We start from the raw sequence: 61,621 nt of genomic DNA on the forward strand, positions 1-61,621 counted from the left end.
GGGTTGGGCTGGCCTCGGGCCTTATGGCCACCTATACCCTCGGGATGCAAGAGATTGTAGCTGACAAGGAACTCCTGGAGAGGTACATCGACGAGTTTATACAGCAGCTTGTTTCTCACGTCGCGGATGGCAGCTGCAACACTGCTGCCCGAGTTCCTTCCAGTTCCAGCTGAGACTATATTTTGTCTCTGTTACTGTAATTTATCGTAATGGCTACGCGCATCACATGTTGATGTAAAGAAGGCGTGGGTTACTCTACCCTTTACATCGCTCTATCTTCCTTGTCCCCATGCATTGTTTACTCCAATAATTATTAACTGTTACGTTCAAGTTTCAGCCAGATTGAACTGTTTATCTTCTTGTGAACCCTGCGCAAAGTCGCCTCTGCAATGGCAGCTCGTGGGTGAAAACCTAGCCACTGCAGCCCCGCTCCACCCAATCCCCCGTCTTTCCGCTGCTGGCCAACCACGCAGCGAGCCGAGATGACGGTGGTGAGGCGGGTGGGGGTAGGGGAGAGATCTGGTGGAGTTCCGGCACAAATCTCAAATCAAATAATAGTTTAGAATTTGTAGGATTTTAGAGAATGTTTTCTGTCAAATGTCAAGTACACAGTAAAAAAACAAACCTTCTTTTTCTGTCCTACAAAATTATGCAAAATTCATTTTTTTATCACTAGTGCAGAAACCCTTTTCTAGGTGCCTCATAACCTATTTATATTGGTGTTTCTCAACCCGTATTAGATGAGGGTGTACAAATAATGACAAAATTTTGTATGTATCCATGAGTTTTTACTGAATTTTATCTCATTCTCTACAGGAAAAGGTCCTACCCCTCCGAGCACTATTTTGGACGCTTTTGGGCTAGGCTGGATAACATGGCATTCCAGTGTGGCAAAAAGAATTTTTAAAAAATAATGGGCCACCTATCAGTGCTCCATATCTCCTCCCATATTCTCTTCTACTTCCTTCCCATCCATTTCTATCTCTACCCTTGAAACAAAGCAGGGTGGCAGCGATAGCGGAGGAGGGGATCGAGCTTATCAGTGAGGAGCTCTCTCTCTCTCCTTTTGGTGGAGGCGGCTATAAGCTTGGGTCTGATGTGTTGGGAGGAGGCACCTGAAGCCTCAGGATAGTTGCGGTGGTCGACAGTCAAAGCGGTCGAAGAAGTCTAGGGTGGTGGTGGAGACTGGTGTCACACCCAGAAATTTAGCCCAAATTTTGAAACTATTTTGTGTATTAAATCCCTGTCCAAGACCAGCCAGGGTACACAAAAAGATAAACTAATATGCAGATCCAAACGTACATAAAGCGTAAATACTTACAGAAGAGGCACTTAGTCCTCACACCGAAAAGAAAGCAGCAGCACCGGAAAAGGCGATCCTAGCAGGGCTTCAGCTCCACTCCACATGCAAAACTCAACCGGGGTCTGAGCCTTGATCCTCTAACTTCGTTATCAGCTCAGAAGCACTACACTTCTGAAAAGGGGAAACAATAGCAAGACTGAGTACAACCACCGTACTCAGCAAGCCACACCAACGATGCAGACGTGCAAGGGGATATAAGGACGGTTTGTGGCTATTTGCATAAAAGCGGTTGTAAAACATTTTATTGAGCAAAACAGTAAAACTGTTGATTAACGCTACACCACGTTGAACAGGCCCAACCAACCCACCTGAACTACAGTGCATTTAGTCGATTTATTAAGTGTAAGACTAATCACGGTGAATCTAGTTGATCGCCCATAACCGCGGGCACGGCTATTCGAATAGTTTTAGTCTGGCCAGAGGTGCACAACTGTACCTACAAGACACAATCCACCAGCATGTCACCGCATCATCATGCGTCCATGATGAACACGTCACCATGTCGAGTGATTGTAACAAGACCCTTCATATAACCCCCTCTGACCAATCGTACCTCACCTCAGGTTTCACTCCCACTCCCCACAGGCAGCGGGCAGTCCCCTCTTGTGCCTAGGTAAATCCGGAAGCGACAAAGGCCGTCGCAGGGTCCACCCCACTCCATCACACCTACCCTTGCCTGGATGTGTCAGCCAGAGAAAAGCTATACTTCAAGTCAGGCAGTCACCCCATTCCCTCTTGTGGCAAGCGCTGTATGTCTTCCAGTGCATCCCGCAAACCGGTCCTTAACTGCCATGGGTGCGACCAGCAAAACCATGCACCCACAGCCCACCATTTAGTCACATTTTAGTTGAATGATTACGACCAATGAAACATGGTCTGGTGCCTCAAGCACGCAGCTCGTTCTGATACTAAAAAGGTCTAATACTGCAGTTATCCCATCGACTGAACTAGTGGTAATTAAGCATGGCTAAGCATATAGTTCTAGCTAGGTCATCATAAGTAACACAAGCTAGGCGATTTATTACCCACGGTTGACAAAGGACAAATATCAAGTAATATGGCATAAGCGAGCAGATAGGTAATACCCGGATCCCATATAATTAGGAAAACATGCATATTTATTTACAAACGGTAAAACATTTGTAAAGTAGGATCAAAATGCTCAAGGGGAGTGGATGACTTGCCTTGCTTCTTGAAACGATCTTCTGAACTCTTTTCCTCGCGACCGCGGACTTCCGAAACGACGGAAACTACACGCTGGCATGCAAAACGAGGAAAAACTCTAATAAAAACCAAGGAAACAGTACATAAAAAGTAAACAAACATGTAGATCTCAATTTTAGATGAATTTTGCAAGTTGAATGGCCCAATTTTGAGCCATTAAATGAATTTATATAATTATTAACCGAATTTATTGCACAATTAAACTGATTTATGACGTCACCGAGGGGGAAGTGATGGCACCGTCAAGTGGGCCCCACCTATCGGTGGCTCAAGGGAGGCAGGTGCATGGTGGACCGGGTCCACGCATGCATCGGTCCACGGGCGCACCACGTGGCAGCCACGTGGCGGCCACAGCGGACGGGGTGAGCGAGGTGGCGCCGACGTGGCGCCACGAGGGCACCTGCGCGGGGCGACACGTGGAAGGCACAGATCGGCCAGAGCAGCGGATCGGGCGGCCATGGGCAGGCGCGGGACGGCAAGGGGCCGGGCGGCCATGGGCGAGCAGTGCAACGGCAGCCGGCCGGAAGGCGGCGGCGCACACGGGAGGCGGCGTGGAAGGGAGAGGGGCCGCACCGAGAGGACGGGGACGGCGAGGCGAAGACGGGAAGGCGACTGGCGACGAGGATTGGTGGCGGCGCTTCCCGGGTTGCGGTCGGGGACGGTGCTCCGGCGACTCTCGATCGCGGCGGAGGTGCGGCTGAGGGCCAGCGGGACCTGGGGAGCTAAGAGGAGGGGTTAGAGGAGGGATAGGCATCGCGGCATGGCGAGGAACACCGGCCGAGCACGGCGTTTGCGGCGGGACTCACCGGTGAGCGAGGGGAGAAGGTTATGGCGGCTCCCGGCGGCGGAAGGTGGCGTTCGGGCGTCGGCCAAGGAAGAACGTGACGCGGCAAAGCCGGCGTGTCATGATGGTGGCCGAGGTAGCACGGACGGTAGCGGCTCGGGTTGGCAGTGGAGAGGGCGGCTCGGTGGCGGATTGGAGGAACGAGGCGGTGGCCGGTGCTTGGCTTGGAGCGGTGAAGCCGACAGTGGTGGTGGCACGGCATGGTGGTGGTTAGGGCGGCAGTGGTGGCCGGCTGAAGTCGGCAATGTGGCGGTGGAGCTCAGGTTGGTGGTGGGAGCAGCTTTTCGAGGGTGGAAAAGGAAAACGGAGTGGAGGCCGGGGTGGAGCTCAGCGGGGCGATGCCGAGGGTGGTGGCGGCGCGGCCCGGCGATGGCTAGGGCGGCGACAGCGCATGGTCGAGGGTCGCCGGCGAACGGCGGTGATGGGTAGCGGCGCGGACGGGTGGTTTTGGGGCATGGGAGGGCTCGGGAAAATGGGGGAAAAGGGAGAGCAAGGTGCGGGGACTCTTTTATAGGCTCGGGAAGGCGGGGATCGAGCACGGGGGAGGCGGCAACTGGCGATGGAGTGGGGCGCTGGCGACGCGGGGTGGTGGCAGCGGTTCGGCGCCGGTTCTTGCGGGGGAAGTGGGGGAGGAGGTGGAGGACGTGGAGGGGGTTGTGCCCATGCCAGGCGGGAGCGCGCGGGATGGAGGAGGTGGGCGGGGGATGCGGCGACGTGGGGCTCGGGCGGCCATGGCAGTTGCCGGCTCAAGCTAGAGGAAGGGGATGACAGGTGGGACCCACGGGCCCACCTGTCGGCGAGAGGGAGAGGGAAGGCCGGTTGGGGGAGGAGAAATAGACTTTATGGGGAAAGGGGGCCAAGCGGGCTGAGGGAGGGGAGGACTTGGGCCAAGCCCGAAAGGAAGGAAGTGGAATTTATTTGCTTTTGTTTTTATTTAAATTGATTGAATGAACTTTGTGTGTTTATAAATACGTCTTGAGCTCCGAAAATTCAAGGAAAAATCCGGAGAGTAAATTAGGGCACCAAGAATATTACAAAATATTCTCGGGCAATGATTTTTAAAGGAAATTTTTAATCCCCTCAATAATTCACTTGATTAAATTGATTTAACTTTTATTTAATTTCTAGAGATGTATTATTTAATGATCTCCCAGGGCGTTACAACTGGTCCCCCAGGGCGCCGGTGGTGGAGCGTGGTCGATAGGAGAATCCCAGGTTAGCAGCGGCCTCATATCCAAAGGAAAGGCGAAGGCAATCAGACCATGTCAATGCCGGCATGGGAGGAGGTCAAGCCACGTGCCAACATGGGATGAAGCGGAGCACTGGTCGCTATAGGGCCTGTTTGGGGGAGCTTAAGATTCTGAGAAGCAGCTGCTGAGAAGCTAGCTGCTGAGAAGCTAGCTGGTGAGAATCTGGAGAAGCTGTGAAACCCAGCTTCTGGCTTCTAGTTCATTTTCCAGATTCTACAACTACGGATTCTCAGAATCTGGATAAAAAGCTGGACTGTTTGGGGGAGCTTCTGGCAACTGGAGATTCTAGGAGAAGCTAGAGCTGCTAGAAGCTCCCCTAAACAGGGCCATAGTCCAGAAGCTCTCCCGCTGCCTTCTCCTGTTCGTGAAGCATGTAGGGGCCACCGTTGCGGTTGCTGTTGACGGTCGTTACCAATCAATTTCGACCGTCAATATTACTAAAATAGAGGAGAACTAGTGATGCTTGCAATGCATATATCTGTTAGAATAATAAACTTCCACTAGTATTAGGTATACTAATCTTTTGCAGAGAATGACAATAAAGTGGAGGAGAATTGACGTCAACACAATCGATAAATAAATCGGACGATGTCGAGAACCAGACTTATGTATGAATGGGCCAAGAACTAAGAATTGACACGACAAACTAGGCCAAAATTCACAAGTCTGCGGAGAAGAACAACAGAGGAGGCCGCCAGCCAAACTATGGGCTGGTTGGGCCGGCCCCAGGTTCGGCCGAACCTCCCTCATCGCCGCTGGATGCAGGGTTTCTTCTGGACAGTGTGGATTAGCTCCCAATGACGGTTGGAGGGTATTTCCGACCATTCCAACCGTCACAACCGTCATTGGGAGGAATACCTCAAGCAATAGCTCTCTCATTTCTCTCAAGTTTAGTTTAATAGTATCTAGCTGGTGGAATAGGAATAGAATAGAAATCAGGAGTCCGGAAGTCTTAGGAAGAGTTCGGGTATGGCTCTAGTAGCTTTTCTCTTCTCTTTTGTAAGCTTTGTACTTTTATTAGAATACTCTTCTATATACATCTATGGTATTGAAATATTTTCCGAGTATATGAGTTCCTACTTTACTTTATGTTCATGTTATACTGAATATACGGCTAGCTTATTTGGGAGATGATTTGGTGCGGGTATAATGTTTGCTTATGCAATTACTCTATGTCATGACAATGATATTAGAGTAGTATCTAGTAGTTTAGGCATGGTGTCTAGATTACGGGATATCATAATTTGGGGTTATATATTGCGGATGAGAGGTGGGCCGCTGATGGTGACAGCTCGGTACCGGTATTCCTCAGCGCCGGTATATAATCCTAAGTTAATTCCCTAGGAAGGGTATTCCTCCGTATTTAGCCCCGGTTATATGGTCATGACGGGCTGTCGTAAGGAACTCGACAATCAGGGTTGGCTTCTCGAAGTACCAGGAGGGCATCGGATATAGGGTATTAGCTAGTATATCAGTTAACTAGAATCTATGTATACTATGTATATTAGAAGTATAGGAATAGATTTTCTTTATCTTTTCTTTCCACTTAGCTTAGATGATTTATTATGAGAATAAGAAGTACTGCTTGTGTGTCACTCTACCCTTGGATTATCTTAATCCCTGCCTAAAATATGATTATCACAAGTAATATATAAATTATTAGTTGAGTTCTCTCTACATGATCTTCCCACGGGATAAAATAAATACGATACCCTTGGAATACTCTCGGGTGAAATGCTACAATGGTATATCCGTGCGCTTGCGGATAAACTCTGTGACCATAATATACTAGGAGTATTTCTGCGCCATTGCTGAGAATTATATTTCTAGTAATGTCGTTAAGAAATACCAACAGTTGCTAGCTGGGAGCTCCTAAGGCACAGTCTGAGCATTGCCTCCACCTTCTCGTCTTCCTATCCCCACGACTTCACCCTAAGGTGTCATCACCGCCTTCATGCGAGCTCTTCCATCACCGCCTCCCTGCGAGCTCTACCTCCGTATTCACTACAGCCGTGGTGAGGGCGCTGTTGGGCATGGCCAGGGTGCGCTTGCGTGATGGTGGAGAAGGCCCGCTTGCGGCGGTAGCATCAACAGCTAGCCAAGCTCATGGAGCCCCCTCCCTCCCCTCCCAATTCCAATTGGCCCTCGCCGCCTCCGCTCACCGAGAGAGGGCAACGAAGGGGGAGAGGAAAAAGAGCAGTGATGACAACCGGGCCCTAATATGCAAAATGATTACACGACATATAGATCACCCATCCAACAGTAGACGATTTGATTTCCTCCAACCAAACAACATAGTGTTGACGGTCGTTAATAAAGGAGAACTAGTTATGCTTACAATGCATATTCATGTCAAAATAAAATATATTCCATTAGCACTAGGTTTTCTAACCTTTTTGCAGAGAATGATCATAAATGAAGGAGAAGTGACAGCAAAACATACGATCAATCAATCAGACACTGTCAAGAAACAGACTTATGGACAAATGGGTTGAGAACACCATTTTCACAAGATCCAACAAGCCCAAAATTCACAAGTTTGCGGAGAGGAGCAAACGGGGAGGCCACCTGCCAAGAACTGGGCCGGTTGGGCCAGCCCAGGGTTCGGCCGAACCAGCCGCAGTGCTGATGGATGCAGGGTGTGGCTGGACGGCTGGGATTGATCCCCAATGACGGTTGGAGGGTATTACTGACCTTTCTAACAGTCATAACCGTCATTACTAGCCTATATAAACCCCTAACTCCCTCATTTCTTCACACACCTCAAGCAAGAAGAATCAAGCTCTCTCTCTAGTTTAGTAGTGCTCTCAAGCTAGTGGAGTAGGAATAGAATAGAAGTCTTAGTCCGAGAAGTCTTCGGAGGAATTCAGGTATGGCTCTAGTAGCTTTACTTTCTTTTGTAAGACTTATACTTTTATTAGAATATTCTTCTTTATACTACTCTGGTAGAATATATGATTACCAACTTTATCATACATTCAAACTATATTGATTATGATGCTAGCTTATCTGGTAAATGCAATGGTGTGGGTATAATGATCGTGCATACTATTGTTCTATGTCATGACGATGATATTAGAGTAGTATTTCGTAATTTAAACGTGGTTTAGATTACTGGATATCGTTATTTGGGGTTATATGCTGCGAATACGTTTTGGTGGGTCACTGATGGTGACAGCTCAATACGGGTATTCCTCCGCGCGTGTATATAGTCCTAAGTTACTTTCCTGGGGAGGGCACTCCTCCGTATTTAGCCCCGGTTAGATGGTCATGGCGGATTGTCATAAGAAACTCGGCAATCAGGGGTGGCTTCTCGAAGCACCAAGAGGGCATTAGAAAGAGGGTATTAGCTAAGTAATCATATAACTTGGATATATGTATATTAGAAGTATAGGAATAGATTCTTTCTATTCTCTTCGCACTTAGCTTAGATAATTTATTATGAGAGTATATAATTCTCATGTTGTGTGTCATTCTACCCTATTCATAATCTTAACACCTGTTTCCCTCAAAAAAAAAATCTTAACACCTGCTTAGACTTTGATTATTACAAGTCATATATAAATTATTAGTATAGTTCTCTCTATTATAATCTTCCCACGGGATTAAATATATACGATACCCTTGTGTTGACGACCAAAATTCATAAATCATATATTGGATCCGATGTCAGAACCGAAACGGATTTGCAGAAGATCTGTAGCCTCAAAAACAGAACCCGCATCGGCTACGAGTTGTATCGGCTACCTCTTGCATCGGCTGTTACCAGATCAGACAAGGAGGAGCCGATGTAGCTGATCCTGGCAAGACAATCATGGGATCATTACCGAGGGCAGTTCAAGTGCCGTGCAAGTATTGCCAAGCATGGATTGTGGCTAGAGAAGGCAATTGTATCTATTAATTAGGATATTCTAGTAGTTTCATTATAGATATTTTCGGTAAGAGTCCGCCTGAGGGACTTGTTCGTATTTTTGAGTTGTAATAGAGATAGAGTCGTGTTCGGCAAGGACATATCGTGTATTTTGGGTATAAATATGACCTGGGACCCTGTAAATAAACAACATCAGTTCAATAACACTTTCGGCGCATCGCCACCATTTTCTATTTTCATTGTTTCGACGAGTTCTTGCTTTCGAGTTTGGCTGCATCGGTTTTGATTTCTGACGAAAAGGTAAAGATTGTTATGGCAGCTTGCGTTCTTGGGATTAGTGCTTACATCTTTATGACACTAGGCAATCAGGGGTGGCTTCTCGAAGCACCAGGAGGGTATTGGAAAGAGGGTATTAGCTAAGTAATCATATAACTTGGATGTATGTATAATATGTATGTATATTAGAAGTATAGGAATAGATTCTTTCTATTCTCTTTCCACTTAGCTTAGATAATTTATCATGAGAGTATATAATTCTCTTGCTGTGTGTCATTCTACCCTATTCATAATCTTAACCCCTGCTTAGCCTTTGATTATTACAAGTAATATATAAATTATTAGTATAGTTCTCTCTATTATAATCTTCTCACGGGATTAAAAAAATACGATACCCTTGGAATATTCTCGGATAAAATGCTACAATGGTATATCCGTGCATTTGCGGATGAAGTCTATAACCATAATATACCAAGAGTGTTTCTACGCCATTGCTGGGAATTATATTTCTAGTAATGTCGTTAAGAAATACAACACATAGTAGCTTATATCTTCTAGACTTGCACACAGACTATTATCAAGTACTGATTAAGAAAACCAACTTTAGAGCTAGCCCATCCCCATGCTTGGCTGTCGTCCCCGACCTCGGTGATCTCAACCACAAGCTCCATTAGTGAAGCGATTCCATTGCTCGTCTACAACCTCAGCCAAACTGAACGCCATTGGCAGCGAGGAACTCATTCGATTTCTCTATCTCTCTCTCAAACGGGAGGTCAGCGAGGAGCTCGTCTGACATAGTGCATTGGTCGTGTGGTCCACACAGTGGCGGCGGCTGGACACGGTGGTGGCGAACATATGCGGCGATGACTGAGCTCCTCCGACATGTGCGCCAAGAACCGTCCCCTCTTCTGTAGCAGGAGCGTGGGAGCGTGACGAGGTTGGATGACCGGAAGGTGGTGACGAGCAATGGCAAGGGACAGAGGATGTGGCAACGGATGGATGGACGACGCCGGTTCAGATGGACGGAATGGCATGAAATGAACAAAATTCACTCTTGTGATGGCAGATTCTAGAAGACACGCGAATTGGATGGTAAACCCTGAAAGTGCTATAAGTTGGATGGTATGTTCTGAAATATCTCAATTCACAGATGGGTGTCAAAACGAACTTACCTTTGACGGGTGGCAACATCGTCAGATCAAGGAGGTCATACTCACCTTTTACAGGTCTTTTATTCGGCGCCGTCAGAGGTGATAGTTACCATTGACGGACAAAAGCCTGTCAGAGATGAGGTAGAGTCATCACTGACCACTCATCTTTGATGAGGGTCTCATCCGTTCACTGGTGGAGAAACCATCTTTCGTCGGTCAGGCTATTTCCACAATAGTCCCGGTTGCAATAAAAACCGGGACTAAAGATGATCTTTAGTCCCAGTTAAAAAGGGTAACGGGCATATTTGATCTTTAGTCCCGGTTGGTAACACCAACCGGGACTAAAGATCATCTTTAATCCCGGTTCAAATACTGTCAGGGCTTGTCAGGCCCCCCGGGATCTTTAGTCCCGGTTGGTAACACCAACCGGGACTAAAGTCCCACCCCTTTATATATGTCTTCTTCCTCCTCCAGCCCGAGCAAGCTTCAAAATTTGTTCAAAAAAGAGGGGAGGTCATGCCAAAATTTATAGTAAATTTACTTTGGTGATTATATACAAATCGGAGGTGCCTAAAAGGTTAGCAACTTCATCCTCCAATGTTTTTTTTTGGTCATATTACATTTGGAGCTATGTTTTGCATACTTTTTTATCTCCAAAATTTTGTTGTAAGTTGATGAGAGAGAAAAATTGTGTGGGAAAAGAAAGAATATATAGAAATTTTGTTTATTTGCTAAAGAAGGTTTTATAAAATAGTTGAGTAGGAAAATATAGTGAAAGTTAATCTTAAATAAAAGAAGACAAACTAAATTGAAAATTAAAAGAATTTAAAACTTCAAAAATAATAAATAAGAATTATTTGGTGGAATATTTTATAATTTTTGTATGAATAATGATATGTCATTATTGTATGACTATTGAAAGAGTTTGTGATTATTTTATCATTATTGTATGACTGTCATTATTGTACGAATGATTATTTGTGTATGATTTTTTTTCATTTCATGTAGATGGATCGGCAATGGATGTACGCTAATCGGTGGTCCAAAGAGTTTATTGATGGCGTGCATTATTTTTTGAGAGTGGCTGAAGCTAACAAGTAGAAGGGTTTTATTTGTTGTCCATGCAATAAGTGTAAGAATCAGAAGGAGTATTCTGCATCCAGGACTATTCATTTCCACTTGTTTGAGTCGGGTTCATGCCAAGCTATAATTGTTGGACATCCCACGGAGAGCAAGGGGTTGAAATGGAAGAAGATGAAGTGGAAGACGACAATATTCCAGACTTTGCTCAGTACGCTGGATTTGAAGGAAATCAAACGGGCGAGGAGGAAAGAGATGCTGATTATAACGACGTTGCGGATGATCTTGGTCAGATGTTGCAGGATGCCAAGGAGGACTGCGAAAGTGAAAAGGGGGCCCATAAATTGGACAAGATGTTAGAGGACCACAGAACGTCGTTGTACGCATGTTGCGAGCAGGGGCACAAAAAGTTGGATACCACTCTGGAGTTCTTGCAATGGAAGGCAAAAAATGGTGTTAGTGACAAGGCATTTGGCGATTTATTAACTCGTCAAGAACATTCTTCCGGAGGGAAACAAATTGCCCGAGACAACGTACGAGGCTAAGAAGATAGTCTGCCCTCTAGGACTGGAAGTTCAGAAGATTCACGCATGTCCAAATGATTGTATCCTATATCGCGGTGAGGAGTACGAGAATCTAGAAACATGCCCTGTTTGTAAAGCACTACGATACAAGATTAGACGAGATGATCCAGGTGAGGTTGACGGGCAGCTAACGAAGAAGAGAATTCCTGCTAAGGTGATGTGGTATTTCCCTATAATACCACGGCTAAGGCGTTTGTTCAGGAACAAGGGGAATGCTAGAATGATGCGTTGGCACGCTGAAGAATGTCAACAGGACGGGATGCTGAGACACCCCGCAGATGTTTCGCAGTGGCGAAACATCGACAGAAAATTTAAAGACTTTGGAAAGGACGCACGAAACATACGGTTTGGTTTAAGTACAGATGGCATGAATCCTTTTGGAGAGAAGGGCAAAGGGCCTGATGAGCCGAAGCGCCATGTGGTTCTCCCAGGCAAAAGAAAAATCGTCGGAGTAGAGGACAAGACTGACGAGGATTACGATAGGTTTGATGGGCAACCCCCTTTCACGGTGACGATTGACCCTAGCATCCTCCTATCAAATGAAGACACCCCTTACTCATGTAGCGATCACAAGGAAGGAACAATAGTGAGGAGAAAGCACGTGCGGACAACCGTCACTGCCGATGTACTGCCGTAATTGTTGTAAGCTATTTTGGATGTATTGAATATGCTAGTTATATATGATTATTAACAAATTTAAATCATGCATATTCTAGATATATATAATTATTAGAATTTTTAAAAGTTTTAAATCATGCATGTGGTATTTACATATGTTAATTAGAATTTTTAACAATTTAATATCATGCATATGCTAATTATATATGCTTATTAGAATTTTTAAAACTTTTAAATCATGCATGTGGGATTTACATATGTTAATTAGAATTTTTAACAATTTAATATCATGCATATGCTAATTATATATGATTATTAGAATTTTTATTAATTTTAAATCATGCATGTGGTATTTACATAGGTTAATTAGAATTTTTAACAATTTAATATCATGCATATGCTAATTACATATTATTATTAGAATTTTTAACAATTTTAAATCATTCACGTGCTTATTATATATTATCCACTTAATTTACTACAGACGACAATAATTTTTCGAAGGTTTTGTCATTAATTTTTCGACTTTAAATAATTTTAATGTATTATTTACTATTTTAGAAACACATATGCAACGAAATTCAATATTCAGTGCTATTATCTTTAGTCCCGGTTCTTAACCCTAACCGGGTTTAAAAAGAATTTGGAAATTTCGGGAAAATACCCCTAGATCTTTAGTCCCGGTTAGTGAGAACAACCGGGAGTCTTTCCTCCCGGTTGTTCTCACTAACCGGGACTAAAGATCTAGGGGTATATATACTCCCGATGCGCCCTCGTCTTCTCCACCAACACTTAGAAGTTTTTCCTCCGATCAGCTTCGCCTTCGCCGCCACTGCCTAGGCATCCCCGCGCCGACGCCACCGTCGTCTCTCGCCATCGTCTCGCGGTCCTCGCCGCCTCCGCCGTCGACGCCGCCGCCGCATCTCTCGGGTGAGAGCCGCCGCTGCCTCTCTCTCTCGATCTCGATCTCTCTCTCTCTCTCTCACTCTCCAAACCGCCGCCGCCTAGCTCATTCCCTACGCCGCCGCCGATGTAGACGCGCCGATGCCGACCCCTCCTCCGCCTCCCACCGATGCTAACCCCGACTTCCACGCGACCGCCACCGCCGACGCCGCCGCGTCCACGCGGCCGCCACAGCGACGACGCTGATGCCCCCGCCTCGAGCTCGCCACGCCGCCGCGCCGCCACACCGCGCGACGCCGCCGCGACGCCCCGCCGCCGCCGTGACACGCCGCCGCGCCGCCCCGCCACTGCCACGCCGCCGCGACGCCCCACCGCCGCGGCGACACGCTGCTGCCACGCCGCCGCTCCGCTGCCGCCACGGGCACCCGAACGTGAACGAGGAGGGGAACGTGGAGAGGGATGCGGAGGGGAACGTGAACGAACGCGAACGAACGCGAACGACGTGAATGAACGCGAACGAACGTGATTGAAACGCGAACGAACGCGAATGAACGTGAACGAAACGTGAACGAACGCGAACGAACGTGAACGAAACGCGAACGAACGTGAACGAATGTGAACGAACGTGAACGAACACGAACAAAACGTGAACGAACGCGAACGACGTGAACGACGTGAACGAACGTGATTGAAACGCGAACGAACGCGAACGAACATGAACGAAACGTGAACGAACGTGAACGAACGTGAACGAAACGCGAACGAACGTGAACGAACGCGAACAAACGCGAACGAGAATGAACTTGAACTAAAAGTGTGAGAACGAACGCGAGTGAAACGTGTACGAACGAGATAATTAAACTATTGTTGAACTTAGCATATATATATATGATTATATATACTTGAAAACGTGAAATACATTATATGTTCCTTTGCGTTTAGACTAATACATTTTTTTTGCATGTTGCAGAGAAGACGTCGTCGTCGTCGTCCCTCAAGCCGAAGTGGTAGCTAGCCCTCGAAGGAATTCGCGCAGGCAAGTGATGTAAAGATGTGATTGTTAGAGATATATTATAAGATTATTAGATTTCTAATATAAGATTATTAGATTATTAGAGTTAGCATATGTGAGTGTTAGAGATTATTACATTATTAGACTTAGCATATTTGAGTGTTAGAGATAGTTAGAGATTTAATATAAGATTATTAGAGGTTTAATATACGAAACTTAATTAGACTTAGCATATGTGAGTGTTAGAGATTGTTAGAGATTTAATATAAGATTATTAGAGGTTTAATATACGGAACTTAATTAGACTTAGCATATTTGATTGTTAGAGATTGTTAGAGATTTAATATAAGATTATTAGAGATGTAATATTCGAAACTTAATTAGACTTAGCATATATGATTATCTAGGGTTCTAATACACGACACTTAGACTTAGCATATATGATTATTTGAGTTTTAATACAAGATTAGTAGAGTTTTAATATTACGCTTAGCAAATATTTCTTCTATGAACAGATGGCTGATCGCGATGAGGAACAGATACTGTACGATACAATCGCAGAGGGAAGCAGCCAGTACTGGAACGAAGAAGAGGGGAACGAGGATCCAAACCAGTACTTGAACAAGGAGGGGAACGTGGAGAGGGATGCAGAGGGGAACGAGGAGGGGAACATGGAGAGGGATGCGGAGGGGAACGAGGAGGGGAACGTGGAGAGGGATGCGGAGGGGAACGAGGAGGAGGCTAGTGGAAGTCATCCCTCCGCTGGACAGAAAAGTGCACGCGGACAACGAGGTGCCGCGAAGAAGATAGAGGGTCGGCACATCATAACTGAGGTGGACGCAGACGGCCGACCTAGTGCCCCGGCAGAAGCAGCCAAGAATTTTGTACGCCACAGCGGTTGGGTTGTGAGGGATAACGTGCCTGTCAGCAAGGTGTACTGGTGCAGAACAAGGGCACGCGGGGATAATGACAGCTTTGTCCCGGAATCAGAGAAAGAGATGCTATGGACCACAATGCTCGAGACGTTCACGTTCCCTGCGGGTACGGAGAACATAGTGAAACAGTGGACTCTTAAGAAAATGGCAGAACAGTTCCAGAGCTTCAAGGGAGATCTGTACAAGAAATACATCCTGAAGGGACTAACACCGAACTTCGACGTATTCCCAAAGCTAAGGGATCATTGGGACGAGTTCGTTGCTTACAAGACAGGGCAACAAGGGCAAGCGATGATGGTCAAAAACAAGGAAAACGCTGCCAAGAAGAAGTACCATCATCACTTGGGGTCAGGCGGCTATAGCGTCGCAATGCCAAAGTGGGAGGAGATGGAGGCAGGCTTGATTAAGAGGGGTATCGAACCGGCCACCGCTAAATGGCCGGATCGATCGAAGTTCTGGTACTATGCTCACGGTGGAACGCTTAACCCAGTTGATGGCTCCCTATCTTCAGCGATCAGATACGCGAGGCTGCCAGTCGACTAACGGACGCAGTGGAAGCCTCTTCTCAGGGCACGTTCCGACCCGACAGAGAGAAGGACGAGCTGTCACTCGCCCTACAGACTCCTGAGCATCCCGGACGAACACGAGGGAAAGGCGTGATTCCCTGGAAGATTGAATTCAAGGAGGACATCCACACGTACAGGAGTCGGATGAGGAGCAAGAGAGATACCGAGGCAAAGATTGCAGATCTTGAGTACAGGGTATCGAGCTACGAGCTCAGTATGCAGGAGGAGGTGGCCCGGAAGGTGGATGAACGCATGGCAGCACATCGGTCACATGATCCCCAGCCGTACATACCTCCTCCAATGGTCAGCCCATCAGGCAATTGTAGTAGCTGCGCCTCAACGGGGCAGGTAGGATCACATAGCATGGACGCCATGCAAACCCAGGACGAAACCACCTGCCCCGTTGATGAGATCACGCAACGGACACCATGTGAGCTGCATATTCCCTTCAAGAACTTATCAATCAAGGTATGCCCGATGTAATATATGATTTTTGACTTGTACATTCCACAAGTTGCTGCTTAGGTTGATTACTAATAGATAACCTCTCATCACGTGAAGGTGGCGTCGGGAATGGCCATCCCAATGGACATTTCAGGGACTTACCACTGCAGGCCGATTCTAGCAGGATACTCGAGGGTCGAAGTTGAGCTGGTGGAAGCCATGTACGAGGACCTCGAGTTGGACTACCCAGGAGGAGATGGTGAGACGCATCTACGAGACACAAGCCACGCCATTATACTATGGCGCAAGCGGTACATCATCCTCCCTGGGCGACAAGCGGCGTCTCGTGCACCATCTCCTCCGGCTCCGCCGTCTCCTCCTGCACCATCTCCTCTGGTTCCTCCGCCACGTCCTCCTACACCATCTCCTCCGGCTCCTCCGCCACCTCCTCCTGCATCATCTCCTCCGCCTCCTCCGCCTCCTCCACCTCCACCTCCACCGTGTCCGCCTGCACCTCCCAAGACAAGGTCTCGCCAAGCTCCACCTCCTACCAGCACAAGGGCAACGAAGAAGGCCAAAGTTGACACCACCAAAAACAAGGAGCCGCCGTACGATTGCAGTCAAGAAGAGCTTGACGCTTATGTGGCAGGAGAAGTGAAGAGGCAACTAAAGCCTCGGAGTCCTGAAAAGAAGATACCTATTGACCCGAGCGTGAAGAATTTCTTCAAGGGAATGTCCACCACAAACAAGGAGGCCTCAAAGCTATCGGACTATGACCGAACACTTAGGAAAGCCTATTACAAGAAGTCCAAACCAGTTCCTCAGCTTGGAGAACAACCAAACCAAGTGGTCGAGCCGTTGGTGACCGGCGAAGACTTTGGCATAACGGATTTCATTTTGGACACCGGTCTAACTGTGGCTCAGTTGGTTGGAGGCGCACCAATCCCAAAGGCGGAAGTGGCATACAAGTTTGAACTCGGTAAACCGCTTATCAGGCCTGAGCAGCTGCAGTCCCTACCGACACAAATGTACAAATTCCATGAACGGTACATGGAAATGAGCGCCAAGGGTAGAGAGATGTTCAGAGCGAGGATCAGAAACCCCAACATCTTGCAAGGAGGAGATGTTCTATGGATCCATTTCAAGGATGTCTTCGATCTGTACCATCTGGACGCCCTCGACGTCTCTCTTCTGAGCGCATGGATTTTGTAAGTATCTTTGAGTTCGATTTGTTTCGTTCAATAATTAGCTCCTGGCATATATGTAAGCAATAATAATTTCCTTTCATTGTTGTAGAATGGAGATTCAAAGGGCCTGACGGCGGGGAGTTTACGATACTGGGTTCATCGTCCCTCGGAAAATCAACACCGAAATGCTCTACAAGTACGAGAAAGACACAGAGGACAATCTCGTCCATCTCCTAACGCAGCAGCATTTCAAGACGTTCATACTATTGCCGTAAAACACAGAGTGAGTTTTTATTGTCGTTCGAACAAATTTCATTCCCATACATATAACATGTACATTCTGATATTTATCTCATCTCACGCATATTCCAGATTCCACTGGGTCCTGCTCTTTTTCGACTTGGACGCATGCAGAGTCACTGTGTACGACTCAATGAATAAAGAGAAGGTTTTTGACAAGGTCTTCCAACTGATAGACAGGTAATATAATGCCATCTATTCCAAAGTCGCGGGACTCTGTTGCTATTATGTTGATCTCGGGTAATAATTAATTAATCATAGTTTGCAACTGCACATGTAGGGCTTGGGATCGGTTCCGTCAATTGGTCCGTGGGACTTGGAAAGAAAAACTTGGACAGAGGTTTCATTTTTCAGTGAGTACATGCATGATCCAAAATTATATTGAATTGAATCTCTAATTACAGTTAATATAAAGAGTATATTAAATCTCTCATCGTTTCTCATGTAGTGTGCAAAGCAGGACCAGGAAACTAACTTATGCGGCTACTACGTATGCGAGTATGCCCATTGCCTATCAAACCAAATATACACCAAGAGCTCGATGTACGTATACATAAACCATTCAAAATTTTATTGCGTATCGATTTGTTAAGTTGTTTATTAATTTCATATATTGATATGTCATTATTTTTTGAATGATAGTGTATTCACATAAGGGAAAATCTCCCACACAAGGATTTTATCACGGCTGTTCAAGAACAACTGATGGGGTTCATCAACGAAGAAGTCCTTAATCCTGATGGTGAATTCTACTACGACGGATCGACAATCCATAACATCGGTCCTTCCTCTTCTGACGTAACACCGGCGTCGAAGTCGTAGCTATAGTTAGCGAGCAAATGAATTGTACTATACATACATGTATATATATATATATATATATTTATATATGTACGTACATTTACTTTAGTATTAATATATATTTTGGTAACATATATATACATAAAATGTTAAGTGCTTTGAATTATAAATATGTGTGTAATATATGTATTTATACATATACACGTACGCACATACATATTTATATATATATATATACATATATGTATATATATATACATAAATATATATACATATATATATATATATATAATCAACCATACAGCAAACAGGGCCATGCAAATAAAAAAAATGGTACACAGATCTCACCAACCGGGACTAAAGATGGATCAGCCGGCCACGTGGCTGACCGATCTACCGGGACTAAAGGGGGGTTACGAACCGGGACTACAAACGGTTTCTCCACCAGTGGTTAGACATGATGGTTTGGCCCGTCACTGATGACATGGGCCGGCGTAGAGCATAGTGAGTAGTAATTTTGTCAGCGCAATCACGTCTCTTCTAGATTTGCACACAAACTATTATCAAGCATCATTAAAAAAAAGCACTTTAGAGCTGACCACATGCAAATTGCGCGAATTTCTAGCGTTTTTTTATCATTCCACTTTACAATTGACTATTAACCTCACACAAATTGCATGATTGACTCGTATTAATCTTAGCTTATTTTAGTTGGTAGTGTTTGGTGGTTGGAACCTCCCTAGAGTACATGTGCCTCGGAAGCTGGTTTTTGGACTTCTGTTTATATTTTATGTGTGGAGTATAATGCAAGTGCCGGTAACAATTTTTACTCCATAAAAAGTCCCATGTGCACAATATTATAAGACAGTTTACTGCGTGTCACACACACCAGCATCTATATAAATGAAAATGCACGGATTTGCACTTACAACATCACCTCGTCGGTCGCAGAGAGTGCTTATATATCGATCGCGGACTAAGAGAGAATCGATCGAGGATGTGCATTGTGGTGACGAAGTCGCCGCCGGAGATCGTCCGGCCATCGGAGCCGGTGACGACGGCGGCGGCAAATGGCAAGATCATATTCTCGCCTTTGGACAGGCCTCTTGTCATCTTACCGGTGGTAGTATTGCAGGTGTTCGAGCATCCAATCCATGAGCCCGTGGAGACCATCAGGTGGGGCCTCTCCCGTGCACTGGTCCACTACTACCCTCTCGCCGGCCGCCTCGCCGCCGGCGAGGGTAACGAGGACGTGCACATCGACTGCACCGGGGAAGGCGTGACCTTCGTTGCCGCGTCCGCCAACTGCACCATCAAGCAGCTCATGCGCGACATCGACGGCGGACTACCTGACCCCTCAACGGCGGTTCAACGGGAGCTCATCGTCGACTACCCGGCCTATGGCTTCGGCCGTGCTGACTCTCTCATTCAAATGCAGGTCACCACCTTCACCTGCGGTGGCTTCGTCGTCGGGGTGACATGGAACCATGGCGCGGCTGACGGTTTCGGGATCGCGCAGTTCCTGCAATCCATCGGTGAGCTCGCCCGCGGACTGCCGTCCCCGTCCGTCATCCCAGTCAGATGCGACGAGTCGATACAGGCTATGCCTTTGTCTCCTTCCTTAGTCATGGCCGCCAAGCAATTCATGTACGGCGTCAAGCCGACGAAACTCGCATTGCACAGCATCATCATCCCGTGGAGGATGATCAACGGCATCCGAGGTCCGTCGTGCACCGTGTTCGAGGCGGTAGCCGCCGCGCTGTGGCGGTGCCGCACCCGCGTGGTGATGTCCGACCCCGACGCCCCCACCGTGCTCGCCATCACGGTGAACTCTCGCAAGTACATGGGCGTCAAGGACGGGTACTACGGCAACTGCGCCACCGTGCAGATGGCCGTTGCGAGGAGCGGCGCGGTGGCGGACGGCGACATGATGGAGGTGGTGAGGACGATCAGGCGCGCCAAGGAGGAGATACCCGAGAGGTTGAAGAAGGGGGACGTCATCGGTGATCTCACCAAGGAGCAGGTGGCTGGGTACGAGGGCGTGCTGCTGGTGACGTGCTGGAGAAACATCGGCTTCGAGGCGGTGGATTACGGCGGCGGGAGGACGGCGAGGGTGATGACGACGTACGAGCAGAGTCTGGTCCGGCCGATGTGCGTGGTGTGTCTGCCATCTGAACGGGAGGAAGAGGAAGGAGCCAGGGTGCTGTCCAGCTGTGTCACGGCTCACCATGCCGATGCATTTCTCCGTGAAATAGCTACGCTCTGATCTCGATCGATCTCCAAATATGTACTTTATAATGCACTTATATATGTGCCACCATATAATAATTTTATCAACTTTGTTACATATGCTGTTAATTAATTAATCGTTTTGTTAATTATTTGCTACTTAAGTAATTAATTTCATTCGTGGAACTTACATGCACACGATGTTGGTATATTTAGTTATCAATCACGTGGAGTACTCAGAAATATAGATGGCCATAAGGCCCGAGGCCCAATGGGGGTCATGCCCGTGCTGGCCCGGCCCGATCGCCGGGCCAAACATGGGCTTCCCCACCGGCGCACTGGGCGCACAGGCCAGGCCCGGCACACAAATAATGAGTAAAAATAGATATATTATATGTCACGGTCTTAAGAATAGGGATGTAAAATACACTTATTTTAGCTATATATATGTCAGCCCAAAGAGGAGGGAAGCAAAATAGACTTATTAGCTATATATATACCAAAAAATAAAGATCACATACCAAAAAAAATATCGCATATATATTCACACAGAAAAAAGCGCACGAGTCCAGGTTCACGCACAAAAAAAGATCACATACCCCACACCGATTCCTACTCCAGTTTGCCCAGCCCACGTTAGATTATCTCCTGATTCTATCTCGAGTTAGATTCTATCCCTCTATTAAGATCATAGGCAATAGAAATAATAGAAGCACACAAGAAAATATAGATCTCAAGGCTTTTCCTCTAGGACATCAAGCCACCTCCAATCAGGCAATAGAAATAATAGTGTAGGATTGAATAGCAAGAACTAAGCCAACCAGAGGGGGGGTGAATGGTTGGTATACCCAAAAACCGAAAACTTTTAGCGGAAATAAAAGTTACCCTTGAATTCGACGGAGATCGGTCTGACCGAAGTTGTTGCGCCAGTCTAACCGCCTGGAACACGCCGGTCTGACCGATGTAGATCGATCGGTCGCACCGCCGAAGTCGCCTGTCGCGCCTGCTGCTGCCGCCGGTCTGACCGCCGCGTGTCGCCGGTCTGACCGCTGGTATATCGCCGGTTAGACCGCCGAAACCCGGTGAAACACAAATCGAAGAACTCTTAAAGTAGATGACGACTTTATTACTTCTCTCTGTGTTTACAAAGTGCACCAACAGCACTCCTTACAAAAATTTCGACTAAACTCAAAACCCTAACTCAAAACTCAACTCAATTGCTCTCAAAAGCGATACAAAAGCGATACCGGGAAGCCTCACGCTCCCCCTCTATTTATACTCGAGGTAGGCAGCCTAAAGCCACAAATCAAACTCATACTAGGAGTCCTAAACACCTTAGGAAACCCTCTAGTACAAGAAAGAAACTTTACATAACCAATCGTACCAAATTTGGACTCCTTCCAAATTCGACTCCGCATCCCATACGCACACGATAACTCCATCGTATGCCATATGTAATCTCCATCAACCACGTGCATCAACTCTAGCCTTAGTATCCCGCATGATCTCTGACCACCACGGACGTCGTCTTATCCCCAAGCCGACTCCCGGTCCATCACCGCAAATACTTTCCCGAGACATCGAGTCACCTACGCATGGAACAAACAAAGAAACCATATTCCGAGACCAAGCTATCTCCAACTTGACTCATTAATAGCAAACAACAGTATTACATACGTATAGTATCCATCTAGAAGCCATAATCATGAAATAATCACGGATATCCAAATAAACAACCCGAAACCGAAACCGACACAACGTCGGCCGGTCAGACCGCGGGCCGGCCGGTCCGACCGCTCGATCACCGCCGGTTTGACCGGCATACACAGCCCGGTCTGACCGGACACAATTCTAGCAGTACCTGTAGATCACCTGTGAAATCCAATCATCTCCAAAACCACTTCATGAATAAATTCCTAATAACAAAACCAATAATCTCCAATGCCCAATTGTTTATCACAGAATAATAGTCAAAAACACTTTTGATTTTACAATCTCCCCCTTGATGAACACATTGGCAAATCCATAAAAAAAATATTTTGGTGTTTGGAAAAATAAAAACAAAAGTGGTAAAAAGCACACTTCGTACAAACGTACACATCGTGCTCAAAAATCCAAAAGAAAACTTCTCCCCCTTTTTAAAAGAAAGAAATTCCCAATTGAACCAAAAAACATGCTCTTCTCAATAACTCCAAAAATTCATCTTGCTTCTCCCAAAAGATCCAAAAATTCCAAAAATTTTCACATTACTTCTCCCCCTTTTGACAATGATTTCATCAAGCATAGGAATTATGTTCATTAATGTTCAAGAGCTTAGCACACATATAGCATATCAAGTCATGTGTTGCAATAAAAAGAAGATGAACCCATCTATAACATAACAAGCATGCATTAAAGTATAACCATAACTAAAGATTTTACAATTAAGCTTAAATCAACAATCAAAATTCATGATTTCATACGATTTATAATGCAACATCTTAACAAGCACATAGGTTGAAGAATAAACACTAAACACATATACCTATTGCATTTATCACTCTTTCTCAAATAACCTTTAGCACAAAAGAACAAGGCAAAATTTGCTACAGGACATCCAAAAAACGTGTAATTAGCTGGAGGACACTGTAAAAACGTGTATTTGCTGTAGGGCATCGTAAAAACGTGGTAATTGGCTGGAGGACCCCCGCATCATTATTTTATTATTTTTGGAGGAAAAGGAGAGAGAAACAACGATTAAAGACAAGTTTACCCTTGGCTCAAATGACTCCAACGTGGGCCCCACATGGAAGTCCCCTCTCCCTCTCCCTCTCCTTCTTCCCAGCCAGACCAGGTGGCAGAGCGGCTATCCGTGGCCGCGGCGGCGGTGTCGACCACGTTTGCCGTCGGGAGGGGGGCTACGTGCAGCCACGCCGCCGTGGCCTCGGCCGCGTCGCCGCGCGCTGCCGGCCGCCGGCGCTCATCTGCGTGCTCGACTCGGCGATGAGCGGTGCCGTCGCGCTCGTGGCGGAGCGCCGCGTCGACATGAGTGGGACCGCCCGACCGGGACGTTGGTTGTGTCAGAGTGGGTGCTCAAGTGCGGCGGCGGCGGCGGCCTGGCGCTCATCTCCCTCCCGGCGGCGTCGTTCTTTGCCGGCAACCTCGCCGGGGGCTTCCTGCTCACGACGCTCGCCGACACTCATCTAGGACGAAGGAAGATGCTCGTCCTGTCGCTGGCGACCATGTCTGTCGCCGTCATGATCACGGCCTTCTCATCGAACGTGTGGGTGTACGCCGCCCTAAGGTTGCTGTGCAGGTTCGGCAGGTCCATGGCGGGCATATCCGCGATGGTCCTGTCCACGGAGCTCGTCAGGAAGTGGTGGATCAACACGGTGAGCGTCGCTGGGTTCATCTTCTTCTCCGTCGGGTTCATGTCACTCCCGGCGCTCATGTACACATTCCGCGAGGCGTCGTGGCGGAACATGTACATGTGGACGTCGCTCCCGTCCCTCTGCTACGCCGTCCTGCTCTTGGAGTCGCCGCGGTGGCTGCTGGTGCACGACCGGAAGCAAGAGGCCATTGAGGCATTGCTGCAGATCGCGTCGCTCAATGGCGGCGAAGGCATTACAATGCCGAGCTTCACCATGCTGGACACGTGCGCCATGGAGGTCGGGAACGGAGTGGCCGGCGGTGAGGGCATGTTCGCCATGCTGCGGTCGATATGTGAGCGGAGATGGGCGCTCCACAGGCTGGCGGCGATCACGACGGCCAGCTTCAGCATCTGCGTGGTCTACTATGGGATGCCGCTCAGCGTGGGCAGCCTGAGCTCCGACCTCTACCTGAGCGTGGCGTACAACGCGGCGACCGAGCTCCCGTCGTCCGTCCTCTCATGGCTCCTCATGGGCAGGTTTAACCGACGCAGCTCGGTGGTCAAGCTCACCGCGGTGTCCGGGCTGTGCAGCCTCACCTGCGTCGTCATCCCGGCGGACCCAGAGGCCGGCACCGGCGGCTTGCCCCTCGCCACCGAGCTGTCCTCCTTCGCGTCGTGCGCGACCACGCGCTCATCTGGGACAACGGCAAGCCGCCGGCCGCCGCCACGCCGCCGTGGCCTCGGCCGCGCCGCCAGCGCCTGCGCTGCTGCGCCCGGTCGTCGCCCCGAACCGCCCCACGCCAGCTGCCTCCCGCTCAGGTGTACACTTGCGTGATGAGAAAGGGGATAGAGAGAGAAGCAAGAAGAAAGAACCAAGAGAAGAGAGAGAATGAGAAAGAAAGGAATAAAGAAAAAGAAAAAAATCAAAGGGTAGAACCGTATTTACACAGCTGTTTCTCTCTCCTTTTCCTCTAAAAATAATAAAATAATGCTGCGGGTGTCCAGCAGCCAATTACCAGTTTTTTGCGATGCCCTACAGCAAATATACGTTTTTACGGTGTCCTCCAGCTAATTACACGTTTTTTAGATGTCCTGTAGCAAATTTTGCCAAATAACAGAGAGAATTTTTACTTTTTCTTTTCTTGAGCCTTTTTGCTCATTTTTCTCTTTTTTTATTCCGGGTACGTCCCTGTCGTCAAGACTGTTTCCAGAGATTCGGCACCCATTATTTTGCTCACATCGAATACGTCCTCGTCGTCAAGACTATTTCCAAGGATTCGGTATTATTTTTTTTCATATTTTTATTCTCTTTTTCACAATGAGCAATTAAAGCTATTTGAGGAATAACAAGTCAATAAAGCATATATATAAAGCATTTAGAGATCAAATCATATGCTAGCATCAACATTGCATATTTTCTTAATTCAAATATAGAATTTAAGTGTCATGCATCATCTCCCTTAAAAGCAAGATCTAAATCTCATGAAAAGATTAGAATACATACAAGCTATGCTAGAGACAAATAAACCTTCAAAGTATTGCTAGCATGCACAAAAAAATACCATATGCATAAACAAAGCTCTCTTTTATCAATTTTTTTCATTGTCATATTTTTGCTTGATAAAACCATGAGGTACAAACTCCCCCTCAAACCATGCCAAAAGGATGAATTATGCCCAATTCACCACGAAGAAAAGCAAAGCGATTAGAATCCAAAGGTTTAGTGAAAATATCAGCAAGTTGCAACTTTGTGTCCAAAAACTGCAATTCAACATCTCCCTTCTCAACATTATCCCTCAGAAAGTGAAAACGAATACCAATGTGCTTTGTGCGTGAGTGTTGAACAGGATTCTTAGCAATGTTAATAACACTTGTATTGTCACAAAAGAGAGGTACTCTCTCAAAAGTAAGACCATAATCTTTCAAAGTAGATAAAAGCCAAAGAATCTGTGAACAACAACTAGCAGCAGCAACATATTCAGATTCAGCAGTTGATTGAGCAACACTAGATTGTTTCCTAGAAGACCATGCAATCAATGATGTACCAAGAAAATGACATGTTCCACTAGTACTTTTCCTATCAATTTTACAACCACCAAAATCAGCATTGGAATATCCACTTAAACATATAGAAGATGAAGTAGAATACCAAATTCCAAACTCAAGTGTATGATTCAAATACCTCATTATTCGCTTGACCGCTTGACGGTGTGAAGCACGAGGAGAAGCTTAAAAACGTGCACACAAACACACAGCAAATTGTATGTCTGGCCTAGAAACAGTTAGATACAACAAAGATCCAATCATACTTCTATACTCCTTTTGATCAACAGCTTCACCATCTTCATCAGGATCCAACACAGCTGTAGAACCAATTGGTGTTGAAATTGGCTTACAATTCTCCATCTTGAACCGTCTCAAAAGATCCTTCGTATACTTCGTTTGATGCAGAAAAGTACCTTGAGGTGTTTGCTTAATTTGCAATCCCAAAAAGTACGATAACTCACCCATCATGCTCATCTCAAATTCCCTGCGCATAGTCTCAGCAAAATCTACAACCAAAGCATGAGTTGAACAACCAAAGATGATATCATCCACACAAATCTGAACAAACAGTTGATTATCACCATGCTTAAGAACAAAAAGCGTTTTGTCAACCTTTCCCATTGTAAAACCTTTCGCAAGCAAAAAATTCTTAAGTCTATCATACCATGCCCTAGGAGCTTGTTTCAAACCATACAAAGCTTTAGACAATCGAAAAACATGGTTGGGAAAATCAGGATTTTCAAAACCTGGTGGTTGTTTGACATAAACTTCCTCCTGTATAAAACCATTTAGAAAAGCACTTTTAACATCCATTTGATACAATTTAAACCTTTTGAAGAAGAACTAAACCAACAAAAGTCTAATTGCCTCAATTCTAGCAACAGGAGCAAAAGCTTCATCAAAATCCAAACCCTCCACCTGGGTAAAACCTTGAGCAACAAGTCTAACTTTATTTCTCACAATCAAACCATCCTCATTTTGTTTATTTTTGAAAACCCACTTGGTTCCAATAATATTATGTCCAGAAGGTGGTTCAACTAAAATCCAAACTTTGTTTCTCTCAAAATTTTCAAGTTCTTCATGCATGGCGTTAATCCACGATTCATCAGTTAATGCATGTGACACATCTTTGGGTTCAAAAGAAGCAACAAATGCAGAATTTGCACAAACATCATGAGTCGATACCTTAGACCTTGTAGTCCGCTCACCTATATTACCAATAATTTGTTCCGGCGGATGTCGTCGTTGAATGTGCAAAGGAGCAGTGACTTCTGAAGTTGATCCACGTTCCGTATCAGTACTGGTCAAAGTAGTAATTTCCGGAGGACCATCTCGATCAGCATCAACAGAACCCTCAGCCGACGACCCTGGCCGGTCTGACCGGAGGTGTGCCAGCGGTCTGACCGGCCTGGCGCCCGGTCTGACTGGCCGAGCCGACCTCGTCGTCGTCGTCGTAGTCGCTCTCGTCTTCAAAAATACGACCATCCTCCCCCTGAACCTGTGACAGTATACCTGCAATATCGGGTCTAGTTCCTGAACTAGCCTCATCAAAAGAAACTTCACAAGTCTCAACAATTTTGTTAGTCCCTAAAATAAGTACACGATAGCCACGAGTATGTGCAGGGTAACCAAGAAACAATCCATCGGTAGAACGTGCCTCAAACTTGTCCAAATTTCCAGATTTCAAGACAAAGCATTTGCAACCAAAAACACGCAAATGTGAAACTCTGGGTTGATGACCAAATCGAAGTTCATAAGAAGTTTTTCCAAGTCTAGAACGCAAGAAAACTCGATTTGAAATATAACATGCAGTGTTAATAGCCTCAGCCCAAAATTTTCTAGGAGTTTTATATTCATCCAACATCGTTCTAGCCATCTCAACCAAAACATGGTTTTTCCTTTCAACAACACCGTTTTGTTGAGGAACACGAGGAGAAGAAAATTCATGTTCAAGACCTCTTTCATTGCAAAATTGTTCAAAAGAAGCATTTTTAAACTCACCACCATTATCACTTCGAATTCTTTTCAAAGAACTAGGAAATTCAAGATTCAATCGAAGAAACAAACCACGAAAGTGTTGAAAAGCTTTGTCCTTAGTTGCCATAAAGAAAACCCAAGAATATCTAGAAAAATCGTCAACAGTAACCAACACATACCACTTTCCTCCAACGGATTGCACTCTAGCCGGACCAGCAGTGTCAATATGTAATAGTTGTCCTGGTGCATCCGTCATCACAGAAACAATAGGAGCATGTGAAGTAGAAACCATCTTAGCATGACGACACGGTGTACAAACCAAATCAAGATCTTTCTTAAGTTTAGGCAAACCACGAACAAGATCCAAACCACTTAACCTAGTGAGATGATCAAAACCAACATGTCCAAGTCTACGATGCCAAAACATCACATCTTTATCGAACTTAGCAACCAAACATGTTATCACAGGTGAAACAGGATTTTCAAAATCAGCTTTAAACACTCTTCCATAGCGAGAAATATTCAGCATAGAATCACCACGAGAATCAAAAACTTTACTTCCAGTTTTCTTAAAGTGAACCTCAAACTCTTCATCAACAATTTGTGAAACCGAAAGTAAATTGTACTTTAAATCCTCAACCAAAGCTACATTCTTCAATTCAAATTTTCCATTTACCTTTACCAAACCTGTAGCGAGAACGGCACTTGTAGAAGCATCACCAAAGATAATTGATTCAGTCTTGGATGCCTTCTTGAGGGAGGAGAACCAATTTTTATCACCGGTCATGTGCCGCGAACAACCGGAATCCACGATCCACACGTTCTCCTTCCTTGCCACCAAAGCCTACACACAAGCAAAAATCGAAGCCTCAGTACTAGGGTTAGATGATAATAAAAATTTAGGAATCCAGTACTGAGACACACGACCAGAAGATCCAATAGGCATATATCCACGTGCAAAATCAACTTTAGAATTTTCAGAAAAATTACTCCGAGGCCGGTCTGACCGAGAGTGTGCAGCCAGTCTGACCGAGGGCCGGTCTGACCAAGGCTTCACCGCCGGTCTGACCGGTGTCCGGTTTGACCGAGGCACAGAAGCCGGTCTGACCGGTCGCCGGTCCGACCACGGGACCCACTGCGGTCTGACCGGTTTCCTCGAGGGAAAACCAAATTTTTGCCACTTTGATTTTGCAAAAGCAATCTCTCTCTCCTTTTTCTGTTTATGAGCTAATCTGAAACAAAAACCAACAATATGTCCATCTTTGCCACAAAAAGAACAAGTATATTTTTCATGATGATTAGACACATTATTAGAATTAGAAGACTTAGCAACACAAGCAGCAACAGGAGGTTTTGCATGCACAACATTGGATTTTGAAGAAGATGCATTCACAGTAGACATGATACCAGCAGATTTAAACACAGTTTTATTAGTATCAGTTTTAACCAAAATCTCACCACTTCTAGCACCAACACCTAACACAACAGGAGGATGTCTAGAATTATGAGCATAAGGATTAAAACCTAAACCACGGTTATGTGTGCTGACCTTAGATTGATCCAAAATCATGTTGAGGTTCTTTTTAACATCAGAAAATCTTTGCAAAGAATTTTTCAAATAAGACACCTCTTTTTCCAAATTAGCACAATTTTCACAATCTACCATGACACCTTTGCTTTTACGACACTTGGGGCAAGAAAGCACTTCATTGTTTTTCATAACATCTTCTATGTACTCAACGCGACCTAAAGCATCTTTTAGTATCATCTTATTCAAATTACATGTTGAGCAATCCAAAACTTCATGAGGTTGTTTTAATTTTTTTAGCAAAAATCATGTTAAACATCAAACTAGCATGAAACGCAATTTGATATTTTTGCAACAACTTTTTAGTTAAAAACAACTCATCAAAAGTGCGTGTATGCAAAACAAAACTACAAGCAAGAGAAGATCTATTTTTCAAATCATGTGCAGCATTAATATCTCTAATTTTTGAAATCCCATTCATTAAAACCTCACAATTTGAGCAATCATCATCATTAGGAATAAGAGATTTTAATCTATCAATTTCAGATTTAAGAGATTCAATGATAAATTCCTGTTTTCTATACATCTTCTCACACTTCATATTTTTTGCACTCGAGATATTAATAACTTCTTCAAAAGCACTTACCTCATGATCTTCATACTCAATATCCGATTCACCACGCGCCATGAAGCAAACACCGGAGATGTTCTTTCCCTTATCATCATCTCCACTCTCACCATCTACATCACTTGATGGCTCAAAAGCGGCATAGACTTGATCAAAAGCCCTCCTAAGATTCTCCTTGAACTTCCTCGCTTGAGATGAACCCTGCGGCTTGTTGTTGTTGGGCTTGTTGTTGCTTGTCCTCTCACCATCTTTGTCTTCTCTTTTGCCTCTCCCAAGCTTAGGACAATGCGAACGAAGATGATCAATTGAACCACATTCAAAGCACCGATTTGGACCACCTCTTTTCCTGTTCCTGGCATTATTCATAGCTCGAGCAATTCTGTTAGCAACCAAAGCCAAATCCTCCTCCTCGATTTGTTCGAGTTGATCATCGAATGAGGCATTAAAAACAGCAAGAAAAGAAGGCTTAGATGAAGAAGCATCAACATCCAAAGAGAAAGTAGAAGAAACTAAAGCAGTCGACTTAGAATCAACTTTTCGAGAAAGAACATTCATCTCATGTGTTTTCGATTTTGTGTAAAGTGAATCAAAAGTCAAAGTAGACATGTCAACAGACTCCTGAATAGATGTAACTTTCATCTCTCAAATAGAAATATTAAGACTATTCAAAAAGTGACGAGAAATCTCAGATTGTGGATAATTAGCATCATAAGAAGAATCAACAGATCTAAGATCACTCAAAATTTTATTAAACCTAGAAAGATAGTCATCCAAAGCTTCTCAAGGTTTCATCTCAAATTTAATGTACTCCTTTTTGAAAATATCACGACGAAGTTCTTTTATGTTATTTGTTCCTTGATGAAAGTTACTCAAAGCAATCTCATGAGCAGTTCGAAGATGCACAATACGATCATAATCTGAACGAGAAATACCACTCAAAAGAATGTTGCGAGCTTTGTAATTTTGTTCAAAAGCAGTATTTTCAGCATCAGTATTAATAGCTTCAGGAATCACATAAGGATGAGAAACTTTTCTCCAAATATCATAATCTTCAGCCATAATGTAAGATTGCATCCTACTACACCAATGAGAAAAATCCGTTCCATCTAAAACATGAGGCTTAGTTGAAAACCTAGCAGGAGTAGCCATGCCAAAAACTCTAGATCGATAAAAATCCAAAGAAGAAAACAAGGCTCTGGTATCACTTGTAGGATCGAATAGCAAGAACTAAGCCAACCAGAGGGGGGGTGAATGGTTGATATACCCAAAAACCGAAAACTTTTAGCGGAAAAAAAAGTTACCCTCGAATTCAACGGAGATCGGTCTGACCGAAGTTGTTGCGCCGGTCTAACCGCTTGGAACACGCCGGTCTGACCGATGTAGATCGATCAGTCGAACCGCCGAAGTCGCCTGTCGTGCCTGCTGCTGCCGCCGGTCGGACCGCCTGTATGCTGCCGGTCTGACCGCCGGTATATCGCCGATTAGACCGCCGAAACCCGATGAAACACAAATCGAAGAACTCTTAAAGTAGATGACGACTTTATTACTTCTCTCTGTGTTTACAAAGTGCACCAACAGCACTCCTTACAAAAATTTCGACTAAACTCGAAACCCTAACTCAAAACTCAACTCAATTGCTCTCAAATACGATACCGGGAAGCCTCACGCTCCCCCTCTATTTATACCCGAGGTAGGCAGCCTAAAGCCACGAACCAAACTCGTACTAGAAGTCCTAAACACCTTAGGAAACCCTCTAGTACAAGAAAGAAACTTTACATAACCAATCGTACCATATTTGGACTCCTTCTAAATTCAACTCCGCATCCCAATACGCACACAATAACTCCATCGTATGCCATATGTAATCTCCATCAACCACGTGCATCAACTCTAGCCTTAGTATCCCGCATGATCTCTGACCACCACGGACATCGTCTTATCCCCAAGCCGACTCCCGGTCCATCACCGCAAATACTTTCCCAAGACATCGAGTCACCTACGCATGGAACAAACAAAGAAACCATACCATATTCCGAGACCAAGCTATCTCCAACTTGATTCATTAATAGCAAACAACAGTATTACATACGTATAGTATCCATCTAGAAGCCGTAATCATGAAATAATCATGGATATCCAAATAAACAACCCGAAACCAAAACCGACACAGCGTCGGCCGGTCAGACCGCGGGCTGGCCGGTCCGACCGCTCGATCACCGCCGGTCTGACCGGCATACACAGCCCGGTCTGACCGGACACAATTCCAGCAGTACCTATAGATCACCTGTGAAATCCAATCATCTCCAAAACCACTTCGTGAATAAATTCCAAATAACAAAACCAATAATCTCCAATGCCCAATTGTTCATCACAGAATAATAATCAAAAACACCTTTGATTTTACAAATAGAAGCACACAAGAAACTATAGATCACAAAGCTCTTCCTCTAGGACGTCAAGCTACCTCCAATCAATGTCGATTCCAGACATCCAGTGCTGCAAAAGCCTTTGGGTTTAGTCAACCTAGATTTGTGACAGGACAAGTTTTTAATGAATATAGTTGCACTTCTCCACTCAAACCAAATAAATCAAATAAAGAGTGGTCTGATCTAATAATGCACACAAAATCATAGATCATGGATAAATGAAAGTATTAAAAACGAATTAACTCAACATTCTGATAGATCTACTGGGATTTGTAGCTTTATTTAGCATTATTTGGTACGAGCAAACATTGCCTGATAAGTAAATTCACAGATTACACACCCATATAAAAATAAATTGTAAAGTCCCAACTTAAATACCAATGAAATATAATAATAATGTTATAAGAGATTGTTCAAATTCCAAATCAAAAATCCTTTTGTTTTCCTTTCGAAGTAACCAATCATGGACAAGCAAAATAATGAATACTACTGAGCATGGTTCAAATACTTTAACGAGTGAGGTAAACAATTATGGGGGAGCAGAATAATGAGTAGCACTAAGCATGGTTGAAATACTTAAAAAAACAAAAGGTTTTCACCACAAATAAATCAGTCTTTGGAATTCCTCAATTTGTCTTCCTCTCCCACACAGAGAGGATGATAAGCTTCGAGGTAGTCCCTGAAAGCAAACTTTAGGGCACAAAAGCAAAACTCATAATTAGCCCTGAAAGCAAATGTAGAAAAGAGAGAAAAGAATGTTGTGCATATTATCATGGGTAAACATATGACTATTCAGTTTAAAAGGTTTTGTCCTGAAATTATTTTAGCTCAAAGATTGTAGTGTTGGCTAAGGGACCCATCATTCTTCACTAAAAGTTTCATTTGAGGTCGTATAACATAGTAGAAAAAGCTGGTGTTAGAGACTACACTGAACCGATCACCGCAGCCGGCAGCTGTACAGCGAGACAACCAAATGAAACCAGACCAGAACTTCTATAAGTATTCATGTTAGACATTTCAGTTGGCCTTATTTACTGGAATATTATCAACACAAGAGCTAAAGCATCTCTTTCTCATAGCCTGGCCATCCATGTTAGCCATTTCAGATGATGCATATTCTCAACTTGAACGTATGCATCACATATCAACAACTTGAATGCCTACATGACAGATCCACATAAACAATGAAAAGAGGAGAAATAGGTCTTACCTTCACTGCAAGCATATGAAGATGGGAGTGGGATCAGGCGACATTGTGCGATCTGGCGTAAAGAGGACCACCGTGGAGATCGACGGAGAGGCGACATCACCGACTTGCAAACTGATGCCGTGGATGTTGGTTGCGTGATGGAGATGGCCGTGTTGGTGTCTGGATCCAAGCGAGGAGGAGCGATTCAGCAGCAGCGAGGGGGAAGAGCTCTCCCCCGATGATTCCGAGGCGGGGCAGCAGAGGAGCCGGCGATGGAGATGATCGTGGCGGTGGCTGGATCCAGGCGAGGACACCCCAATCCGCTCATCACCGAACCGCACCATCGAGGCAGATAGATCCAGCAGCAGTGAGAGGGAAGATGACGGATCAACAGCAGCAGAAGCGACCACCCCGCCGATAGCAGCGAGAGGCACACGACGTGAAGCCAGATCCACCACATCCTCCTCCTCCTCATCTTCCCCTTCTCCCTCCCAAATCTCACACTCCATCCAACACTTCCTCTCGCGAGCGCCCCAACGCGGGAGCTCAACAGCCCGCCGAAATCCAATGCCTCGCCACACGGAATGGCGGCGTGAGGACGGTCATGGGGAAGATGGTGGAGACTGGAGAGTTGTTGCCGACAGCTTCATCTGCCTGTTCGTCTGCCTGTTTTTTTAGTGCGAGTGAGGGAGAGGGGAGGAGTATTTCCCCTCCCTATCCAATGTGCTACCATTGTTTTTTTCTCCCCGTCTACTCTGCTTCTTCCTCTCTTCTTTTTTTTTTCATATTTGATCTCAAATGCGGTTCGTCGCCTTTCATAATTACAATATATAGATACAATTTTTATGTTTCATGATTTAGACGTGTCATCAGTTCAACTCCACAATTTTAGCAATGCAAGAGAATATTTCCACAATTAAATTAAAAATATTTTTTTTATGTCGCGATTCGGATGTGTCGTCAGTTCGAATTCACGTATTTTCTTCATGTACCAATTCACGAGTATATTCAACAATTACATTATACATAGTATATAAGAAAAATATAATTTCTACGTGTGTCGCGATTTGGATGTGCCATCAAATCAATTCCATTCATTTTCTTCATATAAATAGTTTTGATCAAATTTCAATCACCATGTTATTACCCGGTGCAACGCACGGGCATTTTGCTAGTGTGTGTCTATCTTTATATATATATATATATATATATATATAAAGATAGACACACACTAGCAAAATCCACCCCCCACCTTGGTCAAAGGTCCCCCAAGTCGGTCAAACCCACCTGTGACTTTCTCCACCACCTCCACTCTTCTCAGCTCTCGTCTCCAAATGACATAGTAACGTGATGTTCATCATGGTATTACTTGTTGTAACAATATTGAAATGTAGTCATAATATAGTCATGTCAGATCTACTTTTGATAAGCAATTTTTTCTAACATCATGGTGCAAACGGTTTTTAAAAGTAGTACATGATGTGAGAGATATTACCCTTCAAAGATTATTTTTTTTAATTTAACTCTCCACAAGCAGTAATACTATATCATATGTATTACTACTGTTTACTATGTGTTACTGCAATCACATCATACCGTTACTACATGATGTAATAACGACTATAAGTTTCATAGTAACATAGTGTGTTACTACGATTTCTTGATAACGTTGCTGCAAGAATATGTATAGAAAAAAAGTGCAGTAACATGGAGAGAGAGGTGAATTGACTCGGTTTACTCATGAGACAAGGGTAGAGAGAACCTTCAAAGATTTGTCTTTTGAAATTTAACTCTCCACAAGTAGTAATACTATATCATAAGTGTTACTACTATTTGTTGTACGTTTCTAAAATCACATCATGACGTTACTATGAAAGTGTGGTAAATACTATAAGTTTTGCAGTAACGAAGTGTGTTACTGCAATTCTTGAATAGTGTTACTGCATAAACTTATGGTAACGTGTGCCTGCCATGCAGTAACAAGTATATGGTTAGCATGTAGACTTTTACCTCATATATTTTTATTTAGATTCCTAGTTTACTACAATTTCCTCACAATGTTACTATTAAAAGTGCAGTAATGTCCTATATATTTTGCAGTAACGTGACGGGTTACTGTACTTATATGATAATGTTACTACTGAAACAGAGTAACTTGTTATAAGTTTTGTAATAACATATATATCTTTCTTCTACTGTGGAAGTAAAAGAGATAATTGGTAACCATATTTCTTTCTCACAAAGTGAGATACAAAAGAAACAAGCAATAATCCTTAAAACAAACAATATCATTGGATAGAATATTGGTTAGAAGAGCTTGCTATGAACTATGAGATGATGAGTTTAAGTCTTGAATTTATCAATTTATTTTTTAGTTTTCTAGAAAAGAGAAAAAAGATAATAACACATGCACTTAGTTTCCTATTACTATGTAACTTTGTGTGTGCAAATTAAGAGAAGTACTATTAACACTCGTACCAACTTATGAAAATGCACCTCTCTTACCTAAAACACTAGTAAAAGAACAGTACTACTATAAAATTAGGATTTTAAAGCTTAGCATTAGCAATGGTACTATATCATTACTGTCACTACTGCATGTTTTTTGTTACTACAATTTCATCTAGATGTTACTGTCAAAAGTACAGTAATAACCTATAAATTCTGCAGTAACATGCCATGTTACTGTATTTCCATGATAATGTTACTACTAACATAATAACAAGTTATAAATTTCTGTAATATAGTGATTTGCTCTCATAAAGTTTGAATAGAGATACATAACAATCAAATAATAAACTCCAATCACATAGTGTCAAAGGGTGAGTTGGTTAAAAAAGCTTGCTATTAATCATGAGTTCAAGTCTTAGTTTTGCCTTTCTAATTTGTAATTATCTTTAGGGTGAAAAAATAACAAAAAGAAAACAGATAAAAGGGGGAGAGAGGTCGGGTCAGGCAAAGAAGAAAAAAAACAAAAAAAAGGGGGAGGGGAGAGGGAGATCGGGGGGAAGGGGGAGAGATCGGGGAGGGGTCGCGCTGGCGCGGGAAGAGAGGGGAGCGGCACGCGCCCAGGAGAGGGAAGGCCCACGGGTGAGCTGGGGAGGGGGGGTATAGAATAGCTATTCTATACCTCGGGTGTATATACTCAATTTGAGTCATGGAGCCCGGGCACCATGGAACACCAAACAAATTTATTATATATATATATATATATATATTTATATATATATATATATATATAATGGGCCACCCGTGCCTTCAAGCCGGCACGGCATGTCCCGCCTGTTGGTGGGCCGTGCCTGGGCCGGCATAGCTCGGCACGAAGTGCCGACCGAGCCGTACCGGCCCGATCACTGGTGGGCCGTGCCTAGCCATGCTTGGGCCGTGCCGTGCCGGGCGGGCCTCATGGCCATCTATACTCTAGGACGGTTCAGATCATGCATGATTTCTGCACCTATCTTTTTTAAAAAACTATTTATCCACCTATCTTCTCCTATTTTCCTCCCTGCAGTACATGAATAAGCTCACCCGGTCGCCTCCTCACCGACCAGTGATGCATCCCCGCCCCAATGTGCCACCCCAAGTTGGACAGGTACCAAAAACTGCCAATGGCGCTTGGCGCTTGCAAGCCCCGAAAACTGCCAACGGTGCCAGAAATCCCCCGCTAGAAGAGATTCCTCCCTCCTACTATATCGTTACAACGCTGTCTTCCCTACGGAAATATAAATACGATACTCTTGGGAATACTCACGGGTAAAATGCTACAGCGATATCCGTGCGTTTACGAATTTATCTATGTACGTATTAAGAAGGGAAATGTTTGTAAAATAATCAAATAATCTACTCATCTTAGCGTTTGTCTTCTTCAAATTAATGGTTGATGTAGCAATTAGAATATATTGAAGAGTTTTAAATCTATAAAGTTTCTTAACACTCATAAGGTTCATCCATAATATGACAACATCAAAAAGCAAATTGGCATCACCGCACCCACACTGTGCAAAAATTTATATTAAGGCCAAGAAGCTCAGATCAATCAATTGTAGCGACATAGGAAAAAGAATAAATGAACATTATATGTTACACTTGGAATCGTCCTTTGCCAACGATGAAAACATCACCTCTTCATCAAACCCATGGCATTTGTTCTTTGCATATTACCAACGAAACAAACGCTGCAAGTGAAATTTCAGTGGCAATGTTAACTTTATGAAATCAAAGAATAAGAAGGGAAAACTTTTTTTGAGCATAAATATTTAGTAGATGAGTTCATAAAGAGAACAAGCAACACAAATTATTTGGTGGAAATCTCGTATATTTTAGTGCAAGGGTCAGTGACAAGGGGAAAAATGTTTAGTAGTTAAGGGTCACAACAGTACTACAGCAAAAGGATGCCTTTTACTTTCCCTTTTTTTTGGGTTACCTTGCTTTTCTTCTTCTTTTTCTTCTCAATGTATGCCATGATCTCCTCTTGTCGCTCAAGAGTCTCCTTCAAGGCCTAAAAGAACATATAACAGGCGTGTTTTAGAAATGGTTTAGTAAGAATAGTAGAACAACATATAATTTGTTAGTCTCAAGACATTTAATAATACCGATCTATGGGATTAAGATGTATACACAGGAATTAAAACAGAAACTTTGGTAATGTAATAATAATGTTCTTATCATCAGTAAGGTGCAAACAAACTCACCTTCTTGGTCGCGGCAAGCTCCTCCTCCAATGCACTAACACGGCTAATGGCAGTCTTTAGCATCTCCTCCTTATCAGCTGGCATTTCTGCAGGCTTGGTGAGAATCGCAATGACCTTCTCCTCGATATCAGACAGGCGCTTTGTAGAAGAAGCATATTCAGCTGCTGACACAGCCTCCATTGATATCTTGGATAGCTGTTGTGCTTGGATTTTGGATGTACTTTGTGCCCCAAGGGTAGCACCAAGTACCTTCTTTGGCATGTTGCGGCTAACACGGAGCATTGTTGCAATGCTCATGACAAGAGCCATGACACCCCCAAAGAGTGGAGGGTTGGATCCGTTAGAGGCATTTACAATGGCTACAAGAAAAGGATTGTCCAACCTGTCAGTTAAAGACTAACTAAAGAGTAATAATATTAGGTCACAAGATTGTTTAATGGTTAACCTTTGGTTATTGCGACATTCTCATCTCGTGATCCCTTACTCTGGCAAATGGCATCTATGGCATTCTCTACCATTGGAACATCACAAGAATAAGGTGATCCTGGGGTCTGCATTACAAAAACTCCTTCTATATTAGGACTAAGCTTGGGAATTTATAAAAGAAATATGTGAACCAATACACCACAAGAATGAAAATTTATATGATGACTAATCTTGGGAAAAATTGAGGTTTTACACTTTCCCCGGAAATGAAATATCATCATGAAGTTACTTGTTCGTGCTTATCAACTGCATTATCAAGTGACAAACCCGCTTAAGCTTATAAGTTGAGACTCATTTTTTTTCATTCTGGTGTTTCATCCACAAGGCATGAGAAATCCTTTTAGCCGTATGGTTCAACACTAACTGCAATTTTGTTTGCGCAAAGAAAAAACACTACAAATTTGTTAAAGTACAAAGATGTCATTGTTAGTAGGACAATAGTGGCATTTCTTTTTCTAGAACAATAGTGGAAATTCATCGGAGATAAAGCGTAACTCACAGGAAGCATCATAGGAGGAAGTTCCTCACGAACAGGCGACAGTTTAGGATGTTCGATTCGGGCACGAGATATTTTTCTTGACAAAGTGTGCCCTTCATCTTTGAAAGACTCCTGCTTCTTTATTTTACACAAATAAAATAACAGATGTCTAAGTATTATGATCCAATGCATTTAGAAATACTTAAATATGAATGTGTTACTGCAAAGAGCGGGTAATATCTTTGCTACCTTGGTGTACATGGTGTCATCTTCACAAATCATCATTTTCTCCTCAGCCTCTAGATGATTCAAATTGAGATTTCCACACCACCCAGCCCCGCTTTGAACCATCTAAACATAATATATCATAGAAATTTTGAGTTCCTTGTCCCTTATCAACTGTAATTTAAGAATTTGTTCAAGGATAAAGGATCAGATTGGAGCAGTCACCTTCATGACTTCATCATCCTTCCAGGGGCCCTTGTCAGCCTTCATACAACCACCTTCACATTGGCAAGTTCCACCAAAAAACTCCGGCAGCTCACTGGACAATGGAAATTAATAACATTAAAACGGTGAACATTGTCTTCAAATATGATGGTTAACTTAGAGCATCGGGTGTTCTACCTAGCATCAATCACCTCAAGAAGCTTGCTCTGGTACTTGTTGCCCAACACCTAAAGAAATGCACAGAAGCCACAGATTATCAATAATCAATCTTCAAGTTGAGCACTCATAGACAATGTATTGGAAGAACACTAACATGAATCTTTGCTGTGGTCTTTGGGTCAAGGAAACTCTTCACTGTGCTCCAAAGAAGTCGGAATCCCGGCCCAGCATTAATGATGAACATTCGACACAGTGTCTAGGCAAACAATTACATGAAGTAAGAATATTAATAAATCTAGTACAAAATTTCTGCAGAATTACAACCAATATATTTTACATCGAGGGCATTACCTCAGGGTAGTTATCACCATCAATCTTTTGAAGCTGACCAATAAGGTCTCTTGCAGCTTTGCTGAATTGTTTCATCCCCTAAAAATGCATTTTTCTCTTAGATTATAAATAGTAAAAGTGCAATAATTTAATGACTTATCCAAATATTGCACATACATACCACCCCTTGCACATCAAGAATTGTTGTGCTCTGATCAATGTGGCATTTGGCAGCAATTGAGCAAGCTGGGAACTTAACAGCAAAGTTCTTCTCAAACTCCCTAACATGGTTCTTGATAAAACGATCCATTGTGGTGACCTGCATTAGCCTATTGACATCGATCTGTCCAAGTCGTTCAATGTAGACAGGCCTTCCTTCCTTATCAACCCCATGATAACCTTGAGGATAGCATTCTGCCACCTTGCCAGCTTCTTCAAATTCAAAATCCTGAGATAGGATTTGAAGAAAAATGTGTCAACTGCTTATAAACAAAGGTATGTATCAACCATAAAAGGATTAGTCCAAATATAGTTTAACCTTAACCTATTTGATAGATGCAATTACCTCAAGAATGGTATCTGCACCGAATTCCTTTCTCCACCGCAACATGTCAGCCCACATTTGTTTTGCCTTCTCAACTTCAAACTTTCTTGCCTTCAAAAACCTGTGTAATCTCAAATTTTAGTAATACTTGTTTTCACATTTGAAACTAAATAACAACATGAAGTGCTATTTTCAGATTATACACCTTAGCATCATGTGGTAATCATCATGCTGAGATGGTAGCAACTCTTCAAGTATAAGGAGCTGACGGAAGGCATCTACAGCCTGCACCTCTTCAGGATCACGTTCATCGGCAATTGAGATGGACATGACCTTGCTACTCCTCCTCCCCTTCTTCATTGAATGCCTTAATTTTTGTGAAGCACTCATTGCCTTCTTCTTCAGTGACATGATTTTGGCTTTCTTCTCATCCTCTGAGTATTCAACATTGGATTTCCTCTTCTCTTCATAGTGACCATCTAAGGTTGCTGACACATCGTGTACATCAGTCGGTCATGTATATTATAATATACCAAATTCTAAATATTTTCTGAACAGTTAAGTTAGAAATTAATTCTTTGATAGTGAAGTAGAAGAATGTCATTGGGGAAAAGGCATACACTTCATCTGAAAATAATGTTTATACTTTGAGACAAAAGGGAATATAATGAGTTTTTAATAAAAAAAATAGATAGTATTAGGGCTTAATAATCCACTTTAAACAATAAGAAATGGTTGTGGCCATTATTTGCTTTGCTTACCAGAGCTTAGACGGTGTTCGAGAGGTCTCGACAGGACTTCTGTCATGACTGTTCCGCCCTATCTAGACCTGAATAATAATCCATGTTATTATTTGCTTATATCACAGGCTATGTCTCAATATATAATAAAGGAGAAAACGAACAATTTTCTGAATATCTTGATATCCTAAAGTATTGCTTGGCAGTATGATGCAGTGTAAAATAATCAGTTTGCAAGGAGTTTTTTAATGCTTTCAGCAGTGGGCATGTTAGACACTAATTGGCCTCATCTCAAGGTAATATATCATAGTCCATCAGTATAATTATAAGTTTAGTAGCATTTGTTCCTTTTTCCAAATTAATGAAAAGATTATAAATTACACATAAATTAATGATAACATTGAGATACCAGAGATGAAAACCTACATGCGCCTGACATTGCGCTAGAAGACACAAATTAAACGCATTAATTTACAACCAAGCCCAAAATTCACATGAACACTTGAATAACAGAAAATAAAATAAATTTCGCTCAAAAAATAGCAGGAAATCAAACTAAGGGGAAGATAGGTGTTATGATCTGGAACAATTTGAATAATGCTAAGTCATGACATGCAACACAACCAGAAGCATCAAGAATCAAATGAAGAAATTATAAAGGCCTAGAAAACCACAATGAACCAAGAATGTACCAAAATCCTGGATCCCCTTCAATTTCAAAAAAAATAATCCTAGATCCCCTTGACAATCCCTGGCCAGCCACCCAAAGAATCCAAAATATAAACAAGCGACAGCCTTCGACTATAAAATGTTTGGAGTAAGGTGGAAGACAAGCTAGGTGTCGACTTCCTGGTGCTAAATGATGAATGCAACAACTATAAATGTTTGCCTTTTGGTTGTTGGACAGACTTATGGATCAAGCATACCATGTAACACCTACAGTCTTTGTGACTCTATGTAGCTTATGGGCTGCTCGAAATGATCGACGCCATGCTCAGATGCCAGAGAATCCAACAGGAGTAGCTGTGAGAATTGTGGCACAAATAGAGGAATAAGCGAATGTCCAAGAAAATAAGATGGGCACTGTACCCCGTCTGACAAAGTATTGGGAAAACCAGAAGAGGGGTGGGTGAAAGTGAATGCGGATGAAACTTTCTTAGGAAACGAAAATAGAGGGGCTGCAGCTGTGGTAATGACAGATGATTAGGGAGATTTTATGGTGGCGGCTGCTGCTCGTGTTTACAGAGCAATCGGGGATACGACGTGCGCAAAAATCCTTGCGTGTAAGCGAGTGATTGGGTTGGGCAGCAGAGTTGCAAAGTTGGTAATTGAGATATATTGATTTATTGGAGGTTGTCAAGATTATGAAACAAAGGGAGTTCAACAGGTCGGTCCATGGAGTGATGATTCAAAATCTCAAAGCCATTTTGATGCACTTCCAGGATTTGAACCTGCGGTGGGTATGTCGTTTGGCAAACATAGTAGCACACAGACTAGCGAAAGAAGGTGTTTCGAAAAATTGTATCTCGACTTAGGTTTCGGTCCCCCTCCCCCTCCCCGTTTTATTTCTTATTTATTAGTAGATGACTGTAAGAGTCCGAGTGAGTAGTTTTGGTGTGTTACCCTCAAAGAAAACAAACTGGGATAACAATATAGCATGATTGTTTATTTTGTAACAAAATAATTAAAAAAACATTTTGAAAACAAAATCAATTTTCTTGAAAAACAGAAAACAAAATGATTCCAAAAACAGAGGTGTAAAAACATAATATTTACACGGTAAAAATTCAAAGTTACAAGGTCATCGTATTTACAGTGTAAATTCAGTTGGAAAAAAAATCCATTCATAAAGCCAATAGGAGTTATTTTTTTAAGTAATGAACAAAAAGTAACTACGCTCTAGCTAATAATCATATTCATATCAATTTGACTTCATTAATATGTTAGATAGATCTTCCACCCGTCGGGCCCAACGGCACAACGGACCTTGACCGCGCCCTGATCGGGGGCGCCCAGCCCATTGGCTAGTGGGCCCCTGTCACCCTGCGCCATATAAAACAGAGGGTGGAGGCCGGGGCGGCACACGACACGAGGTTCGCTGCCGCCGCCAACTCCACCCACAAACCCTAATCACTAACAATCATATTCATATCCATTTGACTTATGCTCTCTAATCACTATACTGTTACTTGATGGTTCCTCATAAGCCAAAAAAGATGTGCATAAATCTATACATAGGTGCCAGATGAGCCTCTCTCTCGGAGGTATGTGTCTCTCATCATAAAGTCTCTGAGTTTGGAGTGGACTACGGCTCTACGAGCAGCGGGCGAACGGCGAAAGAGAAGAAATCCATACAAACTAACGCTTGCACAAATCTGAAAGGAAAACCAAGGGGCTAAACAAACGAAGAAGATTTGTGGACACAATTATAACAAAATCGATAATAACAAGTGCAGAGATGGTCTCCTATATATTTTCCTGAGCATGTACATTGTCAGGTGGGAACAAGGGTTAACGAACGCAAGCGAATTCCAGATCCCCAGAAAGAGAAAGAGAGAGAGAGAGAGATGAATCAGAAAGAAAGAGGATGTGGATGCTCACCAGGATCCCCTGCTCTCCCCTGCTCTGCTCGATGGAGATCGGCGGCGGCCCTCCCCTGTTGAGCCGCGACTCGTCTTGGCGCTAGGAGCGGAGGAGACGACGAGACGGGAGGATATACTAAATAAGTAGGGGGTTTTCCTTTGGTTTCCTAGTGCGCGCCCACGCGTAGGCGCCAGAGAAATAAGTGGCGCGCACGAAGGAGCCTCTCTCCGACTCCATTTGCTCCTGTGGGTTTGTTTGTGCCTTCAGTCTTTTCTCCTGGATTCTACATATCGTTTGTTGATTTAAACACAGAAATCAAAATCAAGATTTCATATAAGAGTTAAAAGTATTTACAGTTTAAGTTAGAAGTTTTTAAATTTTCAATTGAAAGTTTTGAATTTAACTTGAAATTTTTAAAATTTAAGTCGAATATTTTTCAAATTTGATTCCAAAGTTTAAAATTTGGCTTGAAAATTTTCAGATTTGAGTTGAAAGTTTTAAACTGTGAGTTAAACAATTTTAATTTGGAGTTAAAAGTTTCAAATTTTAGGTAGAGTTTTTTTAAAAAATATATATTTGAAAGTCTTAAATTTAGTTTGAAAAGTTTTATAAGGAAAGAAAGCGGAGAAAAGTGGATAGTGCTCATAACACGGCTTAATTATTGCAAAAGAAAAGAAAATAACGAAACTAATCACGTAATCTGTACTTAAATACTCCCTCCATCCTAGAATATAAATATTTTTAGCTATTAATCTGGATAACTATGTATCTAAATTCATAGCCAAAAATTGCTATATTTTGAGATGGAGGTAGTAGATCGCTAACCGCGGGTTTTAGTTCTTTGATTCAAACGCTGAGCCGGACAGCACCGCAGGCTGGCTGGCTTGAAAATTTAACGTTTAATATTATGTCGTTATTTGGATATTTAAATGCATATATACGACTATATCTTGACATTATCTCAAAATATAAATTCTCACACTCACGCTTATATACTAAATAGTGAAAATATTAAAAAATATACAAACGTAGACGCTCACAACACGCATGCATACTCACTCATATAAATGCCCACACATCCTGCTCCTATGAGCACATTTGAAAGATAGGCCAACAAATCTTAAATTGATGAAGTCACTATAGGTGTCTCGCTGCCAACGGGTATGACGCTGATCACCGAAGAAATTAGCTAAATGCGAGAACTCATGTCAAATCTAGAACTTTAATCCGGTGGGCTAGTTCCACCACACGAAACGTAACCAATTGAGGTACGCTCACTTCGTACCAAATAGTGAAGTGAAAGTTTGGTTCATATTAGATAGATAAAACACAAAAAAAGATGTAACAGAACATAAAACATGTTCAACAAGATCTAGAAGATAAATTTGTTACTTTGTATCATCGTCAAGTGCAACATATGGACAATTAAACGTAAAACGGTCGACTAAATGCTAAAAGCGAAGTTTTTATGTTCATAAACAATTTTCCCACCGTATTTGTATATGTAGTCTACTTTTTTTTTACCAAAATATGTGGTCGACTTAAAGGCTGCTAAGGCCCTTTTTCACGGCACTTTTACTTATGGTTGGAACTTACCCATCTGATTCAACTACTAGACGCATGAGTGCAATTATTCCTTCAGTAACGTACCTATCGACAATAAGATGTCTACGGTGATCGACTTCATCAATCTCAAAATATATCGGCCCAGTCTTTGAAAGATACTAGGTGATACTCTGCGTTTTGCTGCGGGATTCATGTATGAGTATACGTTAAAGGAATAAGTCCACTTTGAATTTGCTGCAGGATTCATGTATAAATATATGTTAAAGGAATAAGTCCACTTTGACTCCCTTAAAAATGACCCGAATCTAATCCATGGCCCTAAACCGTAAAACCGGATATCTCGACCCCCGAACTATTGAAATCGGTGCAATTTGACTCCCTTGGTGGTTTTGGAGGGTGGTTTCGCTGACGTGGCGCTGACGTGACGATGTTGACCTAGTATGTGGGGTTGACGTGGCGCTTAGCTGGCATTTGAATTAAAAACATATACATGGGACCCGTTTGTCATTCACACACATTAAAAAAATTGTGGGGCCCACTGACATGTGGACCCCACATGTCATCCTCTCTCTTTCTTCTTCCTCTCTTATCTCTTTCTTTCTCTTTCTGTTCTCTCTCCTACGGCCGGCCGCGGGGAGCACGGGCTGGAGCTAACAAACTGCACGTCGGAGCTAAGAACCGATTCGATCGTCGGATTCCGCCGGATCTAACGAACTGCACGTCGCTACAGTTCTTGGACATGAGCACCAACACATTAGGCGGCAACATGCAGGAGATTCTTGGCAAGTTCGTGGCGTTGAAATACCTCGTGTTGCATCACAACGACTACACCCGCAGCATCGTCTCCTCCAACGTGCTCCGGCTGCCGCTGCTCGCAAGGCTCGACCTCAGCTTCAACCAGTTCTCCGGCGAGCTCCCTCTCGAGGTGGTCGACATGAAGAGCCTCAAGTATGTGATGCTCCTGGCGAATAACTTCTCCGGTGGGATTCCGGCGACCTACCCGCCGTTCAACTTTGTGTACACGGTGATGATGCGGGAGAATTGCCGCAGCATATGGGTTCGCCTTCTCAAGGGCTACGGAATCATCCCGATTTGCACCAACTCCTCGTCGCCGGTGAGGTCCAACACGATCTCCGGCTACGTGCAGCTCTCCGGCAACAAGCTTTCCGGTGAGATACCTTCTCAGATCGGCGCAATGCGGAACCTCAGCTTGCTCCACCTCGACAACAACCAGCTCACGGGTCACCTGCCGCCGGAGATCAGCCAGTTGCCGCTCGTCGTGCTAAACGTCTCGAGCAACATCATCTCCGGCAGGATCATCACGGGCATGGTCATGTTCATCATGGCCAACCTGCGGGTGAGGTTTCCGGTGGACCAGGACCCGAACCCCGAGTCGCTCTCCTGCGAGAACCCCAAGTGCGGCGGCGGCGGCAAGTGCGGCGCGTTCCATATGTCGGCTACGTCGTCACCGCCGTCCGGATGCTCGTCATCGTGCGTGACCGGGTGCTCGCGCCTCCTCCCGCCTCGGACACGCTACTCCACCGCCGCAGGGGGCAGCATCCACGCCGGCCGCACACTCCAGCGCCTGCACGCCAGCCCTCCCGCCCGCCGCCGCGGCCGCTGCTCCGGCTTTCGTCGCTGCCCCTGCCCGTTGATTGCTCCACGAGAGAGAAGGTGAAGAGAAGAGGGGGAGAGAGAGAGGTAAGGGAGAGAGAGGGAGGAGGTAGAAGAAGATAGAGAGGATGACAGGTGGGCCCCACATATTAGTGGGGCCACAATTTTTTTAATCATATATGGGTCCCACATATATTTTTTTAATTCTAATGCCACGTAAGCGCTACGTGGGATGAAAACTAGGTCAACATTGCCACGTCAGCGCCACATCAGCAAAACCGCCATCCAAAACCGCCGAGGGAGTCAAATTGCACTGGTTTCAATAGTTCGGGGTGTCGTCCTATCCGGTTTTACGGTTGAGGGTTATGGATTAGATTCGAGTCACTTTTAAGGGAGTTAAAGTGGACTTATTCCTATGTTAAATATTGTCGAAATGATGAATGTTGAAATGTTGAGAAAATAATATGAGGAAGATGATTCGACATATACTTGTCAATCTCTATAATATAATATTATAGATGATGCGTTATGCTTGTATGGGATTTAAAATAGGCTAGAATAGTAATTGCTAGTGAGTGAAGATGTGGCATGTTTGCATGGGTTTTTAAATGGGCTAGAATATTAATTGCTAGTGGGTGATGACATGGCATGCTTGCATGTTGAGCTTTAGCTTCTAATAATTGTTATTGGGTACCAACTATATAGAAAGTATAGATTCGTAAAAATATGGTTTGCGGTGTACATTTATAGGTGTATATATGCGCATGTTTGAGCGCCTACATCATATATACCTATACAAATCATTCTCACTATTAGAATTCTCTGCTTCCTGGTGCTTCCACGTCACCCCTTTTTGTTTCCACCGTTGGATCCGCATCGAGCGCTTCCTCCCGCATCGCTCCTCTCCTCTCCTCTACCGCGTCTCGCTGCTTCGCCGGCCCCACGCTCCCCTCCCCTCCTCTCCTCTGCCTCTCCCGCATCGCGCTGCTTCGCAGGCCCCATGCGCATGGACTCCCCTCTCTAGCATCTCGCGCCGCCCCCCCCCCCCCCACCGCATCCACGCCGTTCCCCATCCCTCGCGCACTCTGCCACCAGTCGCCGCTTCTCCAGGTGGGTCCTTCCAGCCTGTTCGCATCCTCGGTGTGGAAACCGTCATCTTTTGTAACCGGCGATTAGCATCATTAGGGTCTCCTTCCAATCTTCTTTATGTATGGCGATACGCATGATAGGGTTTGGTACTAATCCTGTACTACGATGTGTGAAAACAAGTGATCTTCAGCTTCTCCTCCAGATCCTGACAAGAACATCCGTGGATCGATCTGCTCGGCCAACAAGCAGCTTCTCCTCCCCTCCATAGAAGCATGTCTCTGGACTGATCCTCCATACAAGCACACCCCTAGATTGATCTGTCGGGCCAACAAGGAGGTTGTTCCGCTGCTTGCCGATCTCAGTTGTTAAGTGCAGGCTATTTCCCTCATCCAGCAGTAGGCATTCCAATTTCTTCACTATTCAATTATCAATTTCCAACCAATTTCAGTATCCTAGATCTGTCTGCTCCTTTTCCCCTTTACGTCAGTTTGAATTAGCATACTATAATCACTCCCTTCAATATCTTCACAGATTAATTAATTACTTTGATTTTGCCATGGGTTTAATTGTTATTGGATTGTACTACTATTGGGGGAAATTTCTTTGATGGTAATTCATAACACTAGAATCCTTTTTTATTGCTAATTATACAATTTCTATATTACGCTCCTTTGTTTTTCCCCTTTTTAATTCATTTTGTAATCATTCAGGTCACCTTTGCATCTGTCAAACAACTTTATATTTTTATGTTAGTTTTTGTATTCGATAATGTAGCGCTGGAAACTCTTTTTATCCGCAGCTCATTTGTAAACATGCATGATCTATCTCGATGACATGAAAATGACTGCAGATTATTCCCAATTTATCAAATGGTTGGTGATCCTTTAGTCAGCTGTGTGATTCAGTGAAGTAATGATTGGGATGGATTTTTTTTTATCATATGCAACACGGTGTTCTCATATAGATGTTACTTTATGATCCTTCAGACTTTGCTAATTCTTTATATAACGATCAATAATGGAAAGTTACAGTTTTTTAGGTCACTGTCTCCTTTGATTTTCATTACCAATATTATCTGACCTGGGTTCACAATTTCAGTAATAATAGTATGATCTCAAAATTCTTGAATTAATTACTGTTTATTTACCTTAAGTTTATATATATTGATTCATCTATTATGTTTATTGACCAATATTCCTGTTTGTTTTTTTAGAAATGATGGTGTTCTTGAGACTTCCATCTGTGATACACATATATAATAGGGAAGTATCGAGTATTTTCAACATTGTTCTTCTTGCCCAATAGATTTGGAACCTAAACTTTGATCAATAATAATATGTGTTCTGTCTGGGAATAGTTAATCCTACAACAGTCCAGAAAATCATAATATATATACTATACAACCATTCAATTGTTGCCTCTGCGAGGAGTAACAAGCTTGCTCTATACCATTAGCCTTATCCTATTAGTCAAGCATGCTTAATTTTGCCTCTGTTTCTGTCATGCACTTCAGTCATGCTTAATTGTGCTTCTATTTTCTGTCAGGCACTGTCGTGGTTGTTTTACATGAGGAAGTCTCAATGCACTCAGAAGTGCAACACTGCCATAAGTTTATTTCCTTGCAAAAGTTACTAAAATATCCAGAATTTCAGAATGTAGTCTGTATTGCCTTGGTTTCCCTTCTCTTAGTTCTTTTGTTTATCTCAAAGTGAACATGGATCTTTCAAATTCTGTTTCAACACAAATATTCCGCAGTAACGCGCGGGGTATCATCTAGTTTCTACTATGTTTCAAAAAAACTATATATTTCATTGACAACGAAATTACTTTTGAAAAGGCCACTGCACATTTGTACCTGGTTGGCAAATAAAAATTTTTTATGAGTTTTCCTTTTTTTTTTTAGAAAAGAGATTTTAAGTTTCTCAAGATAAAATTAATTTCGGTAAATGGAATCCTCAAGAATTCAGATAACCCCAGCTATCGATAAAATTAGGGGCAATTGCAAATTTACCACTACTTTAAATCGTTATTGCAAGACTGCCACTAGAAAATTGCAAAAATGCCACTAGAATTGTCATTCGAGTGATATCCTTGCAATATTGAAAAAAACAGTGGTAATTTGCAAATGCCCCTAAAATTAACACCATCTCACTATCTGTGTTTCCTTTATTAATGTCATGCAAGCATGTCATAAACATTCGTAGATTAAATGATCAATATATATATATAATATTGGGTTTGTTTTCTTTGATGGTACCACCGAAGAGTAACATACAAATATAAAACGCAAAGCATAAAAAGGGGATCAGTTCTACAGTTGACCTTAGCTTGAGTACGTGCAACAAATTAATAGTGTATACATCTGGATATTCACCAAATTATAAAATGTTGACAGCCTTCCACCATCTGTTAGCAATGAACATGCTGGCCTTATTTCCCAAATATATATCATGCCGTATCTCCTTTTCTGTTGGATTTGGTCTTCTTTTGCACAAATATATAGATTGGAGAAGATTTTATTCCCATAATGTTTGACAACCTTTTTCATGTTTACTGTGGGAGTGTTTGCTTGCCATAATCTCGTTCCAATGCATGGTGCATCTCTTTTTTTAAGACAAAAAAAAAAATGAAGGGTGCATTATAAAGCAGGGGACAGAAGAACAGTGATTCCTTCCAAAGCATTGTACTCGACTACTCGTGTACGTGCAATCCACTTCAATAAGAAAAATGAAATCAAAAGAAAAGGACGAAACAGGTAACTTTGTTGCATCCAGTTACTTCACAATTTGCAAACGGAGAAGGAAAACAATTAACAAAACAACTCAGTACAGCCTAAACAACCATCTTCCCAAAGAATGATAGAAAGCACATTCTTAGATTCGGACATAAGAGCACTTTAATTTGTGTCTCTTTGATTCAGACTCAACCATTACATACACCACACTTAACATTTTTCTGCTAAGTGCGCACACGTAGAAGCTAGGTTCAAACCTTAAAACATAATTTAAAAAAAAAGATATTTCTTTACAAAGAAATTAAATGGAATTTTCTTATCTAGAAAGAGTCCAATATTCTAAACCTATAAATACCAGTCATTTGATAGCCCTAAATTAACTTTTTGGTTTTACGAATTATAAAAAGGGTAAAAGTCTGAAGGTATGTTCTAAAAAGATATTGCAATACCACGTTACTATTCAGTCATGTGTTCTCTTCATCCTTTTTCATTATTTTGTTGAAAGGAACAAAAACTAGGGAAAATACACTCCATGTTGGTGCAGCAACACAAGTGGCAGGAGATAGTGTTGCTTTGGACAAGGAGGAGCCTGGAGAATACATGCACCTAGCTTCATTCAGCTTTTGACGGTAACACATGCAGTTAAATAGCTATGGAAATGTATAAAAAACTACCAATGATTATTCTTTTACTTTGCATGTGCTGATAAAAGATGATCTTTTAGCCAACGATGCATTTTAGTAATGAAGTCATGTTCTGGAGAATAACCCGAGTTTGGATGCAATTATGTGATAGTACAAGTATGATGGAGCTGGGGGCAAAAAAAAATCAGGAGAACTTTTGTGTCTATGGTTAATTTTGTTTTGGCTAGATCCTGGTGAAAGCACTCCTGTTTTGGGGCAATCCTGTCGAAGTCTTACTCTTAAATTGGCAGCACTCAATGATGTATATGTCTAGCTTTCTTTTGCTATGTTGAAAGCAAAACTTGGGGGACAAAATATATTCAGGCTTTAGATGTCCAATGCAGCAACAAGGATCACATTTTAATGTTGAGTGTTCACTGTCCAAGCCTGTCAACTTTCTGCCATTGCAATCTGAAACTCTTAATCTTATTTTGTCTTAAAATGACTCAATTAACTTGTTCACGTTCTCAAATGTTCATAGAAATCAGAGTATCAAATTTTGGCAGTATTTTTATCACATTCAGTATTGAATCAGAGTCCCAATTCACATCAATTTTCGGTCTCATTTCATATCTGTACAATTCCAATCCCAATTTCTCAAACAGGTGTTGTCGCCCTCATTCAGAAAGCTATGATTGTGGTGGTGGTCGCCTCCCTCCCTTGGCAGCAACAGTCGCGCCTTTCTCCCATGCTAGTGCGGCTTCTTACTGGCATTCCTCCGACGTGGGTGGTGGTACCGCTGCCGTGGAAGCCGTTGTTGTTGAGGACGCCACCGCCGTGGAAGCTCTCGCGCGGGGGAGAGGGATGGAGAGGAGGGCAGCGTCAGAGGAGTCTTCGACTCCTCGGTGGTCTGCTCCTCCCACGCCCACGCCAGGGATTGCTCTTTTTTTTTTTTGGCAAGGGCGGATTGACGAGCAGCGTGCTAGCCGCTATGTGGTTTACCTCAACTGCTGACACATGATCGATTTACCTCTTTGTAGAATTGTAGGTGGTTTTGACGGTAGTTTCGTCCTATGTGGTGTCTAAGTGGCACTTTGACTCGGTCTTCCACGTGATGTGGAGCATAGATGGCATTTTCCCAATCGGAAAGAAAATAAAAATAGGCAGGGCCCACATGTAAATCCCTCGAGGAAAAAGTAAAAACACAATGGGCCCGCATACAATCCTCTCATCCTTCCACCTCTTACCCGGCCGGCGAGATGAGACCGGAAAGGCCGCGGCAATAAGATAGAGCCGGAGGAGGGCGAGCAAAGTGTCGACGGTCCAATCTCCTCTGCATGCTCGAGCCGTGCCGTGTCCACGTTGCCTCTCCCAAGCTCGAGCATAGGAAGGGGGATATGGGCGGAGAGGAACGTGGCAGGATCAAGTCGGTAGCCGTGAGGCGAGGCGGAGAGGAACGTGGCGGGACACTGGCGGTGGCGAGGGCCGAGGGAAGGAGAAGCTCAAGCGTCAAGGGGAAGGAGCAAGCGCGGTGAGGTGAGGCGGAGAGGAAGGACGCTCCACCGAGGCACCGAGCTCGACGACGTCCCCAACCACTCGGCGTACCTGCCCCCATGGATATGGGCGAACCAGGGGTCGCTCGAGGAGGCCATTGGAGGAAATCAACAAGGGCACTGACCGCCGGTCAACTCCCTTCTCTCCACTCATACCGTACTCCTCACGCAGTTTTGGCCTTGTGTCGCGGTCGACCACATCCACCACCACGGCGTCACCTACTTTGTCACCGTCGTAGAGGGCTCGCCCGCACGACCAAATTTAGTGGCCTGCTTTGGCAGGGAGAGGGGAGGGGAGGCGACTGCTCTGAGGCTGAGCAAGACTGACTCGAGCAACGACAGCAGCAGCAGCACTACCACCACCTCGACATCCACCGCCGGCGCAGCTCCCCCTATGTCGTCATCTCCTCAAACGACGGCACTAGTGGTGCTTGCTCCAACTCCTTTAATAGCTGCTACATCACGTCGCAGCCGCAGCCACCGCCGGCAGCATACTCCCTCTTCCTTAGTCCCCTCCGTGGACCGCGACGGTCACCAACTTCCAATCCTTCTTCTTGACCTTAACAGCCAAGGTGGCCAGCGACCTCGGGGAGGGGTACCGCGCAACAAGCTTGTCCATCAAATTCCTGGTGTCCAAGTGGCGACGGCGGTGCCATCCCTGCATACGATGCCACGAGCACGCAAACAGAGGTGACGACAATGACGGAGAATGAGAAGCAGCACATGATGGCACACTTGTGTCCCTCCCGCCACCTCCCTACACCACAGCTGATGCCACAGCACCCGCTGCCTCTTCCGCTGGTGGCCACCCCAGCAGCTCCGTGTGATGCGAATGAACGAAGGAGCGACGCCCGACGTCCCTCAGACGTTGCACGCGTAACGTCAGACGATCCGCTTCCAAATATCATATGCATCACATGTCTATATCCTCCATTCTAAAAAGAATTAACTTCTAGAGTTGAATTGGATAGGCATCAGTCCACGTCTCAACTCACCCCTTGTTTTTCACGCGCATGCTTTTCAAACTACTAACGATGTATTTTTTAGGTTGCTTTAGAAAAATCATATTAATCTATTTTTTAAAAAAATATTTAATTTTTAATTAATAGTCGCTTTGTTTTATGTGTCGGTTGGATTAGTTACCAAGCCAGGGCAACAACGCAGCCTATAGTTGAACTACGTGCTTGTCATGACAAGGCCTGAAGTAGGAGGCCCAAGAGGCCGGTATTATTGGGCCTGATGGCCGAGATCCGCCCAGAGTTGGAGATCGTGTGATTGGCTGAGCTCTATAAACGAATAATTCACTTTATAGGTCCCTGACTTTGTCAAGTCTGAAAGTCACTCCTAACCGAAATACGAGATAACGAATCCCTCAATTTACAAATAGGATCACTCCTATTTATTTTAAATCCTAGACTGTATTATGCCCGGTTTTAACTGATATAACAAATTGAATCATCGTAGGACCCATATATCAGTTGTAGGTGCTTTCTTCCTCCCCTCTCTCTCTCTCCCCATGTCTTCCAGCGGGAGCTGCGGAGGGAGCAGACGAGGACGTTGAGGACGGAGGCGACGCATGAGTAGGAGCTCTCGATGCCACCTCCGCCGCTGTCGCGGCCGTGGCGACAACCGCCGGTGTCAGCCCAAACCTTGCCGGCGGTGTTGAGGCGTGGCGATGGCGGTGGCGGGTGGGCGGGGAAGCGGAGGAGGCGGTGGCGGTGGTCACTTGTGCCTGCGGTGGGGAGAGATGGATCTTGGGTGGAAGCTGCTGGGACGGAGATGGCGGCGTCATGGACTCATGGTCGTACGTCAGCGTGGGGTTGGTGAATGGCTGAATGCGAGCGCCGACATGGGCTTCTCGTGTTTGGTGGTGTCCGTCCGGCTCATCGGCGGACGAGCACGAGGCTACGGGCAGAACGGCGGCTCTGGCTTCGGCTCCACGCGGCCGCCGGCGTCGATGGGCTTCGGCGACGCCACAGGAGACATCTTGTTAGCACCATCTCCTCTCCACCACCAGCAGTGGATGATATCAGCACATATATACTCTGAGATCTGCTGGGCCTTGCACTGGCATATTGGGTACGTACGTCAACTACAGTATCTCCATTCTTTTTCTCGGATTCACGTAGCAATTTTGTAGCCCTGGTGTTCCCCATACGTGTAAAAATCTTAGAAACGCAACGCTTCCTTTTGCACTGAAACAGTAGCAATGGTATCACTTTCTAAACATATTTTCAGTTGATGTAATGAGCAAACTCAGGTGGCCTTTTTTTTTTTTTTTTTGAAAGATACTGAGGTGGCCATTAATGTTGGCATGTTGTTGATTGGCATGACGTTTTATACTGATACACGTGAAAATCAGCTGAAATTTTTGGTAACACTGTACAGGACTTACCTTGATATATTCAACTACTGCATTATATATTGCACTCTAAGTACTGGTCATCAAATTTTGGGAGTTGTCCAGGGACAATAAAATCAGCTGATGATCACGAGGGTACTTGTGATATAGTATATTGTTATTACTGTTTTTGTCTTGTAAAATTAAATCTGGGGGTCGCGTAACTTGTAAAAACTTTCACATAGGCTAGCATGCTAGTGACAAATTAGTGACAGTCATAAAGATATAAGCATTTTTTTTCTTGCACCGTTGCATAACATTTTCCTTAGGATGTTAATCTTAAGCTCTATAACTACAAGTTCATCTTCTAATCGTACAGTTGCAAATTACGGTATAACAGCACAGGAGGAGCTCCTGTTTCTTTCAAACAGAATTTGTTGATTTCGGTAAGTCAAACTTTAGTTTGGCAAGTCTGCTGGTATGATCAGCGTCTGGTCGTTGCGTAGACTTGAACTTTTGCACTCGTTTCAAGCTACAGCTCATCGTCTTTTGTGCCTAAGTCGAAATCTTTAAGAATTAAGAAACTATATATTCTCCCATAGATGTCAGATAAGAAAAAAAAAGATAAGTACTGTATTTTGTTCTGGGTCGAAACTTGCTTATAAATGAGTACGTAATTAGCACAAGGAATATAAAAAGGAGAGAATTGTTAATGAAAAAGAAATGGCACGCGTTCCACGTGCATGGCGCTTGGCCTCATCAACAAATTAACACGAGATGCGTCGTCGTCAGTTAAGAGTACTTTTGATTTTAATTTGGACGTGGTGGCATCACATAGGCACGAACGTGCCTACCTGCACTGCACTGCACTGCACACCACACATATTGTGATCATGTCATGTACTGATGACTCGCAGGTACACTCTAAAAGCTACTCATTCTGTCTTATTTTAAATATAACCATGACTTTCGTGTCCAACTTTAATTTATCGTTTTATTTAAAAACATTTTTTTAAAAAATAAAAGAACATAAATCACGCATAAAGAACTATTCATGTTTTATCATCTAATAACAAAAAATTAATTATATATAAATTTCAAATAAGACGGACGATCAAACTTAGATACGGATCAACTCATGACTGCGCTTAAAATGGGATGGAGGGAGTAGCATTTGTATGGATAACAGAATTTCTAGAATCCGAGAAAAAATGTTTAAGCAGTCATGAATCTTATCGAACTTTTTTTTTGGGTATTACACGGTGGCATGCTCCCTTGCTACTATTACTAATTTTTTTTATTGTTTGGTTCAGTTTGTCATGTTACATGCCAGATGCGTCACACTTTCATATTTTGTTAGGTTAGTGTTTGGTTCGTTATTATAAGTATGATAACTCCCATTCTACTAGCTCGTTGCTCCGCATATCATAGGTCCTTTTCAAAAAGCTTCTAGCAGCTGCAACTTCTATCACAATTTTCAATTAACATAAGTTCCTCAAACAGTTTCGATTATCGTCCATATTCTGAGAATCTATAGCTATGTATTCTGTAAAATCAACTTTGTCAGAAGCTAAGAAACTCAGCCTTTCCATATTCTCATAAGTTTGCTTCTCTCACCAACAGTTTCTCATAATCGTAAGTTTCCCTAAGCATAGCCATAGACTCATTTTATAGCTAAATATTGCTATGAGGCCATTTATTTATTGGCTACACTTTGTATGATTTGTCAGGTGGTTAGCTGGCGCATGCGCGCCGCTAGCGCGCACTCCCGCTTAACTACCTCTATTTGTTAACACTTGACAGTCATGACAGTAATTAGGAAAGATTATGAAGATTTTTCTTTTTTTGAGATTTTTTTACTAACAGATCGAAAAATTTTTAAGTTAGATTTGAAAACTTTCGATTTAAGATTTAAATTTTAAAGTCAGATTTAAATTTTAAAAAAATTTCTACTCGATATTTTAAAACTTTCAACTCAGATTCGAAAACTTTTCAACTTGAAATTTAAAAATTTTCAAGTCCAAATTTGAAAAAAAAAACTTTCAACTTGAGATTTGAAAACTTTCAACTCGAGATTCGAAAACTTTCAAGTCCAGATTTGAAAATTTTGAAAACTTTCAACTTGAGATTTGAAAATTTTTAAGTAAATATTTAAAAATTACTAGTGAATTAATCACTGGTAAAAATAGGAAACTAATCACTAGTAAACTAATTAAGAATTTTTCTCCTACCCTTGCGGCAGCGAACTGCGAAAAAAAAAAGGAAAAAAGAAGAAACGGCGGTAGCAAACTGCGCAAAAAAAAAGAAAAAAGAGAAAAGAAACGTGCGCGCGCGTGCGTAGGCTGTGTGGGCTGGAAATGCGCGCCGACAACGCGCGCGCGCGAATTAGCTTTTGGCAAGTTAGGTGGTCGTAAAAAAAGTTAGCTTCTAACCATCATACCACCCGTGTTTCCCAAAACACATTTTCCATATCTACATCTACAAGACGCTGGCTCTTAATTTTTTTTATTCTCTAATACAATGTACAATTATGGTTAGCCTGTTGTGATATTTATGTAGATATGGAAATAGTATTGGGAAAGTAGATGGAGTAGTGGTGCATTACTCGCTGTTCAAATATTTTATCCTTTTTTTTTGGTAAAAAATCTGTTTGTTGATCCCACAAACTCATTTCACATATAGGGGCATAACAACGGCTTAACAAATGCATGTATGCACAATTTAAATAATAGTTGTATTGAAAAGTAGGGATTTTTCGTACGAATCAATTCAATCCCCACGAAATTTCTCAAAATTAAATAACTCCATTAAAAAAACATTAAGAAACATTTTCGTTCTATCCGAAGCTTAGGGGTAATAGGGCCTAATATTTTCACTTATGTTTATACTTATCAGCTAAAATTTAAATTTTCAACCTTAAATTTGTAGCTGATTTTGAGGTTTTTTATCGAAGTTTATTTTTCAGCATTTGCTTTTAGATCGCTAAGAACACGTATATAAAAATTTTACTCAAAAATTACTTTTTGCTTACGAATATATCGTTTTGCTTATTGCACAAATAAGGGAAATGATGGCTCCAATATAGTTACCTACCCGAATCAGCGTAACTGCCATTAATTACCGGCCATAAAAGATAAATAATGCCATTTCTTTATCTTTCCCGCGCTTTCAAAGCTGGCCTTCTCCATTCAACGGTCAAACATTCAATTCCATTCCTTGCATGCCGTGTTGCCTTCCAACCCTATATAAAACCTCACCTCTCTTCTTCTTCCTCCATTGAATCGATCTCCTCTTCAAGCAACTCAACAATCCCTCCCCGATCCATCCATGTCGTCGTCGTCGCCGTCGCTGCTGTCTCGTCGGAGTACGGCGGAGCTGGAGCTGCCTGTCCCGCCGGAGTTCCGGTGCCCGATATCGCTAGAGCTGATGCGCGACCCCGTCGTGGGGCCAACCGGCATCACCTACGACCGTGCCGGCATCGAGGCGTGGCTGCTCGCCGCCGGAGCGGGGAAGACGGCGGCGGCGTCGTCGACGTGCCCGGTTACCAAAGGTGACCTCCGCGCCGACGACCTCGTCCCCAACCACGCCCTCCGCCGCGTCATCCAGGCGTGGTGCGTCGCCAACCGCTGCCGTGGCGTCGAGCGGATCCCCACGCCGCGGGTGCCCGTCACGCCGGCGCAGGCGGGCGAGGTGCTGGGCGAGGTCGAGGCCGCCGCGCGGGCGGGCGACGCGGCGAGGTGCGTCGCGGCGGTGCGCGAGGTGGGGCGCCTCGCGCGGGAGTCCGACCGGGACCGCCGGTGCCTCGCGTCCGCCGGCGCGGCGCGCGCGCTCGCCGCGGCGGTCGCGTCGTTCGCCGCGGCGAGTGACTCGGCGTCGGCGTCGGCGTCGTCGGTCCTGCTCGACGACGTCCTGGCGGCGCTGGTGCTCGTCATGCCGCTCGACGAGGAGGCCATCGTGGCCATCGGCTCGTCGGCCGCGTTGGTGGCGCTGCTCGCCAACGTCGCCAAGCACGGCGACCTGCAGAGGAGGCTCCAGGCGGTGGTCGTCATCAGGGAGATCGTCGCGTTGTCCTCCTGCTGCTCACGCAACGGCGGCGCCGCCACCGCCATTGATCTCAGCGACAACCTTGACGGGATCATCGAGGTGTTGGTGAACACGATCCGGGACACGATCTCCCCTCAGGCCACCAAGGCCTCCCTCGTCGCCGCGTACCACCTCGCGCTCGCCGACGGCCACGCCGCGGCGCGCCTCGCGGAGGCCGGCCTCGTGCCGTCCCTCGTCGAGCTCCTCATCGACGGCGACCGGAGCACGGCCGAGAAAGCGCTCGCCGCGCTCGACGCGACGCTGGCGTCCGAGGCCGGCAGGGCGCGCGCCCGCGCCGACGCGCTCGCCGTGCCGGTGCTCGTCAAGAAGATGTTCCGCGTGTCCGACACGGCCACCGAGCTCGTCGTCTCGGCGCTCCACCGCATCTGCAAGAAATGGCACGACGGTGATGACGACGAGGTGGGGTCGCCGGCGGCGAGGCGGAGCGCCGTCGTGGATGCGGTGCAGGTGGGCGCGTTCCAGAAGGTGATGATGCTGCTGCAGGTTGGGTGCAGGGATGCAACCAAGGAGAAGGCGACTGAGCTGCTCAAGCTGATGATCAAGTATGAAACTAGAGGAGGAGCTCACTGCATTGACGCCATGGATTTCAGAGGGCTCAAGAGGGTTTCTTGAATCTTAAAAACTAACTTGTAATTATGATAATATGACTTAGATTAGTTACATCATGAGAGGGTTTTTAGCTAGGAAATGTACAAAAGTTTTAAATCTTTTGTCTTTGTCCAGCAAATGAGTTATGGATCAAATTGGTAACTTGTGAAATTTTGATGTGCTTGAAGGTAACTTCTTGTTTGTCTGAACATATACGAGTTTCCAAATTTCATACAAGTTTGAGTTTAACATTTGTAGCGCTGTGTGAAAAAAAAACTTTGATTCCAAAATCAGTGGCCAGAGTCGAGCATGTGACTTCTTGATTTCAAAGGGACTAGGGACATCGTAGATCATAAAGATATGATACAGCTTCGCTACAAGAGTTATGATATAGCTGCCAGCTTTGAATGATTTATGCATCAATTACATATCCAAAAGTGAGCCAAAATCTTACATCAAGAATTCGTCACTTCTGAAAAATTTTGATGTGCTAGCTTGAAGTTAACTTCTTATTTGTTTAGGTAGTCTGAACAAATACGACTTTCCAAATTTCGTACAAGTTTGAGTTGAACGTTTGGAGGGATTTATGAAAAAAAAATCTTCATTATCTAAAGAACTAAAAATAAATCTTTTGATTCAAACTTAGTGGCCAGAATCGAGCAAGTCATGTGTTGATTGCCAAAAAAGTTATGATACAGCTTCTCTACAAGAGTTATGATTATCTTGCAAATTGTTCATCCAACAGTGAGCCAAAATCCTACATCAAGAATTAGGCACCGTATTATGGCTACGCTTCATGCCAGGATGCTCTAGGTTTCTTATTTTTGGCACACCAACTTCTATTGCCTAATTGCTATCAGTCTTATATTGTAGGTAACTAAACATAGAGTAAAATCAATGTCCAGTCCTTAAACTTAGATCGTGGTCACTTAGGTCTATAATCTTATAAATTACATATTTAGATATGTAATCTTGATTTACTGTATCACTAAGGTCCAAAGCACCTTTTACTAGTCTTGGGTGGCAACCATTTTGCATTTTAGCCTCACCGTGCACAACCATCTAAGCGCCGCAGACTCGTCAAAGGGTGTTTAGACCTTGGATGATACATTAAACCAATTATATACCTAAATGAGCAATTTGCAAGATTATGGACCTAAGCAGCAT

The 61,621-nt window shown here is 43.8% G+C and overlaps 5 protein-coding genes and 1 long non-coding RNA gene across 8 annotated transcripts; 4 read left to right on the forward strand and 2 right to left on the reverse strand.

The window, feature by feature from the left end:
- Positions 1–19,363: 19,363 nt before the first annotated feature.
- On the forward strand, positions 19,364–20,744 carry LOC127753266 (acyl transferase 15-like). Its single transcript, XM_052278741.1, has one exon. It carries the CDS (start codon positions 19,407–19,409, stop codon positions 20,673–20,675), a length of 1,269 nt encoding a protein of 422 aa, XP_052134701.1. The 5' UTR covers positions 19,364–19,406; the 3' UTR covers positions 20,676–20,744.
- Positions 20,745–20,955: 211 nt separating this feature from the next.
- Positions 20,956–24,822, forward strand: LOC127752602 (organic cation/carnitine transporter 2-like). Its single transcript, XM_052278012.1, has 2 exons — positions 20,956–21,013; positions 23,546–24,822. Exons 1-2 carry the CDS (start codon positions 20,956–20,958, stop codon positions 24,820–24,822), a joined length of 1,335 nt encoding a protein of 444 aa, XP_052133972.1.
- An 8,247-nt stretch (positions 24,823–33,069) lies between these two features.
- LOC127753264 (uncharacterized) lies at positions 33,070–34,569 on the reverse strand. The gene is made up of 2 exons (XR_008012524.1): positions 33,803–34,569; positions 33,070–33,282 (listed from the first exon to the last, which is right to left on the reverse strand). It is a non-coding gene; the product is annotated as an uncharacterized LOC127753264 (long non-coding RNA).
- Positions 34,570–37,736: 3,167 nt separating this feature from the next.
- On the reverse strand, positions 37,737–44,393 carry LOC127785738 (phosphatidylinositol/phosphatidylcholine transfer protein SFH3-like). Of its 3 annotated transcripts, none has more exons than XM_052313141.1 (15): positions 44,261–44,393; positions 41,681–41,748; positions 41,125–41,398; positions 40,941–41,040; positions 40,557–40,823; positions 40,397–40,474; positions 40,200–40,301; positions 40,064–40,113; positions 39,887–39,980; positions 39,686–39,787; positions 39,458–39,574; positions 38,918–39,023; positions 38,473–38,831; positions 38,205–38,279; positions 37,737–37,956 (listed from the first exon to the last, which is right to left on the reverse strand). In XM_052313141.1, the coding sequence occupies exons 2-15, from the start codon at positions 41,724–41,726 to the stop codon at positions 37,939–37,941; spliced, it is 1,788 nt and encodes a 595-aa protein (XP_052169101.1). In that variant the 5' UTR covers positions 41,727–41,748; positions 44,261–44,393; the 3' UTR covers positions 37,737–37,938. The 3 variants fall into 3 exon arrangements, with proteins under 3 accessions (XP_052169101.1, XP_052169100.1, XP_052169099.1); XM_052313140.1 differs by having other exon boundaries at positions 39,458–39,568; positions 41,125–41,407; XM_052313139.1 differs by having other exon boundaries at positions 41,125–41,407.
- A 2,154-nt stretch (positions 44,394–46,547) lies between these two features.
- On the forward strand, positions 46,548–47,486 carry LOC127752603 (probable LRR receptor-like serine/threonine-protein kinase At1g74360). Its single transcript, XM_052278013.1, has one exon. It carries the CDS (start codon positions 46,548–46,550, stop codon positions 47,484–47,486), a length of 939 nt encoding a protein of 312 aa, XP_052133973.1.
- Positions 47,487–59,054: 11,568 nt separating this feature from the next.
- LOC127753148 (U-box domain-containing protein 21-like) lies at positions 59,055–60,604 on the forward strand. The gene has a single exon (XM_052278617.1). It carries the CDS (start codon positions 59,090–59,092, stop codon positions 60,476–60,478), a length of 1,389 nt encoding a protein of 462 aa, XP_052134577.1. The 5' UTR covers positions 59,055–59,089; the 3' UTR covers positions 60,479–60,604.
- The last annotated feature ends 1,017 nt before the right edge of the window (positions 60,605–61,621 follow it).

The sequence above is a fragment of the Oryza glaberrima genome, chromosome 10 (genome assembly GCF_000147395.1).
Source record: "Oryza glaberrima chromosome 10, OglaRS2, whole genome shotgun sequence".
Lineage (NCBI taxonomy): Eukaryota > Viridiplantae > Streptophyta > Magnoliopsida > Poales > Poaceae > Oryza > Oryza glaberrima.

Excerpts from the sequence above, each read along its gene's own strand:
- LOC127753266 (XM_052278741.1), top strand. The coding sequence starts at position 19,407 with ATGTGCATTGTGGTGACGAAGTCGCCGCCGGAGATCGTCCGGCCATCG.
- LOC127752602 (XM_052278012.1), top strand. The coding sequence starts at position 20,956 with ATGGGCTTCCCCACCGGCGCACTGGGCGCACAGGCCAGGCCCGGCACA. Across the intron at positions 21,014-23,545 it reads GCCCGGCACACAAATAATGA|CCACGCCGCCGTGGCCTCGG; the intron begins GTAAAAATAGAT and ends GGCTACGTGCAG.
- LOC127785738 (XM_052313139.1), bottom strand. The coding sequence starts at position 41,726 with ATGACAGAAGTCCTGTCGAGACCTCTCGAACACCGTCTAAGCTCTG. Across the intron at positions 39,575-39,685 it reads ATGACACCATGTACACCAAG|AAGCAGGAGTCTTTCAAAGA; the intron begins GTAGCAAAGATA and ends TGTAAAATAAAG. Across the intron at positions 38,280-38,472 it reads AGCTTGCCGCGACCAAGAAG|GCCTTGAAGGAGACTCTTGA; the intron begins GTGAGTTTGTTT and ends ATGTTCTTTTAG.
- LOC127752603 (XM_052278013.1), top strand. The coding sequence starts at position 46,548 with ATGAGCACCAACACATTAGGCGGCAACATGCAGGAGATTCTTGGCAAG.
- LOC127753148 (XM_052278617.1), top strand. The coding sequence starts at position 59,090 with ATGTCGTCGTCGTCGCCGTCGCTGCTGTCTCGTCGGAGTACGGCGGAG.